Source organism: Callorhinus ursinus, unplaced genomic scaffold, assembly GCF_003265705.2.
Source record: "Callorhinus ursinus isolate GAN/ISIS: 27379988/994484 unplaced genomic scaffold, GSC_fseal_2.0 scaffold6, whole genome shotgun sequence".
In the NCBI taxonomy this organism is placed as follows: Eukaryota; Metazoa; Chordata; class Mammalia; order Carnivora; family Otariidae; genus Callorhinus; species Callorhinus ursinus.
The window spans coordinates 7,523,732-7,595,820 of record NW_027397068.1 but is presented as its reverse complement, the minus strand read 5'-3'; positions in this window follow the sequence as shown (position 1 = coordinate 7,595,820).

Here is a 72,089-nt window from a genome sequence, read left to right as displayed (position 1 = left end):
ACAAAGACCATCGCTTCAACAAATGGCACTGGGAAAACTGGACAGCTATATGTAAAGGAATGAAATTTGACCACTTTCTTATACCATACACAAAAATAAACTCAAAATGGAATAAGGACCTGAATATGAGACCTGAAGCCATAAAAATCCTAGAAGAGAGCATAGGAGGTAATTTCTCTGACATTGGCCATAACAATATTTTTCTAAATATGTCTCCTGAGGCAAGGGAAACAAAAGCAAAAATAAACTATTGGGACTACATCAAAATTAAAAGCTTCTGCACAGTGAAGAAAGCAATCAACAAAACTAAAAGATAACCTACTGAATGGGAGAAGATATTTGCAAATGACATATCCAATAAAAGGTTAGTAGCCAAAATATAGAAGGAATTTATACAACTCAACACCCAAAAATCAAATAACCCAATTAAAAAAATGAGAAGATGTGAACAGATATTTCTCCAAAGAAGACATACAGGTAGCTAGCAGGTACATGAAAAGATGCTCAACATCACTCATCATCAGAAAAATGCAAATCAAAACTGCAATGAGATATTACCTCACACCTGTCATAACGGCTAAAATCAACTACACAAGAAATAACAGGTGTTGGTGAGGTTGTGGAGAAAAAGGAGCCCTCATGCACTCTTGGTGGGAATGCAGACTGGTGTAGCCACTGTGGAACACAGTAGGGAGGTTCCTTAAAAAATTAAAAATAGGGGTGCCTGGGTGGCTCAGTTGGTTAAGTGTCTGTCTGCCTTCGGCTCAGGTCATGATCTCAGAGTCCTGGGATTGAGCCCTGCATTGGGCTCCCTGCTTAGCCGGGAGTCTGCTTCTCCCTCTGCCCCCTTCCCCAACCCCTCCCCGCTCATCCTCTCTCTCTCTCTCAAATAAGTAAGTAAAATCTTAAAAAAAAAATTAAAAATAGGGGCACCTGGGTGGCTCAGTCAGTTAAACAGCTGTCTTTGGCTTGGGTCATGATCTCCCGGTCCCGGGATCGGGCCCGCATTGGGCTCCCTGCTTGTGGGGAGCCTGCTTCTCCCTCTGCCTCTCCCTGCTGTTCCCCCTGCTTGTGCTCTCTCTCTTTCTCTCTCTTTCTGTCAAATAAATAAATAAATAAAAATCTTAAAATAATTAAAAATAGAACTACCGTATAATGCCTAGTACAGTGATTGCACTACTAGGTATTTACCCAAAGAATATGAAAACTCTAATTGAAAAAGATATATGTACCCCTGTGTTTATTGCAGCATTACTTAAGTAGCCAAATTATGGAAGCAGCCCAAGTATCCATCTATAGATGAATGGAGAAAGAAGATGTGGATGAATAATTATAAAGCTATTAAAAAAAGCATGAAATCTTGCCATTTTTGACAACACGGATGGAGCTAGAGAGTATAATGCTAAGTGAAATAAATCAGTCAGAGAAAGACAAATACCACATGATTTCACTCATATGTAGAATTTAAGAAACAAAACAAATGAACAAAGGAAAAAAAAAAGAGACAAACCAAGAAACAGACTCTGAACTATAGAGAACAAACTGATGGTTACCAGAGGGGCGGTGGGTGGGGCGATGGGTGAAATAGGTGAGGGGGGTTAAAGAGGGGAGGAGGGTTGGGGAGATGGGTTAACCCGGTGATGGGTATTAAAGAGGGCACGTTCTGCGTGGAGCACTGGGTGTTATGCACAAACAATGAATCATGGAACACTACATCAAGAACTAATGATGTAATGTATGGTGATTACCATAACAATAAAAAAATTTAAAAAAAGTGCACTTATTATGATGAGCACCGAGTAATGTATAGAATTGTTGAATCACTATATTGTACACTTGAAACTAATATAACACTGTATGTTAACTATGGAATTAAAGTTTAAAAATTAATAAAAAATAAAAAGAAATGAGATGGACTTTTGTCATTCGGGAATGGTTCAAGGTGCTTTTGGACTTGATATTGGCCAGGAAGGTGGAGGAACTTTATAAGGCCTTTGTGATTCCTATCAGTTTACTAAGTGAATAACTTCTACTTCTGTCTTAATACACCCATCCCTCTCTTATGGACCCCTCCACTCACTGGTTACTTTTCATGGAAGAAAAGTGCTAGAACTTGAAGGAATTGAAGAGTTTCTCAATGTAACTAATTTTTCCTCCAGAATCCATCCAGCTCAGACATTTGTTAGCTGTTTATGGACTTTCATAACAGAATCTATTTTATGAATTAAGTGTATTCCAAAAGGCCACATATAAATTAGTTGTCTGGAACTTTTACTGATTTCTTGATATAATGCTATAAATGGCATTTCAGGTTTTAGGCAAGCCCAATCAAATGCACTTAATGTCAGCCATTAGTAAACTCAAAGTGCTTATTATACTACTATGTGTTCTAGGTTGTAGAAATTGGGAGCATATGGTACAGGAGAATAAGAAGGAGATAGAAGGTTTCTTTATCCTTTGGGATATAGATTGACTGCAGTGAGATTTCCAAATGATCGTGCTTTCTGGGGAGTCACTTTCATATCAACTTTTGCACACCCTGGGTTTTTCCCCAGCTCTCTTATCTTTGGGGCTCTTGGGCTACATAGATTACATATATTTCGTTTCCGTAAAATTACAAGTTTACCATTGAATATCCTAAGGACAGCTAATGCCAAATAGATGCTAACAGGAAAACAATCTGATTGAATTTCTTATACTAACATACCTATGACTGGTAGTTAAATTTCTAGTGTTGCCATATTTTTAAAGAAGGGCCAAGCAAATATTTATCAGCAGAATTCTAGGGAGCTTAAGAAAGTGAAAATGTACACTTAAGCAGAGCTGGGAGAGGTTAAGCATATTTGGGAAATACCAGTCTATCCTTCAGAGCAGACATTGAAGCCTTGCTTCTAAACCTGGGCATCCATATATCAGCCAGGGCAGGGGATGTAGTTTATCTTCCTAGAGTGTCAATTATCCTTACAGTAGCTGATTTGAAATATATAAACATTAAAACAAATACAGAAGTGTTAGTGATAGGACGCTGACTCATTTGAATAAAACATTATACTTCAGTCACATTGCCTGCTCACAAGGGGCCACTTTCAGGCTATGCTAGCAGACATCTGGGGGACCAGTCTGCAGCCTCTGGTCACCTGGATCCTTAGAGGAACCATCTGAGAAACCACATAGAACTTTTCCTGTGTTTCCGTTTCTTTGCTGTATGATCTCATAGTTTCTCTGAAGGTTCCACATTTTCCCAAAACTTGGGTGGGGGGAGAGGGCAGGCAGTGGGTCACTCTGACTCTACTGTGTGCAAGTTTGTAAGTACTTTAAAATCTTCTGTTTCAGCCTAGTATAGTGAGAATTTCTGAAACAAAATGAGCAAGATTGTCTTGACCCTCTAGCATTTCCTCCATTTCAGCCAAGGTATCTCAGAGCTTTTCTTGAGGGGAACGTCATTAAAATAAGTAAAAGATGGGGGAGTTCATCGTGTTATTGTTGATAATACACTGGAAGGTTTTTTGGTAGGTTAAAAATGTGAGAGAGAGTAAAAGTTTGTCTTTTTCCTCATTTCTTTAATCCAAAACATTAGGTAAAATCAGTAACCTTTCATGAACATAAGAAAATTCCAAGGACAGAACTTTCCTGGGCAGTAGAAGGGATTGTTAGATAAAGGTATTTGACCCCTGACTAAAGTTGATGGAATACAGGGCTGGTTTGTAAATGCCTTAAATATACTATGATCTTAAATCTAGGTAGGAAGAGAAGTGGGATTTTGTTCTTTTCTTTCTTTCTTCTAAAAACAAAAAGGATTAAATCTCTTAATCTAGGCTTAGTGAAGAACCCAAACCACACGGCGTAATCAAGAACAGGAAATTCGCCCATGTGGATATCTCTATGGGTCTTCTATGTTCAGTATTAAAAACAGACCTGCTCTCCATGAGCCTAGAGTGGACCTTTATTAGGGCGGATATTTCCAGTTTGGCTAAAGCCTACCCTGTGATATTGAGAAACTCAAAGAAGTGCGGGCACAGGTCACAGTTAATAAAGGATAGGAAAGGGGAGAATTAATTACCTTCTTTTGTATATTAGAGAACACACTCATTTCTTGTTACTTCCTTCGCTCAGCTATTTGTCTCTCATTGCTCTTTCTGTATCAGGAGGTTTGACAGGGTCACGCCCAAGTGAGGAATGTGTGACATTCACAGCTCCTATAGGGAAATTCAGATTTTAAAAATTGAGGAGACTCCAGCAACCCTCAGTTTGTTTCCTGAGATTAAGAATTCTTCATATCAGTGAGGAGTGGTGGGGGGTGGAAGGGATGGGGTGGCTGGGTGATAGACATGGGGGAGGCTATGTGCTAAAGTGAGCGCTGTGAATGGTGTAAGATTGCTGAATCACAGACCTGTACCTCTGAAACAAATAATACAGTATATGTTAAAAAAAAAAAAAAAAAGAAGATAGTAGGGAGAAATGAAGGGGGGGAAATCGAAGGGGGAGAAAAACCATGAGAGACTATGGACTCTGAGAAACAAACTGAGGGTTCTAGAGGGGAGGGGGTGGGGGGATGGGTTAGCCCGGTGATGGGTATTAAAGAGGGCACGTACTGCATGGAGCACTGGGTGTTATACGCAAACAATGAATCATGGAACACTACATCAAAAACTAATGATGTAATGTATGATGATTAACATAACATAATAAAAAAAAATGAGAAAATCCTGAGGTTTTGTGCATTCAACCACTGATCTCAGAGTCCCCCAAGGGCAGATTTTGTTGTTGAAACAAAACTTTGCCCATTATACAATTTTCACTGTAGCACTTAGTTGATGACTTAGGCCCAAAGTAAAACTTAGGCATGTCTTGTGAAGATTTGAATGCTTATTTTAGACAGTCACATTTTGAAGATCTTCTCTATTCTGGAAAGACAACATATGACCGGGGAGAGAGGAAAGGAGAAAGAGAGGGAGAAAGAAACAATAGTTTTCGCTGCTGTATGTATAAAGCACTTGTACAAGAGCAATCATAAAAGAGCCTCAAAGATAATTTGTTCCACTGTGAATATGACTCCCAAGTCCCCAAATTTGGTTTTCTCATTATGTTCTTTGAGAGGGGACTTAGGCTAGTGAATTCCCCAGGTAATTTTTGCCATCTTGCCTTGTACATCCTTGTGTGGTCAGAAAATTTCGTGTGCAGGTCTGTCAGTAAAGATGGCTGCCTTTTAGAGATGGTGTGGATGGTAATCACAATTGGTTCATTCTCAGTTTGCACACTCTAAGTCCTAACAAACAACCTCAGCAATGCTTCCTGTCCATACTCAGTCACCTTCAGCTTGCATACCAACGAGACTGGGGGTAGAAGGCACTGCCTAACTCAAAAGCAGTGGTTTTTACAACAAAACCCTCGGTGTTCTCATCTCAAAAGATCTCAGATGAATATGGTGGGTTGCTATTGTTATCATATAGAAATACAGATGTTCCTAGGAAGGGTTCATATTGAACACTTACAAAAAGATGAAATGAAGAATTCCCCAAAGTAAGCCATGGTATTCTGTGTCCTTGGAATCTGGCCATTTTTCTTTCCTGAGGCTTGCTATGAAAATTAGAGACCACAGCAAGCTATAAGAAGAGATTCCACAATTCCTCATATCAGTGAGGTCATATGATACATGTCTTTCTCTGATTGACTTATTTCACTCAGCATAACACCCTCCAGTTCTATCCACGTCATTGCAAATGGCAAGATCTCATTCCTTTTGATGGCTGCATAATATTCCATTGTGTATATATACCACCTCTTCTTTATCCATTCATCCATCGATGGACATCTTGGCTCTTTCCACAGTTTGGCTATTATGGACATTGCTGCTATAAACATTGGGGTGCACATACCCCTTCGGATCCCTACATTTGTATCTTTGTGGTAAATACCCAGTAGTGCAATTGCTGGATCGTATGGTAGCTCTATTTTCAATTGTTTGAGGAACCTCCATACTGTTTTCCAGAGTGGTTGCACCAGCTTGCATTCCCACCAACAGTACAGATCGGTACCTCTGAAACAAATAATGCAATATATGTTTAAAAAAAAAAGAAGAAGAAGATAGCAGGAGGGGAAGAATGAAGGGGAGTAAATCGGAGGGGGAGACGAACCATGAGAGACAATGGACTCTGAAAAACAAACTGAGGGTTCTAGGGGTTAGCCTGGTGATGGGTATTTAAAGAGGGCACGTTCTGCATGGAGCACTGGGTGTTATGCACAAACAATGAATCATGGAACACTACATCAAAAACTAATGATGTAATGTATGGTGATTAACATAACAATAAAAAATGTAAAAAAAAAAAAGAGATTCCAGTGAGACACTGATGAAATCACCATTCACCATCTTCTGATGGAGTTGCTTGGTACAGAGGGCTCCACTGTGAATCACAAGATGCTTACTCAGAATTGCAGACATGCTCATCCCTCTGTCAAGGGAGAGGAGAGGAACTTACCAAAAAGAAACTCCGCTTTAGAAATAGGAGGATGCTACAATCTCTCAGCAACAGCATAAGATGCATGACACTTGCCTAGTTAGCGTCCCACTCCATCTCATAGCAAAAAGATGAATAATTAAATCTTAAAAAGAACCGTGGAGTTTGAGTCTCCCCAGGTCAGTGAAAGACTCCCTGGGACTTGTATCTCTAGCTCTTTATGTGTGCCCCTTTGTAGCACTGTCTTGCAACAGAAGGATGTTGAAAATGTGTCAGAGGAGAATCTGAATATAGGTCACAAATTCCTAATGGGTCTGGTTCTATTTCTTGTAAATTTATGTTATATTAATGTAATTTTGTATTTTCCATGCAGGGCTAGACAAGCTGAAGTCCAAAACTACATCCTAAAGGAATAGTTCTCCAGGGTTGCAAATGAGTTTTCATTGTGTCTCATGGACAGCCAGTCTTGAAGCTATAGAAGAAGAAATTTAGGATATTTTCCCAGTCCCAGCCTCACCTCTCTGCATATTCAGCTAAGGGCCATGTGTAATAACTACATCTCAGAAGATTATCTTCCCGCAGCTCAAGGGTAGGCTGCTTCCATCTGCCTTCGTGGGACTGTGGTTCTTGGACACTGCTGACCCATCTCTACACAGATAACATTGACCACTGCCAGAAGCACACTGCCAACTCTCTTTTGCTTTCAATGCAGTTCCTTTGCCTGATGCTGTTTGCAAAATGCATTTAGAATTGACCTTCAGATGGGAGCTGACAGTAAAGGAGGATTTACATGGTGTGTGTGTTCAAGTTGGGTCTCTTTCTTCACTGCCATATCCTGCCTTAAGTGTGAGTCATGGTCTCCGGTTCCATACAAAGCACCCTTTTCCTGAGATTTGAATCGGACTCTCGGGTTCATTTTCTTTGTTAAATTTATGTTCTGCTTGTCTCCTTGCTTCTACTCAAAGTCTGGAGATATATGGCTGTTCAAGAAATGCCTTTCCAGGAGAGATGCCGGCTTTAAGATATGTGTGTGCCAAAGGAGTCTTGTTTTTCCCGGTTATTTTGCCTGCCTGATGGTCAAAACCTGATTCTGTTTGAAACTTTGAAGAAGGTTTATGGTGGTGGGAAGCGGATATGTAGATCTTTATTCTTTTGCGAACACAAGACACTGGACACTCTGTGCCAGGCTGCTGAGTTCTGAGCCTGTCAGGGGATACGAGCACAGAGACGAGAGGGAGAGGGGCGGATGGGGAATGGTCCTGCCCCAGACGTCTCACAGCCTCTCTGACAGATACATTCCTGTGCTCTTCTGCTTCTTTTCCCTACCCCTCTCCAGCCTGCTCTCTTCCCCAACGCCCAATCGCATGGACTACGCTGATGGACTCTGGAAACTTCTGGCTCTCTCTGTGCTTAGCCAGTGCAGATTAGAGGGCAGGGAAAGAATGAAGCCGAGGTTTTTATTTCCTGGCCCCGTCTCACTTAGGTTGTCTCAGACTGGACATTCCGCTTGACATGAGGTACTTTCTTCTCTCTAGAAGACAGTGTTCTGTGATTCTACTTCTAGTTTCTGGTGCCCTCTTCCTCCCTCTGACCCTTTGGGCCTGGGGGGGATGGCAGATCTGCTGCGGTTCGCCCTAGAGTCCTGCACTCTCCCTGCACTGTTCCCATTCATCCACTTACAACTGTGTGTGATCAGTCCCTTTGGAAATGGTCTCTCCTTGAATTATCATCTTTTTTTGAAAAAAGATTTATTTATTTTAGAGAGCAAGTGAGAGAGACAGAGAGAGAAAGAGCCAGAGCACAAATGCAGGGGGAGGGGCAAGAGGGAGAGGAGAGAGAATCTCAAGCAGACTCTGCACTGAGCTCTGAGCCTGACACGCGGCTTGATCGCACAATGCGTGAGATCATGACCTGAACCGAAATCAAGCTGGACTAACCAACTGAACCACCCAAGTGCCCCTCTCCTTGAATGATCTTAATTTGAGTATATATCTGATCCGTTAGGACTCTGGCTAATAGAACCCTCTTTGAACTTAGCAGTTAAATGATTTATTTGACTAATAAGCTCTTCACTTACGAAGCATATTCATCCCGGTAAGGTTTAGTCTGTATTCGTACTAGAGTAGGAAGGATGAATCAGGTTTTAGGGCATCTGGGATTTTTAACTTAGAGATCTGAAGGGAGGGAAAGGAAGGAGGGGATATTTGAGGCATGGTTGAGATAGGAGGGGTGGGAAAGGACAAAAGTCAAAGGTGAGCTCGATCACAATGTGTTAGCCCTGCCTGTGGCATGGTGAGGGCAGATGGAGAGTGCCCGTTTTTTCTCTACCTAAAAGCTTTTCTCAATACATGCTGCTGCCCCCACCCCTCCGCCTCGACCCACCCCGTCACAGTTTGGAATTAACAGTCGGGATTTCAGCCCAAAGGAGTCTGACTTCACAGCCCGGGCTTTTAACCACTAAATGTATGTGTTTAACTGTGCATGGTTCTTAGTGGCCTTTATGTGTCCAGGCCACAGAATAAATGGAGAAACCATTCCTTTGGTAGGAATCTTGGGATTTCAAACATTTCAACCTGGCAGGACCAGAAAGTTTAGAAACATACGAAAACTATGGAGACTTACAAGAAAGCGAAACAAAATCCATTTGGAATTTGTGACCACCATTCAAAAGTTCCTCGGAGACATTTTTATCATCTCAAATTTGTGAGACTTCTTGTAAAGGGACCTAGGGAAGGAGCCAGAAACCACAGGGAGTGTCAGGCCAGAGAAGACCTGTGAGGCAGTAATAATGGCTTTCATGCTCACCATCAACCAGGATTTCCAACTCACTATCAACCTAGTTTGTCACTGAATCAGCCACCTACAGCCCCCAAATTCTGTATCCCACTAATAATCCTCTAAGCCACTTAAGCACTGGGTCTAAATATTTTTCAGCTGTTTTCCAGACAGGTTGTGCCAAAGAGCTGGTTTGAGGTGGAGGTAGTGGGTGTTAATATTCGAGTGAAGCAGGTTGCCTGCATAAGCCTGAGGGTGTTTTTAGTTTGGGGCTTAGATGTAAATGATCAGGCCAGGAGAGTGGCACACTGCAGGATGCCTGGGAAATCGTGCTCTGGAAACAAAGTGCTCCTCTCAACAGTCTAGGTGCTGCCTTGGCCATCAGCATTATCTGCTGAACTCACAAATCTGGTTGAGGTGAGCAGAGCACAGGTCTCTTGTGCTTCCCACACACCTGTTGGAATATTAATGCTGCACAGAAGAACTAGAAATAAAGGAGCAGCTGGGTTAGACTTACACAGGCAGTGGTTCAAAAGGTGATACACACAGTGCGTTTAGTCTAACAATTGTGAATTTGAGATTTAATTTTAACTGAAACTCGATGATACGTAAACTTGAAAATTTATTAGCTGTGGCAGAAAGCAACTCTTCCAGTCCACTGAAATCTCTGACATGCTTTAAAGACAACAGCTGGTTTGTTAATTTAGTCAACCTATGTGAAGTTTAATCATGCCTCAGCCCTCCAAAGGATCTTAAAACTAGATGCACAAAAATAATGAACAAGCACAGTGACTGTTGGTGTTTCCTTAGTGGAGTTCTTGTGTTGAATGGAAGTCGGAGCTGATGTGCACTTTGGTTTCCAAAAAACAAAGCAAAGAAACAAAAATCCCCAAACCTCACTATATTCTGATTGCTCATTCCCAGAAGTTAAGCATGAAAAGTCCTTAATTAAACACCAACCAGATAAGGAGGCCTGTTAACTTAGTATGTTTCTTTTTAATGTGTGAATTTGGAAGTACAAATGTATCCTTTAACAAACCTTCCAAGTGTAGGATGAAATTTAGTGGGATCCAAAAGTAGCTGGAGAAGATGTGTGAGGAAAATTCCGGGCCACATCTGTTACCTTTTTATTTTTTCTTTTCTTTCCTTACTTATTTTTAAACCATTAAAACTATATTTCACTCTACTGTCTTTTTTCATATAATAAAGTGTTATTAATTTAGACTTTTCTAGATTAGACATTGTGGCATTTTGGACACAATGGTTCTGACACCTTCTTTGTGGTGTTCGTGAAGAAAAAGACTTGTTAAAAGAATAGAGTGCAAACATGATTTCCAAGGAGAGTTTTAAAATTAATTAAGATCAAATCCTTTGCAGACTTTCTACATTAACTGTATGCTACTATGGACAATTGAATCCTAGGCTGTCCCGAGCAATAACATGATGGGATGCTTGTAGAAATTTGGTATATTAATTAAGCACATGTTTTTCTTCTTTAAAACAACCTCATTTGACTTCTTGGCCACGATTTGTTAACAGCAGCATATTTAAGGACAAGTTTCACACATTTTAAACTTGAGCTCTGTGCTTAGAATGTTTTGCTTAACCTCTTAATGACTAATGGAGGAGGAATGGCTCATTAACAAACCTAGATAATTCAAAAGTCCACCCAAAAAACAACTATGAGGTCCCCTTTAAGCTCCCCACAGTGTGTAGGCGCAGGCTCTGCAGTGATGCCCCACAGCCAAAGGACAGGGCTCCAGCCCAGGGGAAAACAAAATGTGTAGGGCGCCCAACCATCCTGGTGAGAGGGTCAGGAGTGTTTGAGATGGCTTCATGGAGAATGGGACCTGGACTGGATCTTGAATAATTGACTGGGGCAGGTGGGGGAGGAATGCAGTGTGTTCCTTTTTTTTTTTTTTTTTTTAAAGAGAGAAAACACATGTGAGTGGGGAGGAGGGGGGCAGAGAGAGAAGGAGAGAGAGAATATCAAGCAGGCTCAATGCCCAGTGCAGAGTCGACTTGGGGCTCGATCTCACAACCCTGAGATCGTGACCTGAGCGAAATCAAGAGTCAGACGCTTAGCCAACTGAGCCACCCAGGCACCCCTACAGTGTGTTCCTTGCAAAATGCTTGTGCAACTCTGGGTTTGAGGGTAAGGTAAAAAGTTGACCACAGGACTGCAGAGATCACATCTTCCCAGATTCCCCACATGACAGGATTACAAAACTGGGCAGCAGCTTTGCTAAGAGGTAGGTGATGCGTGTGTGTGATTTCTTAAACTTAGGGTGGGAAATAGTGCTTTCTGTGACACCCTGTCCTCCTCACTGGCCAGGTTTCACATAGCTCTAAATCTGCAGGGATGATCAGTCAGGTCAGAGCTCCTCACTCTACTCGGGAGTTTGGTGATTTACTTCCATGGACCAGACGTCTACTTTGGGACTGTATTTCTGATGAGCAAGCAGTTCAGGGGCCATGTATATAGGGCTTCCACAGAGTGCTAACTGCTCCTGAGAAAGACCCTCCAGCTTCATGGTATTACTCCATACGAAGTCTGAAAGATTTACAAACAGGCAGACCAAAAAGTTCACCTCCAGCCGAGAAGACTTTAATTCTTCTTAGCAGCAGCTGGACAGAGAGGGTCTATGAATAACTTGATAAAACATCCAGTGAAAACATAATTTATAGCAGCAATTCTCGTGAGGGATAGGGATGCAGGGAAACAGGTTGAGACATTGTCTTTATGTAAAATCACTTGGTTTTTGGCTTTAAGTTCTTGGGCTTTTCTTTCAGCCAGCTCTCAGGAATGTTTTCTTTAGCTTATGCCTGGCATTCCATGACTTGCCATTTACATTACACTGTATTGGAAAGTTTCTTATGTGATAGCAGACCATGATGAGGCCAAATACTATCTAGCCTTTTAATCCAAGCCTCACTGCCCAGTCAACTGCCTACCATTCCCTGTTGCCTTGGGAACCTGACTCACTTTACTCACTTGTTTTCTGCCCACCCTTCCATGGTTGGAACCATGGTTCTGCTTCTCTGGGCTGCCATCTCCTCATCTGTAAAATGAGGTAATATTCATTCACATTGACTTCATAGCATTTTATATTGTGAATGTAGGAATGTGTAAAATGTGAATCCAGGCTATAGGCTTCATGCTCCCCTGATAGCAGTTATGATTGCTATTCTGCTTGCATGATATGTCTATTCCTACACGGCAAGGGAGCAGAACAGGTTTGGACAATCATTACCTGTAAGGGGAGAGGCACTAGTGGTTCAGCAGGAGAAAGCTGTCCGCAGGCCCCACATGGATGGCCAAGGCTTCAGGGATGGTAGAAGGAGGGAGAGGCCCAGTGGTCCCTAACTCAGGCCCGAAAAGGTTCCCCTAGACATAAGGTTGGCTTAGGAAACAACAGAGCTGTGCTCTCTGGGATCTTGGTCTATGTAAGATCACCCCCTGTGAGCATGACTGGCCTGGAAGGACTCAAGGCTGGGGTCCGTGGCATGAAAGCTGTAAACCATCAGTGAACTCACACAGTGAGATTGAATCCGACTGAATCTCTGGGCTCCCCTGAGAGCCTGCCCTGGAGACCTCTAGGCTGCAACAATGTAGGTGGTTTGCAGGGTTTTATTACTTTAGTAAGAGTTCCTCTGAATTCAGTTAGTAATCATTGAAAAGCAACAAACATATTTAAGCATGAGGAATTTTTTCCTTCCAAGATTATTTTGTCAAGCTCATTTGGAATGAATAACATTTTGAGAAAAATCACAGAATGGTTTTAACAGACCACAGAGTGTGTATTAATATCACATGTAACTGCACTTACAAAATGCTAAATTTAGATTTTTACTTGCACTTACACAACACTTTAAAAGACACATTATTTTAATTAGTACGCTACACGGTAGCTTAATATGATAAGGGACTCTCTGTGTGCATCATACATTTTCATCTATGCCTCAACTATTAAGTTTCCACTGTAGTTCGACATAGTATCTCTCCACCTGGAGGAAATGCCATAGCTCTTAGGGCTGTCTCCTGAGATCTGTTTGGTCTATGTTTCAAATAAAGTCCTAGTCAGCTGGATTAACAAAATGTCATGGACATTTATACTTACCAATAATTTTGATATTGTTGTATTGATCCACAAGAAAAATTTCAGTCTTCAAGTCCCTAAATAGACCCAGAAAAGTAAATGTCGTATACTAATAGAATATTGTGTTTTAGAATATTGCAGCTGTATGCTAAAGAGGATTCTTTCTTGACTTGAGCCTCAGAAGTGACAATGGACTAAATTCTTTGAGTTCCCAGAAAAAACACTAGTAAACAGGACAATGTGTTTCAGGTTTCTCTTCCTAGCTTTGACTTGACATCGACAAGCTATTACTTTGGAAACTGTCTCATTTTAAAAGAGGAGACTTGCTAAGCAATGACTACAAGCAGTCTTTGTACACATCATTAAGTAATTGACCAGACAGATGGAGTTTCTCCCTTTCTAATCAAGCGATAGTTGCAAAGAAGGCAGTTAAAGTCACTAAATGGCTCCGACCCAGACTCTTCTGTAAATATAGCATTATTTGCAGAGTTGTATCTTAGAGGTGTGGGTCTCAGGATAAATCACACAGAGCACTCTCCTCCTGTCCTGTATTTTAGGCAGGTGAAATTTGCCTAAAGTGGACGAACGCCCTGAGTATCTGAGAAGGCTCTCCTTAGGAGTCTGCAGGGAAGAAGAGACTTGTCATCACATATTGTAGGAGTCACATGATTTTTGTTTGTTGTTTTTTTTAACAATGAACTAATTGAAAAAATAAGACCCTTCTAATTTTTCTTGGCCTCACAATTGTGTGATTTGTATAGCAGGACAGAGTCCCCTAAGCATAATCCCAACGAAGGGCACCTAATTTGCAATACCTTTGGGAGGCATCCATGATGGCATGGCCAACTCCAGGTATCCTTGGTAATACTTCACAGGAGAGCCGCAGGCATTAAAACATGATAGATTTGCGTATCCACCACTATATACTAAGATAATGCATGTAGTAGGTGATCTCTGTATTATAATCAGAAATATAACCAGGGAGAGGACCACAGGGCAGGGATTGAAACAAATCATCTAAATATGATCATTAGAAAAAAAGACCGCATGTTCAGACATAATTTGTATCCTTTCCCCCACCAAACATTTTATTGAGCTATTTGTTCTCCCGTTCATCTCTGCTCTCTTGGGGATACAGGATTTTTGGAGGGAGAGGTGATGGTGAGTCTCGGCACGGCACCTCGGCCAGGCAGACCAAAGCATGGGAGGTCCTCCAAGTGGATTCTGCGCCTTTTTATGCCCAATCTTACTGTGAAGAGCATCGGAGTCTTTGCTTCCTCAAATCATGACGTGTTTACATATCCAAATGCTTTTGAATGATGAACAGTTTGACACAGCCATTAAACAATTAAACAAGCTAGTAAGTTGTTGCTTTAAAAATAAGCAGTTATGCAGGAGCTTGTTGGAAACCTTTTCTCTGAAAGATTGTTTGGATGTGTATCTTCAGCATCTCTCTTATTTTAAGTCCATTATCCTCTTTGCATGGAATTTCTCCCATTTAAGGAGAAATCAATCAGTATGTTTTATGTGCTATGGAAAGAGGTTCTAAGTTACAGAATTGCCGTCTGGCCTCTGGAATCCCGAGCAGAGGGGAGTTGGGGGACAGTGATGTGGAAGAAGCTATGTATAGTTCAGTGTATTAGGGATCTTGGGAATAAGTAACTAGGATCTTTCCCAAATCATAAGACATTTTATAAGGCATTTAAAAAATCTGGCTGAGTGGAGAGAATAGACACATTGTAAATCAGCTAATACCATAGGCTACCCTCAATAGGAGTTTCTCCCAAATCATTAAACCCACAAAAATTTGCAAGAATCCCTCCCACATTCATCAGTGCCACATTCTGTTACTTTGAATGTTTTTTGTTCATAAGAAGATACAAATGTCTCCCTCTAAACTATAGTCACCATTTTCACATAAACAGTGTTCAAACTAAATCCTGGAAAAAGAAAGGAAGAGATGGTCATGGTCGCATCAACTCTGTTCACATGTGGATATATGGGCTGGTGCTCATTTTCTCATAATGGCACACTTGGTGACAAGTTTTTCAAGGACCCTCATCTTCCCTTTAGCTGCACTTCCTTATGGAACCTGTTCTGGGCTCACTGTCAGCGATGGCCATGTCAAGGGTTTCACGAACATGGAATTTTGGTGGCTTTTCCTCCCTCAGAGGAAGGAATGGCATTATGTCTGTGTATAATTCCATGCCGTGTGGATGCCCCACAGCAGACCAGATCTGCCTGGAGAAGGTCTTCGCTCCTCTTTCACTTAGTTTCTTTGATCTCAGCTCCTGTTCAGGAGGTTGCTGCCAAGGTATAGCTTCACCACCATGTAATAAGAGTTTTCTGTCTCCAGGGTTTCACACAGCTCGCAATGTTAGGATGTTTAACCATTTGCTGGATCTGAGATTCATGTTTTATATTCTTTAGAACATGGGAGTCTTGCTTGGCTTTCTTGTTGATGACTTTGATGACAACCTAAATCACTGGCAATATAAATGATACCCAGTGAAAGTTAACGAATAAAAATAGCCAAAGTGGGCTCAATTTTTTTTAAAGCACAAAACAATACATAATACATACATAATAACAGGAATTTTGTAATGTAATTTTGTTAAATTGGTAGTGAGATCATATAGTATTTGTCTTTCTTTGACTGACTGACTTTGCTTAGCATAATACACTCTAGCTCCATCTATGTTGTTGCAAATGGCAAGATTTCATTCTTTTTGATGGCTGAATAATACTGTTGTATATATACATACCACAGCTCCTTTATCCATTCATCCGTTGATGGACATTTGGGCTTTCTCCATAGTTTGTGGGTTGTTGATAATGCTGCTAAAAACATCGGGGTGCATGTACCCCTTTGAATCTGTATTTTTGTATCATTTGGGTAAATACCTAGTAGTGCAACTGCTAGATTATAGGGTAGTTCTATTTTTAACTTTTTGAGGAACCTCCAAACTGTCCTCCAAAATGGCTGCCCTGGTTTAGATTGCCACCAACAGTGTAAGAGTGTTCCTCTTTCTCTGTATCCTCGCCAACATCTGTTGTTTCTTGTGTTGTTAATTTTAGCCATTCTGACAGGTGTGAGGTGGTATCTCATCGTAGTTTCTATTTGTATTTCTCTGATGAAGAGTGATGTTGAGCATGTTTTCATGTGTCTGTTAGCCATTTGGAATGCTTCTTTGGAAAATTGTCTATTCATGTATTCTGCCCATTTCTTCACTGGATTTTTTGTTTTTGGGGTGTTGAGTTTGGTAAGTTCTTTATAGATTTTGGATATTAGCCCCTTATCAGATATGTCATTTGCAAATATCTTCTCTAAATGGGCTATATTTTAGAACACATATCAACCAAAACCAAAAGATGTAATTCGTTCAGAAATAAAAATAATTAAACATGGAAAGAAATAATATATATCAATAAATTAGCTACCGTGCATTCTAGGAGAACTCATTCAAACTTCTACTTAATTCCCTTTTTTAAATAGTTATTAGTTTGACAGCAAGAATTTCTCCCTTTGTTTTTAGTAGGAACAGATAAAAAAGCATTTTGAGTAAGAAAACCAAATAGAAATTATCTTGTGATTTTTTTTATTATGTTTTTTTGGATTTGTTTTTATTGTAAAGATAAATTGATTTTTATACACATTAACATGCTTAATTAGAACATACACTCATTTCTGGACTAACAGATAATCCAAACTTTAGGATTTTCATTGAATTTAAACTATTTGAGTCTTCTCAAGGAATCTAGGGCAAGTAAACTTTGCAAAAGGAAGACTGTCCTTTACTTGCACCCACGAGGAAAATAAAGCAGGATTTAATAAATCAAAGTCTCGGCTGCTTTTGACTACATAAAAAAAATCTTTGTGAAGAAAAATATTTGTAGCTATGAGACCCTTCAAAATAGGATGGGATTTATAATTACATTGATTATTTAGCACACCCCAAGGGGTGAGAGTGGACATCCTTGTCTTGTTCCTGATCTTAGAAGAAAAGCTCTCAATTTTTCACCACTGAGTATGATATCAGCTGTGGGTTTCATATATGGCCTTTATTATGTTGGGGTATGTTCCCTCTAAACCTACTTTGTTGACGGTTTTTATAGTGAATAGGTGTTACACTTTATCAAATGCTTTTTTTTTGCATCTATTGAAATGATCATATGGTTTTTATCTTTTCTCTTGTTAATGTGATATATCACATTGATTGATTTGCAAATATTGAACCACCCTTGCATCTCTGGAATAAATCTCAGTATATTGTGGTGAATGATTTTTGTTAATATATTGTAGGATGTGGCTTGCTAATATATTGTGGAGGATTTTTGCATCTATGTTCATCAGAGATATTGGCCTGTAGTTTTCCTTTTTTGTAATGTCTTTATCTGATTTTATATCAGGATAATGCTGCCCTCATAGAATGAATTTGGAAGCTTTACTTTCTCTTCTATTTCTTTGAATAGTTTGAGAAGAATAGGTAGTAACTCTTCTTTAAATGTTCGGTAGAATTCACCTGTTAAGCTGTCTTGAATGTACTAGAGTTTATTTATGCATTCAGCTACTGAAGGACATCCTGGTTGCTTCTGAGTTTATGCAATTATGAATAAAACTGCTATAAACATTGATGTGCAGGTTTTTCTGTGGACATAAGTTTTCAGCTCAACTGGGTAGGTATGTAGGACCATGATTGCTGGATCTTATTGGTAAGACTATGCCTAGGTTTCTAAGAAACTGTCAAATGAATTGTCTTCCAAAGTGGCTTTACCATTTTGCCTCCCCATCAGCAATGAATAAGAATTCCCATTGCTCTGCATCCACACTAGCATTTGGTATTGCCAGATTTTTGCATTTTTGCATTTTAGCCTTCCTAATGTGTATATAATGGTATCCCATTGTTACTTTGATTTGTAGTCCCTTGATGACAGATGATGTTAGGAATCTTTTCATATGTTTATGTGCACCATCTGTATATCTGTATATCTTCTTTGGGAGGTTTCTAGGTCCTTTGTTAATTGGGTTGTTATTTTATTGTTGAGTTTCAGGAGTGCTTTGTATATATTTTTAAATTTTTAATTAATTTATTTTTATTTAAATTCAATTAACATATAATGTATTATTGGTTTCAGAGGTAGAGGTCGGTGATTCATCAGTCTTAATTATAAATACCTTGTACTCATTACATCACGTGCCCTCCTTAATGTCTATCACCCAGTGACCCCATCCCCACCACCCTCCTCCCCTCCAGTAACCCTCGGTTTGTTTCCTATGCTTAAGAGTCTCTTATGGTTTGTCTCCCTCTCTAATTTCATCTTATTTTATTTTTTCCTCTCTTCCACTATGATTCTCTGTTTTATTTTTTAAATTCCACATATCAGCGAGATCATATAATTGTCTTTCTCTTAATGATTGACTTATTTTGCTTAGCATAACACCCTCTAGTTCCAACCACGTTGTTGCAAATGGCAAGATTTCATTTTTTTTTTTTCTCACTAAACTTTTGTTTTAATGGGTCTCAAAATTCTGTGACAGATTTTTGGTCAAGTTGTTTCCATTAAAAAGTACTGATTTTAAAAACTAATAACTTAAAACTGCCACACACACAAAAAAAAACATGGTCCACAAAACATTCTCCTTTCCTTCTGAAGGTTTTACGATGTATTGTTATCATTAACCAGTCTTTTACTATTAAACTTAAATGGCCAATTGACACAAACAGTTCTGAGACCATTCTTCCACCACTGATTAAGACTGGGGTGGCCGGTATTGGGGATAATATTCATTTAGCCTTCTGAGCTTTCTGGGCAGACTTGGTGACCTTGCCAGCTCCAGCTGCCTTCTTGTCCACCGCTTTGATGACACCCACAGCAACCGTCTGTCTCATGTCATGAACAGCAAAACGGCCCAGAGGAGGATAGTCAGAGAAGCTCTCAACACACATAGGCTTGCCAGGAACCATATCAACAATGGCAGCATCACCAGATTTCAAGAACTTGGGACCATCTTCCAGCTTTTTTCCAGATCGACGATCTATTTTCTCCTTCAGCTCAGCAAACTTGCAAGCAATGTGAGCCGTGTGACAATCCAGCACAGGTGCATATCCAGCACTGATTTGGCCTGGATGGTTCAGGATAATCACCTGAGCCGTGAAGCCAGCTGCTTCCATTGGTGGGTCATTTTTGCTGTCACCAGCCACAATGTCACGACGAACATCTTTGACAGATAAGTTCTTGACATTGAAGCCCACATTGTCCCCAGGAAGAGTCTCACTCAAAGCTTCATGGTGCATTTCAACAGACTTTACTTCAGTTGTAACATTGACTGGAGCAAAGGTGACCACCATCCCAGGTTTAAGAACACCAGTCTCAACTCGGCCCACAGGGACAGTACCAAAACCACCAATTTTGTAGACGTCCTGGAGAGGCAGACGCAAGGGCTGGTCAGTTGGACGAGTTGGTGGCAGGATGCAATCCAGAGCTTCAAGCAGTGTGGTTCCACTGGCATTCCCATCTTTATGGGTGACTTTCCATCCCTTGAACCAAGGCATGTTAGCACTTGGCTCCAGCATGTTGTCACCGTTCCAACCAGAAATTGGCACAAATGCTACTGTGTCGGGGTTGTAGCCAATTTTCTTAATGTACGTGCTGACTTCCTTAACGATTTCCTCGTATCTCTTCTGGCTGTAGGGTGGCTCAGTGGAATCCATCTTGTTAACACCAACAATTAGTTGTTTTACACCCAGTGTGTAAGCCAGAGGGCATGCTCACGGGTCTGCCCATTCTTGGAGATACCGGCTTCAAATTCACCAACACCAGCAGCAACAATCAGGACAGCACAGTCAGCCTGAGATGTGCCTGTAATCATGTTTTTGATAAAGTCTCTGTGTCCTGGGGCATCAATGATGGTCACATAATACTTGCTGGTCTCTAATTTCCACAGGGAGATATCAACGGTGATACCACGTTCACGTTCAGCTTTCAGTTTATCCAAGACCCAGGCATACTTGAAGGAGCCCTTTCCCATCTCAGCAGCCTCCTTCTCAAATTTTTCGATAGTTCTTTTGTCGATCCCACCACATTTGTAGATCAGATGACCAGTAGTGGGAGACTTGCCTGAATCTACGTGTCCAATGATGACGAGGTTGATGTGAGTCTTTTCCTTTCCCATTTTGGTTTAGGTTGAGCGGTGGTTTTCACGACACCTGTGTTCTGGCGGCAAACCTGTTGTGAAAAAGCAAGATTTCATTTTTTTGATGGCTGAGTAGTATTCCATTATATACGTGTGTGTGTGTGTGTGTGTGTGTGTGTGTGTGTGTGTGTGTGTGTGTGTATGTGTGTATACACCACATCTTCTTTATCCATTCATCTGTTGATGGACATCTGGGCTCTTTCCTTAGTTTGGCTATTGTGGACATAGCTGCTATAAACATTGGGGTGCAGGTGCCCCTTTGGGTCACTACATTTGTATCTTTGGGGTAAATACCCAGTATTGCAATTGCTGGGTGGTAGGGTAGCTCTATTTTGAGGAAACTCCATACTGTTTTCCGGAGTGGGTGCACCAGCTTGCATTCCCACCAACAGTGTAGGAGGGTTCCCCTTTCTCTGCCTCCTCGCCAACATCTGTCATTTCCCGACTTGTTAATTTTAACCATTCTGACAGGTGTGAGGTGATATCTCATTGTGGTTTGGATTTGTATTTCCCTGAAACCGAGTGACGCCGAGCACTTTTTCATGTGTCTGTTGGCCATTTGTATGTCTTTTGAAGAAATGTCTGGTCATGTCTTCTGCTCATTTCTTGATCAGATTATTTGTTCTTATCAAAGTTCTCAAAGAACTCTGGTAAGTTCTTTATAGATTTTGGATTCTAGCCCTTTATCAGATAAGACATTTGCAAATATCTACCCCCATTCCGTCAGTTGTCTTTGGTTTTGTTGACTGTTTCCTTTGCTATGCAAAAGCTTTTTATCTTGATGAAGTCCCAATAGTTCATTTTTGCTTTTGTTTCCCTTGCCTTTGGAGATGTGTCTAGCAAGAAGCTGCTGAGGCCAAGGTCAAAGAGGTTGCTGCCTGTGTTCTCCTCTAGGATTTTGATGGATTCCTGCCTCACATTTAGGTTTTTCATCCATTTTGAGTCTATTTTTCTGTATGGTGTAAGGAAATGGTCCAGTTTCAATCTTCATGTGGTTGTCCAATTTTCCCAACAATATTTGTTGAAGAGACTGCCTTTTTTCCATTGGATATTCTTTCCAGCTTTGTTGAAGATTAGTTGACCATAGATTTCAGGGTCCATTTCTGGGTTCTCAATTCTGTCTATGTGTCTGTTTCTGTGGAGTGCCTTGTATATTTTGAAGACAAGTCCTTTATCAGATATGTATTTTATAAATGTTTTCTCCCAGTACTGCTTTTGTAGAGCTAGAAACAGGGCTCTTTCACACCCCAAAACATTAGGCTACATACACAGATCAATAAAATGCAATTAGCTACCAACTGTGGTAAGGGCCTTAAAAATGCTGAGGTTACATTAATGCCTCAGGGTATATAACCTACCTCACTGCTTTTTATTATAGTAAAGCAATTACATTCTGGAGTCTTTTCTGGAAATATGCATTTTTATGGTTAGGCTGGCTTCCAGTTAGAAGTTGGCTAGATCTTATATCTTAAAAATCCTTAATGTGAAAGGGATAAAGCTGACTATACACGTAAATTCCAAAGGAGATTTGATATCCACTGTTTAAAGGATTAAGACTATTTCTCCTAATGATATTCTAAATAAAGAGTTGTACAGTGCAAATCCATGTCACAACTTTGAAGTGGTATGACAGTGGGATGTCATAGTGGAAAGGATTTCTTACCTTGTTTTGGAAGATGCAGGCTCCATTGTGGCTTGGAGCTTAACTTAGACACTATAGCATCCAGGCTTTAGAGGTTTCAAAACCCATACTCAATTCTGCTACCTCTATTGTAGTAGTATGGATTCTTCCCCCTCTTACTCAAAGACAGCTTTCTACATAACATTTTCCCCCTCTCTCTCTATATATAGAGAGAATGTTTTTGCTGAGGAACACTGGATGACATGAGTTTTTTCTTTTAGTTAGAGAAGCTTGTATTGTCTTGACTGAAGGGCACAAGGTAGTTTTTTAAAAAGTTAAAACAGTCAGCATTTCCCATTTTTCTTAATTGTCCTACCATAAACCTGCTCAAGAGAAGATTAATTTTGATGAAATTTGGCCAATAGTTACTGAAATAAAATTTGATATTTACTCTGTGGGATGGTGGAAAAACATGACATCTCATGACATTGATCATCTTAAAAAGTAAGTTACAATTCAGGAAGAAACAAATTTGAGTACAGAATATCATAAAGGAAAGGGATTATTTTCCTGGAAGGGTAAGAAAAGGTATTTGGTAGACACCATGAAACAAGGGATTTTATGAAATTAAAAAGAAAACAGTCTTAATGCCAACAACTTGATGTTCACATAAGTATTTAAATCACACAACTCAGGGTTACACTCTGTAGAAGTCAAAGCAGTCTGTCCCATTACATGCTAGTGATTTTTATTATAGGAAGAGATATAATTCAGTAATTTTCTAGTCATCAAATATTAGGACAAGCTAACTGTTGTAATTAACAATTTCAAAGTCTTAATGGCTTAACACAATAAAAATTTACTTCTTGCTGCTGGAGGGAGCATGTGGTGGGCTCTACTTCCCATGGTCATAAAGCCATGGATTATTGATCTAAAGAGTACCGCATCCGCAGGCCTTTGGAATCTTCTTCTCGATCCTCTGCAGCTAGTCTTCAATAAGAGATGAGAAGGTGGGAGGTTTTTTTTTTTTTTTTTTTTTTTTTTTTTAACGATTTTATTTATTTATTTGACAGAGAGAGAGAGTACAAGCAGGTGGAATAGCTGGCAGAGGGAGAGGGAGAAGCAGGCTCCCTGCAGAGCAAGGAGCCAGATGTGGGACTCAATCCCAGGACCCTGGGATCATGACCTGAGGTGAAGGCAGCCGCTTAACCAACTGAGCCACCCAGGCGCCCAGAAGGTGGGAGGTTTTTTTATAGATCAGGCTTAGAAGTAGCAAATATCATTTCTGGCCCATGCTGCATTGCCCAGTCACATGTGTCTGCCTATCAGTGAGGGAGGTTGGCAAATGTAGTCTTGCTGTATGCCCAGGAGGAAAATAAAACAGGATTTAAAAATCAAAGTAGTCTCTTCCACTTATACTACACCAAATGAAAAAAGAAAAACAATCTTTGTGAAGAAAAATATTAGTAGCTATGAAAACCTCCAAAAGAGAACACAATTTATAATTACATTGATTATTTAGCCTTTCTCTATACTTTTAGGAAGAATTGACTTTCTGGACTTATCCTTGTGTTCTCAGAAGCCAAAAACCCAACCTCAACCTTTCTTCTGATACATGGTCCTCCATGAATGAATTGGGGAGAATGGCATTGTTTCCATTTGAAAATGTTGATGTATTAATAGTAGGAGCAATTTTTTTCATCTTTAAGGAGCAAAGGTGTAGACAATGTTTTATTTTTTATTTTATATTACCATTATTTTAATTTTCTACTGCTCTGTGACAAATCACCTCAAAACTTCAAGGTTTAAAAGAACAATAACATTTTATTATTCTATCACAATTCAGAAATTTGGGAATGGCTCTGTGGGGTGATTCTGGATTGTCTTTCACGTGGTAGCAATCAGATGGTGGCTGCACCTGTAACGTCAGGATGCTGAAGCAGCTGTGGGGAGACACTACTCATGTAATCTTCACATTTCTCCATATGGTCTCTCTGCATGGGCTGGTTTGGGCTTCCCATCCCTGTGGTGCATCAGGGCAGTCAGACTACTTACAGAGATGCTGAAGCCTTCAAGGCAGAGTTCTATGCCTTGAAGTGTCCTTAGCTGAATTGTTAGGTTCATTAGTTACCTTTCCATGGACAGTGCTACCCAGACTTTCCACCTCCATGTAGCAAGGCTCCCCTTTCCTCCGGCTTCCAATAACATTTTCCTCACATTCTTTTGGGCTTTCACTGACAGTGTCTTCAAGAACCATTTCGATTCTGCTGACACTCTCCTTGGGGCCCTTTAGGTTTTCACTCACAGCCTCCTTTGGGCTCTTCTACCTACTTTGCAGACCCAGAGCCAATGCCACGTGGTCTAGTTTTTTGTAACAGCAACACCCTACTCCAGGCACTGATATCTGTTTCATTTATGTATTTCTGCATAATAAATTACCACAAAAGTGATTGGCTTAAAAGAACCACAGTCCCTGCATTAGCTCTACAGTTTCTGTAGATCAGGGATTTGGGAAGGGCTCAGATGGCCGGTCCTGGTTCAGAGTCTCATGCAGTTGAAATGAAGCTGGGACCACAGTTGGCCTTTTCAGCAGGTTGTTGTGAGGATTAAAAGAGATGTTCATAAAGCGTTTACTGCTGTGCTTGTCATGCCATCAGTTTTCAAAATAGATTAGGTCTTGTATATTTTTGTGTCCTTCATGAAACCTAGCTTAATATTCTGCATATAATGGATTCTTTGTAACAGTAACTTAACAGATAAAATAAGATAATGGAGGTTTAGGAACCATTTATTCCTCATCTCATTGTGAATTTCCAAGGATATTTTGGATTGAATTTATTGATTAGGTGTAAGAAAAAATTAACTATTTAAAGATAGCACTGAATGTCACAGGCAGAGATGAGGGCATTGCATTTCTGTCACTTAGGCCTGTTTTCTACTCTGTAAGCCTAACCACTACTTCTTTTTTTTTTAAAGATTTTATTTATTTATTAGAGAGAGAGAGCATGAGCAGGAGGGGCAGAGGGAGAGGGAGAAGCAGACTCCCCATTGAGCAGGGAGCCTGACACGGAGCTCCATCCCAGGACCCTGAGATCATGACCCGAGCCAAAGGCAGCTCCCAACCGACCTAGCCACCCAAGTGCCCCTAACCACTACTTCTAACAAAGTTTAACTTGCACTTGTATTTTCCCAGAAAGTTCATGTTGTGTCAGAACTGACTCACCCCACAGAGTAGAACTTCCAATTCTCATTATTTTCAGTTCTGCTTCCATTCAGCCAAACAGTGGGTCCTCATCTGGCCAAGAGAAGACAGGACTTTCTGTGGATTTCCGAGATTGACCTTTCCTATGTTTGGAGAGATTATTTTTCATTGTCTTAGAGGAGTGGCATTCTAATAGATCTACCCAGAGAGCACTGCCACATCAAACTGCAAATTTTTAGAACTATTGGGAGGAGCTAAAGATTTGGGAGGCTAAGGTAAGACATCCCCTGAGTGGTGCTCCATAATATTGGATCATTCCTCCTCACCCCTGCCTCCTGCTGATTGCATTTTTGAGGTGCTGATAGAGAGAGAAGGACAAAGATGCAAGACCTGTAATTGAAAAGTATAATGATGGACTTGAACTAGTTTTTATTTTTGGCATATGTTTAAAGGAAGAGAAAGGACACAAACCCTCTTAAAAATGCCACACATTTTAAAACCTGACATCTGACTAATCTATGGATTGCCACCATTGGGGATCAACCCAAACTGACACCTTGAAAACATTTTGGGGTTAAGAAACTTCCAAAAACATTTCTTAAAGTCATTCTCTTGGCACCTCATAGAATCTTTTCAGAAAAGAAAATCTGCTCAAGGCAGGTTTTTAAATTTTGTTTTGGTTTGGATTGATTTTTGGTCTGGGAATATGTTACTTATATAGACACCCCTACCCCTACCCCTGATCAGTTGAAATTAGTCCCTGAATATGAAAGCAGCCACAGGTCCAGGGAGGCATTCCTTTCTGGTTGGATTTGCAGCTTGTGTGTTAATATGTTGCAACATTGAAAAGGCATAAGAGAGCATCACAGATGCAATGCTCATGAATGGTTTCCAGTTAGTGGAGAATAAATAGACTTCCAGAGAGAAGGAGTATCAGAGAAGTCCCAATATTGGTTTCTGCTCAGAAAACCAAGTCATTCTTCTGCTGTCCTCTTACTTTTCATTACATTGAATGGACATTTCTATAAGGAATGAAATGAACTGAAAAAAAATGTGTGTCATTTCAGACATAAAATCAGGTTTCGATCCGGGTGTCAGAGTAACGAAGACTTGCATTTCATAAAGAGCCACCCCCTCCCTTTTTTAATCCACTTTAGAAAATGCTAGGCTGGAAAGGGATTGACAGTGTCAGAAGAACTTGAGCAATGGTGAAAAGTTTTAGTCTCTAACATTTAAAAAAATGAAAAAAAGAAGTTAATGCTTTGCTTTTAGCAAGTGTAAGAATTTACTTATTACTGCTATTGGCATTTAGAATTTGTTTCTATTAGTAAGAGTTAGAAAGCTTTTTTACATGGAGATATTATTCTAGCTGATAAATTTGGAATCCTAGAATTCAGGGAATTTAGAATTTGCTTCTGGTTTCAAAATGCCTTCTTAAAAATAATATTTCATGTGTAACTTGCTGTGAAGTTAACTGGATTATGAGGCTGTTTCCTTTTTTATGTCAGCTGGACTCTTCTCATTAATGGCTTACCCCCCTGGTTCTAATGTTAAGTGGATTTGCGCCTTTAACAGAGCCCTGTGTTTTAAGGGGCAGACTTCTGTTTTGTATTCTCAGGTTACCCATTCAAGACTTCAAAGGCAGGCAATTTCCAAGAATATGTGGGGTAACTTCAAATAGGTTCCAAGAATCATGGAAGGTTCTAGAACTTTGAATTCTCAACTATGAATCTGAAAGATAAATGCCTATAAATATATGTGTGTCTGAGTATGGGGCTGCTATATTAACTGAATGGATCACAGAGTAAAACAGGAGGAAGGGATTTCTACTTCAGGGAGAAACTTTTGAAAACTTACAGGAAAAAAAAAAGTAAAGTCCGTAACGCTGCTTATGGTGATCTGGGCCCCACATGGATTGTGGGAAGCCTTGGACTTTGGTCTTAGGCTTTCCTTTTAAATGTGCCAAGGTGTTCCATTTTTATGGCTTAAATCATGTCCTATCGTGTATAATTCCTTACTTTTTATATGTCTTTTGGCAAGAACATAATTTTAAGAGCTACTGATTTGTAGGTGCAAGCTTAGTGGTTTTATAAGTTTTCTTTTTTGGGGGGTATAATCTATGAAGAAGGTGTAAATTTTTTTGTAAAAACTTTTTTTTGCTGTTTTGATCTACTGAGCCCCTTCTCCGTGATTCAATGGCAAACTGTAATGAGAACATTAACCACAAACAAACACACATTTTTTCTGCGATATGGATGTCAGAACATTTAGCCAAGTGATGCTAACTTGCAGCATAGAACATTGTGCAAACCTCTAGGCTGTTTGCATGGGGGGAGGGCAATTCTGGCTTTTGTAGAACTAACACAGAATTATAATCTAGGTGAGATTTGTGCTAATGCTCAATTTTAAGTTTTAGGTTAAAATTAGAAAACCACAAAGTCATGTTAGAACCATTTAGTGGCATTCAAGGTTGCTCTTCAAAGATGAGGGAGAAGGTTGAAATTGGAAATTGTCAAATAGTTGACAGTTTCAATCCAGGACCTTCAAGCTGTGCTACCAGGAAGTACCTGCACAGACCACTCCATCTTCTAGTGAGACGTGTTTCCTTTCCTTCTGGGCATTCTTTTTGGAGCCAACCCCACAGCCCCGCAGCCCTGCCTATCAGTGACAATGCAATTTTTCTTATTAATTTGAAGATTAGAGGGAAGTGGGAAGCAATTTCTGAGGCAGAACAAGACAGTTTGTGTGTGTATGTGTTTGTGTGTGTATGCATAGATCTGAACAGTATCTAATGAATATTTGATATAAAGAAGTAGTCCTTCAGCTGTGATGCACAATTACTGCTTGATAATGCCAAGGAAAAAGACTCCTAATACTTATTACTTATGTTCAGAGGGTAACAGTTGGTTTCTCAAAGCACTGTTGGGGTATTCTGAGAATGTGTTTTCTCCTTCTAAAGCTGGGGCAGAGTTAGGGCAGCTCTGGGTAAAATCATAGACTGTTGGCTTTAAACCCATGGTCATCCTTGCCTTTCCACACCCCCCCCCTTCCTCTCCCTTCTCGAAACCGCCTGCCTCAGGGAAGTCCTTATGGAAGGATTCCCCCTTATCCTCAGAGATACAAAACTTTTATTGTGCTTATTTTCTTATGTTCCCTCAGAAAAATAGTTCTTTTTCATGTAGAGCAGTAGTGCCAGGAAATAAGAAATACTGTGCTTTCCACAGAGGTGCATGCATTCTGTCAATCAAACACAAATAACCACCTCAATAACCCATAATTATCACTGACAGTATAGTTCACACTTAACGTGTAATCATCACAGACACTGGTTTCATAATTAACCCCCTGACTAACCGGGGTGAGAAGTATAGCAATGGAGAGGGGTGTGTTGTGTAGCCCAGTTGCCAATGCTATAGGCGAGTTGATCCACCCTTCCTTGGTCCAGAGAGGAAGGTTGTAACTCCTCCCATCCCCCACTAATAAAACATGCATCTGCAAATGTTCAGATCGATCATGACTGTGACTGTGTCAGTCCCTAAAGAATAGTCATCTCTGGTTGTTCTTTGGGGAGAGAGCATTCCCACAGTTCAGAGTTCATGCAGCAAATCACAGGATGCGTGGCCAATTTGGAAATGAGAATAAAAGAATCCAAGCTGTAAATTCTTGTTCCTTTAGAATGATAAGGTAATTTTAAATGTGTAGACATCATCCTGGATAAAGGAGGCCACAAGCTTTCCCAGAACCTCCTGTGGTTGAGAGTCACTTCTAATGGTAGATATATTCAGGTTGGAGTCATTTTGCCCTGGTGACCATCAGCATAGGGAGCACTGGGCTGACAAGAGGACTGTGGACAAAGGCTGTGGAAGTAAGTGGACCGTAAGCCTGACCCAGGTGTTCTAACTTCTGACACCATTGCTCAGGGCTTCCTGTGACTAGGAACACATTCCTGAGAGTACGAATCTAGGTTTTCCCCAGGAGCTTCCATCTCTATCCTTAGCCTCTTAGGCTGCTCCTTCCTCTTCATATAAATAACATTCTCTGCTTTTCTCTCTCTTTTTTTAAATTAACATATAATGTATTATTTGTTTCAGGGGTGCATTTTCTCTCTCTTCCTCTCATTAGCATACATTTAGTTAGCTACCAACTAGCCCTATGCTGGGCAGTAGGGACACAAAGATGACAGGGCACAGCCTCTGCCCCCAAGGAGTTCATATGAGGGACACACACGTAAACAAGTAATGTCAACACACAATCGGAAAAGCTGTAAAAGAGACAGAGACAGGCATTGAATCATGGGGAGGGACAGCAGGGACATGATAACTTCTCCTGGGAGACTTAAGGGGAGGGGTAGCTTGGTAGAAGAGTTGATGTTTGAGATGGGTCATGAAGGATGAGTAGAAGTATGCCAGACAGAGGAGGAGGAAAAGTAAGGTGCCCATTTGGCAAATTTAGATTTTATTGTGTAGGCAACACAAATCCATTTAAGAAGGGAGGGCATGTGGTTGGAATATTAGATAACTCTAGCAGCAGTTTAGAGGGCCCCTGTGGACACTCTAAGATAAGGAGACAATGAGGAGGAAGATGTCATGGTCTAGTAGGCCAAAGTGAAGACCTGAAATAGGGTAAAAATTCTATGTGTATACGAGAAGGTGGATAAAAGTGATTTCTGAGAAGTAGAATTGACAGGTTTTAGTGATGGATGAGATTTGAGATTCCATGGCTTTCAATTCATGTGGCTGGATAGATGTTGTACTTACTCATTCATTCATTCATTCATTCAACAGATACTTATAAAACACCTGACATTTGTAGCACATAAAGATAATCAAGAAATTACTCTCCTCAAGGTCTTAATTTTAGCTTGGCACAAGAATCATTTGGGAGATTATAGAAATTCCAGTGCCCAGGTTGCACCTCAGGCCAATTAAATTAGATACTCAGAGGGTGGGCTGTGTTTGTGGAGGGAGTGGAATCCAGCATTAGTAGTTTTAAAATTTCTCCAGGTGATTCCAAAGTGTAGCCAGGGCTCCAAGGAATCACAAGCTAGTCAGTCAACATAACATTGCAAAAACAGTGTGATAAGAGCTATAACAGAAATTGGGACATGGTCCTCTGGCAGTAGAGAGAAGGACCATGTAGGTCTGCCTCCTGGCTCGGGGCAGCCATCCTAGAGAAGGGGCTGCTTTAGTTGAAACTGGGAGAATGGGGTATATTTTCCAGGAGTTGAAGAGGGGTGGACATTCTGCTCCAGGGGGCAGTCCTTGCAAAGGAATGTGCCCGGACAGAGATGAGTTGAGGAGGAACATGGTGAGGGAAGAAGAAGGTCACAACGCATTCTACTTTTGGAGGATGATGGGCCCATGGGACATCCAGGAAGAAAGGTCTGCATCAGTTGGCTCTATGAATCTGGAGTTCAAGAGAAGTGAGATCTGAAGGCACAGCGTCAGGAGTCTCAGGTTCATGGTTGAAGCAGTGGGGCACAGACAAGATAACTCAGGACCAGTGGGTGCACTATGTGTAGCCCTAATGAACACTGACACTTACTTGGGGTCCAGCCTCAGAGGAAGAGCAGTGCGGAGGAGAAGGAGCAGGGAGGGAGTGCGTTCATCTTTGAAGATGTCTTCTAGTCTACAGCCTTGTTCATCTCCCCGGGATTAATTCCAATCTGGTTATTGTCAGATGTTAGTCATTGCATAATTCTAAGTTCTCTTTATACATGTGAGTGGGGAAATTGCCAGCAAAGGCCATTCACTTGTTATTACTATTATTTCCATGATGAAGAGAGCATCATTTGTTCAGACAAAGTCTAAACAAGACACTAGGGGTGTATACCTTCCTTGCCTTTAGGGGTTCATAAAAGTCAAACCATAAAATATAAACATGTTCCTTAACCACCAATTGAGAAAGTTGAAGCTACTCAATGAAAAAAACTACCTCTTTTCTTAATTATTTGTCTTCATTTTCAGTCTTTATTTCCATTAGTCACTGTCTTTCCTTTAGTTACTGTTTTTGGAAATCAAGTTTAGAAGGTTAAGTGGAGAGCAATGGAGTTAAGGAGGAGAGAGAGATTTTTGAGTATAGGAGGTGCTCTTCTGATTAATTCAACATGTATTAAACATCAACTACTTGGTTAATAGAGTATAAATTTCCTGGCGGCAGGGAAGCAAATATACTCACTATTGAATCCCTAATCCAGGTTCAGGCACATAGTTTATGCTCAATAAATGTTTGTTAAGGAAATGAATTTAAAAATGCAAGCTGGCCTGGTCTGTACTTTGACCACAGAGAGAAAGACAAATCCAACACAGAGCTTGTTTTCAAGCATTTTGTAGTCTAATGAGGTCGGGGGAATCAGAAGTCCCCAAATTGTTATAATACACATTGGAGCATGATGAATTCCTTGTGGTCATACAAGCTCAGTTATAGGGATTTAGAGAAGGGAAAGTATATCACAGTAGGTGGGAGTTAGGGGTATAGCTCAAGAAATATATGACAGAGGAGGAAGTGTTGAAAATGGTCCTTAAAAGATGAATGGGACTTAGGCAAGTAGGAAAGGATCAGGAAGAAATGCCTGGAATGAAGGCAGACTGCAGCACATCCGTATAAGAGTAGATGTATGAGAAACTTGGTGGCACTTAAGGCTGGACAGGTGGGTTATGGATGACTTTACCTCCTTTCCCTGAACACATAATGATTTGTCATTTCTTGAGTAGGAGCAGCCCCGAGCTCCCCTCAGTCCTTCACAGGCAAAGGCATTTCCCACAGAGATGAGCCACCCAAGCCCAAATGGGCGAAGAAGAAAAGAGGGAACTTGTCCCCTCCCCTTCCCCTGCCTGGCCCATAGAGTTCTGAGGGAGACTGAGCAGGGCCTCCATCTAGGTGAGGAGGGAGGGCAGGGAGGAAAGGCTGTGTGTGACGCGTAGGTATCACTGCCCTATAATACCGTGAGCCCTGGCATGGAGGAATTGTCTCATTTAGCTCTGCTAATGTCTCCCCCCTCCCTCCCTCGGCCCCAGAGTCTAACATATGGAAGAACTTCAATAAATATTTGATGAAGGAATGTATGTGAATAAAGTTCAATAAACTTTCGTGTTTTACTTTCGGAGTCCACTTGTAATGAGGTTAAAAAGGGCTTCTGTTAGACAGATGCAGGATTTATTTCTGGGAAGCAAAGATGCTGCAAAAACCTGGCCAGGGTGCGTTGTGATGTTTGCGCGGCACAAAGCGCTGCCAGGTATGGGATTGGGGGTGAGCCAGACAGAAGTCTGTGTTTGCTGCTCATTCTATTACCCTGAAAATCATATCTGGTGATGACAAATTTGTGTCGGTCCTCCACCTAAAAGCTTTAATTACATTTTAAAATTGTTATTATTTACTCAACATTTCTTCAAAGCTGAATGTACCTTTAAAAAATAATTTAAAGTTTCTATAAATAAACATGAGGACTTAAAAAATTTTTTGATCTTTTAGAAATGTAAAGTAGCTACAACTTCTCTTACATATTTAGTATGTAAATCATGTGTACTATGTAATATTATGTAATATGTAATTATGTAATATTATGCACATAAATACATATGTAATATGTAATAGCATTTTAATTCTTAACTCCTTGAAAGAAGATAGTAGGAGAACTTTCATTAATGATTTTAAAGCCCATTCATCTAGAGTCTACTCATTTGTAATCCATAAGGTATAAAATATGAGTGTTAAAATATATCTGCTAAGTACATTGCTACCCTAGGGATGGTCAGGCATATTCTGCTTAACAGGGTGACAAGCAAACTGATTTTGGAGTGTGCTTTGGTGCTCTGAATACTAACAGTGAAGGCAGTAACAAATGAGTCTTCTCGGGCACCTGGGTGGCTCAGTTGTTGGGCATCTGCCTTCGGCTTGGGTCGTGATCCCAGGGTCCTGGGATGGAATCCCACGTCAGGCTCCCTGCTAAGGGAGCCTGCTTCTCCCTCTCCCTCTGCCCACCGCTCCCCCTGCTTGTGCTCTCTCTCTCTCTGTCAAATAAATAAATAAAATCTTTAAAAAACAAAACCAAAAAAAAAAATCAAATGAGTCTTCTCTTTTGTTAGAGCAGTTCCAGGCCCTTTGAGCTAAAGGGTTTTCACACTTGGGCACAGTGTGCCTCTCAGGGCTGTGTGGATGGGCAGGACAGAGTGGCTGAAAGGCCTGTTTTGTGGTCCTCAGCCTTGGCCTCTCTCAGACTTCCATCCCAGGCCCCTGGACAGATGGCACAGGCTGGAGGTGGAGGCTTGCGGGGCATTTCTTCCAGCACTGAGGTCACATTTGGCCCAAATAACAAAATCTCCACCAGTATGAAGGCAGCTGAGACATGTCTCTTCCCTCGCACTGACACCCTCCCACTGTAAGAGAGCTGATGAATAAAAACTGGTCCCTGATTTTGACAAGATTGCTAATCCCTGCTCTGATAGAGACTGCTTTCCTTTCATCCTTATTCTGTGGCATAACATTGCATTTGTTTAAAAGCTTATAATAATTTTAAGGTTAGGCTGACCTCCCCAACCATGGTAAATAATAACCCTTGTTAAAACTTAAATGATGTATTTATGGTCTTCACTGCAGAGAGGATGCATTCACAACTTTAGTTGAATTCTTCATCCATTCTGTTGGTCTTATCTCTGGAGGTCTTTGAACTTTTCTTTCCAAAATTACTTTAGAACCAAGGTAGAAACCCACCTAAGGATAGAGGAGGCCCCATATCTCATGAGGGGCAACATGAACAGACTGGAATCCTCTGTCTCCAGGATGAGACTCATGAGGTCTGCTGATAAGATTTGCTTTCTGGCACAAGACAGTTTTCAGATCTGTGTTTCTGTTCATGATATTCTAGAGAGGAGATTTATTTGCAAATGTTTTTATTGGATTCTCCCAAGAGCCATCTGATAAACTTAAAAGTACCAGCATTTCTGTGGTTATAAGACAAGTGTCAGAATGTTTATTCATTTACTTTCTCAGTGTTATTTCTACTCCATTTCCTAGTCCTGTTTCCCTCTTAATTCAGAAATGGAATTCAGAATCTCATAATCAAGTATTTATTATTAATAGAAAAGCAAGCATCTTGAAAATGTCTCCCAAATCTGACCAAAATCATTTAAGTAATGTGGATGACAGTGGACTCTTAACTCAGATTTCTCAATTATAAAAGCTTGCAGTGCATCTTTTTCAGAAGAAGGGTTTTGAATCTAATTTTATGTAGATGAGGCAATTAAGATGTGGGGAGATCGACTGGTTTGCTGAAGGTGATTAGAGACGTAGCTATTAAATTTTTTTGTTTTTTTGTTTTCCCCCTAGGCTGCAAATGGAAAAGAACACATAGGCCTTCTCATATTTCACCCATGAATATTATAATCCACAATTGTTTCACTTTCTCTTTATTTTTACCACATGCCCATAGAGATTTTCCTGCCCTTACCTTTAAATCTGAGCTCCTGAGGAACACTTCTCATCCCACTTGAGGCCATTGCTCCCAAACATGCTGTTCTGCTGCTTTCTTTAGTGACAAGCAGTTGGTGTGGGCTTCACAGGGGTGTCCATTTCTCAAAATTATAACCTCCCTGTTACATCAAGGGGACTGAGAGGCGTTTTATAAAACTTTCCAAAACTGTTTATATTGGTGATCATTATGACCACCAACTCTATTCATTGCCATCTTGGATCGTTTCTTGCGAATAAGAGAACTATTTCACTCGCTTCTGTTTGTCATTTGTGACAATAGCAGATTCTTGTTGAGGAGAAATGGGACTTTCTGTTTTTAGGCTTAGGACTTCCTTAAACCTTGCCTCCTGAGTTTCCTGATACATCCCCCCCCCCCCCCGGAGAATATTTCAACAGTGTCCTCTCTTTTTGTTTTGTTTCATTTTGTTGTTTTGTGAAAAGACTGCATGGGCATTCATGTGACTGGTCTGCTAAGGCCACAGTGCATTTTTCAGTGATAACTCTCAGTGTCCAGTTTCCTCCCACAGGCCTAAAACAACATAGATCTTCATTTTGGGGTTAGAACTTCTCTCTGGGATTGCAGCTCATTTCTGAGCCATATAATTCATGTCCACTAAAGGAGATATTCTCCTCCCCCAGCGGGAGGCTCTGGACTGTATCTCAGGTAGGCAGCATTTGCTGATTTTAATCCTGATGTGCCTGCCATGAGGTTTCTGAGGGTGTCCTGGAGAGATGCTGAAAATCTTCTCAGGTACCCACAGTGATTTTGCTCTTGAGTGCTGCCATGAAGGGGTTATCAGGGCTCCTCTGTGGTAGATCCTGATTTCTGGTATCTGTAAACCCGCCAGGATCACCACTGCCTCAAGTTCCCTCCGAGGGTTGTCCTTTCTCTTCCCCTAGTCCATGTGATAGAGGTGGTGCTGGACATTGTTTGAGTCTCGAATCAAGCTATGTGAGGAGTTTGGTTTTCTCTGTTATGTCAGCCAATAAGTGATCTTTTCTTGCTTAAAGTGATTTGGTCACTTGCAGCCAGAACCCTGTCTGATAGACTTGGATGGTAGTCAAGAACTAGGGTGTGTGTGTGTGTGTGTGTGTGTGTGTGTGTGTGTGTGTGTGTTTTCTTTCTATTCTTCAGGAATAGAAAAAAGGATGAGGGACTCACCCATTCTAAAAATGTTCATTGGTAGATTAAAAAAATTACTTAGAATGACAAAATATGATTAGTAAATTTTCTAAAAAGCCTTGTGAGAGAACAGAAAATAGAAAAGAAAGTGAAACAGGGGCACCTGGGTGGCTCAGTCTGTTGGGCATCTGCCTTTGGCTCAGGTCATGATCCTGGGATCAAGTCCTGTGTGGGGCTCCCTGCTCAGTGGAGAGTGCTTCTCCCTCTGTGTGCCACTCCCCCTGCTTGTGCTCACTCTCTGTCTCAGATAAATAAATAAAATCTTAAAAAAAAAAAAGGAAACAGAAACAGAAAACAAAACAAAAAGACTTCTAGGTATACAGGTCACTTACAATCACAGCAAAAGGTTAGCGCTTTACATGTTTGTATCATTTAGTTAGTCTTACCCAGAGTCTGTTCCAGGTTATGTCCACAGTTTGACCCTTTCTATGTCAACTATTTAATAATCTGGTACAAAATATAGGGTTTTTAAAAAAGATTTATTTATTTTTATTTGAGAGAGAGAGAGAGAGAGAGGGAGCGAGAGAGAGGAGAGCAGAAGGAGAGGGAGAGGCAAACTCCCTGCTGAGTGCAAAGCCCAGTGCGGGGCTCCATCCCAGGACCCAGAGGTCATGACCTGAGCCGAAGGCAGATGCTTAACCAACTGAGCCACCCAGGTGCCCTAGTTTGGTGTTTCAAATAGACTTTGTTTTGAAATGTGGTTAGTTTCTTTGACCTTGGGCAAGTTTCCTCACCTCAACATTTTAGGGGTATTGTTATGGACATAGCATACGTGGAGTGTGTCTATTGGGGGCTGGAATGAAGCAAGCAGTCAAAACCAGGAGTAGCTGCTAGTTATTATCACTGCCTTTACTCTGACCATTTGCTAGAAGCATGTGTCTTGTTCCAGGTGCTCCTGTTTTTGTGGGTCCTAGGCAGGGAGCTGCCCCTGGCCTCAGCCTCCCCCTGTCACTGGTCTCCCCTGATCATGTGGAAGTTTAGGGGCCGCTCCTATTGATTGTAACTACCAACAAAGTGGCCACACCCAGAAAGTATCTCTCCTCACTAGTTATATCCGGGCTTCTGATTTTCATTATAAACAAGGAAGAACATAAAATTTAGTTACTTAAGGCAGAGCTCAGTGATGAAACAATAGGAAGTGATAGACTTGACTCCTCTCTGTGTGAACCGTTATGTCTATAATCCTGCTGACCAATATTTAAAAATCTGAAATCACCCAATGGTTAATTAATATGATTCTATTATATGCTACCTCAAGGTTGGCAAGTGTAAGACTTCTGCGGGGCCATGTCCCACATCAATTGTAGCTGTTTCTCACTGAGCCTTAACTTGGTCTCTGAGTCCTTCTCAACTCAAAACACCTGGCAGATACCAGTAATGGGGTATTAGTACCTAAGCTGACAATATGCCCCCTTCAACCGTGGGTTTCTGCAATTTTGAGATTTTATTATTGAAGTTGCTTACCTATTTTGAATGTAATGCTTGAACACTTACCTATTTTGGCGGTGGTTGGGGGAGACTTCTGGACTTTGCATTTTAAGTGGGGACATCGGGGCTGAAGATAAAGATTCTGACTGAAGGAGAAGAGCAGCCAGCATTGAGAACAGTGGAGGTCCAGAGAAGAAGATCGGAACGCTGTGCTAGGGGATGAAGGAAATGGACATGGAGAAAGGTCTGGCGCCTCGGTGTTCTCTGGAGGGCCAGAGAACACTGCCTTAGAGTTTGGGAACAGTTTTGTTGATGTGTTGACAGCTAAGGTTAGAGTGGCATTTCCTTTTGAAAACCCCAAGTGTGTAGAAAATGAATTCTTGCTGAATATTTCAGTTTCAGTTTAACTTCTTCCTGTGTAACCAAAGTGTGTGTGTGTGTGTGCGCGTGTGTGTGCGCGTGTGTGATGTTTTGTTTGTTTTTGGCTATATGGAGTCAGTTGTATCCTAAAGAGGGGAAATCTGACAAGACAGAAGAAGTGATGCAGCAGGAAGCAGATCACCACAACAGTAGTTTTATTTTTATATTTGTGTCATGAACAGACAGGAGACAGAGTCTAGCACATTTGGTTGATGGGGCAGCAAATGTGGCCAAGGTGGATCTCATGCCATCTGCGTTCTCAGACTTTGGTACCATCTCCTGCCTGGGGATAGTCATTTGGGGTTGGGTAAAAACTCTAGCAAATAAAGATAATTGGTCACTAAGAACCCTCTAGAACCTCAAAAGTTCCAAAAAAGTGATGTGAGGAAGGATTAGGCAGGGACATTTTCACTTAAACTTTAGCTATAAAATTACCAATTTACCAAACAAGTACATTAGGTGGGAATATAAAAATATAAACATCACCTATTTATATATATATATCTGACTTTGTTATTATTATCTTCATTTTACAGGCTCAGAGGTTTTGGGTATCTTGCCCAACGTCATCATCTTGTCAGTGACCAAGCTTTGACTAAAAGTGGGTCTGACCGATGCTAGAGGACAAGCTCTCAACCACTCAACTATGTCACCTTAAAAACTGATTCAACATAGTAGTTGTTAAACACACACACACAAACAGACACACACACCCCAAATTAGGAGATGATAGCTGAAATAATATATAGAACAACTGCCACACTTTCTAAAGTGTACTCTTTCAATTGAACATATGAATAAAAGCTAACTTTATTTTTTTTTAAAGATTTTATTTATTTATTTGACAGAGAGAGAGACACAGCGAGAGAGGGAACACAAGCAGGGGGAGTGGGAGAGGGAGAAGCAGGCTCCCTGCAGAGCAGGAAGCCCGATGCAGGGCTCGATCCCAGGACCCTGGGATCATGAGCTGAGCCGAAGGCAGATGTTCAACTGACTGATCCATCCAGGTGCCCCGAATAAAAGCTAACTTTAATTAGTTGTTCTTATAATCTTGTTGGTAGAACAACAGTTGAGTTTTTCTGTTGCTAAACTATATTTGTGCCACTCAGATCACAGTGATTTCATGCAGCAGGGGATAAGCTAAAATTCTTCTGGATAACTTCATTGATGGGAATGATAATACTCAAATTCACCAGGTATAAGTTTAGATGTTCTCGGAGCAGATATGCTTGCAAAGTGTGAAGAGTAGTTTGCTTATGAGAGGAGTGATTATGGTAACCCTCAGATTGTTTGTCACTGGTACAAAGTGTTAGAGGAAGCTGTGCATCTTAGAGGAACTGGAAGACTTTTTTAAAAGGAGATTTGTATCATCTATTAATAATGTCTTTAAAAACTTTGTCTTAGTGAGCAAAGACTTTTCTCTAGAAAAATCAGAATATGAGGTTAGGAGCACATGTGTGTCCTCCATCCTTCTTCAATGAATTCAGTTTGCAGAACGTCTGTTTCTTCTGCAAATATAGGAAGCAGCAGTCTGTGCAGTCAGTTATGAGGGATAGTGGGCAGGTGACAGCATGTAACATTTCTGGGTTCTGACAGTCACAGGAGACACAGGACCCAGAACTTGCAGCAAGTGGGTGTGAGGCTCCTCCTAAGCCTCTGGACCTAGCCTGACTTTTGTGACCGAGTGGGCCAGAACCACAGACCATGGCAGCAAGGAGGTTGGAGCCCAGGTCTGAAGGAGTGATACCTCCTACAGGAAGGACCACCTTGTCTTCAGAGGATTCTGGCTGGCAGCTGGAGGTCTGTGGGCAGGCATTCTGAGCAGTGATTGCATACGCTGTCTTACAGAAACCACTTCCTGCCACATCTTCTCCCCAAACTATAACCTCCAAGAGAGAGGCAAGCCACTAATATCATGGATTCCTTAAGAACAGTAATATTTGCCCCTCCTCTATGGTAATTCACAGAACATGTCACCGTTTTCATCGTTTGCTCTGGTTATATATTAATACCTAACTTTTATGTATTGCAGTCAGCTAGTGTGTGTGTGTGTGTGTGTGTGTGTGTGTGTGTGTGTGTGTATAAACACATGTGAATACAAATAACTAATCTCATTTAATCCAGGTAACTTTATCAACAGTATATGTGTGTGTGTATATATGTATTTACATATATAATAACTTTATAAAATAGCACATCTATTATATTAAAGAGGAAACTGGGACACAGAGAAAATGAGCCCCAAAGGTTGTAGCTAATGAGTCACATAGTCTGGATAAGAACACAGGGTTCTGACTGTGAGTCCAGGGTCCTTTGGATTCCCCCAGTTTTTTTTTGTTTTTTTTTTAAGATTTCATTTATTTATTTGAGAGAGAGCACCAGCAGGGGTGGGGGGAGAGAAAGAGGGAGAAGCAGGCTCCCCGCTGAGCAGGGAGCCCGATGCGGGGCTCGATCCCAGGACCCCAGGATCATGAGCTGAGCTGAAGGCAGACGCTGAACCCACTGAGCCACCCAGGCGCCCCTCCCCCACAGTTCTGACTCACTGTGAAGGCCACTGAGTGCCCCAGGCGTGCTTGAGTCAGGACCTTCTGGGGATGTTTAGCCAGCTGGCACAAGTCCTCAAAATAAGAGAGTGACAGTGCCACAAAAGTGCGTGCAACATGCCCGCCCCACCCCCATGGTGTCTGACTGCACTGGGCTCGACTCCATTTTTACAGGCTTTGGGTAGGCTTTTGTTGGCTGACCTTCCACAGTGGGGGAGTTTAGTCCACTGCTCAACAACATCTGAGTCTATCTGATGTGGTGGGAAGATGGAGGAGCTAAGCTGACCTGGGTTTGAATCCGGGCTCTAGCACTTATATGACACTTCTGTGTCCTCTGTGACCTGGATTTGCCACTCTGTGACATGAGGGTGGTGGTAATTTTCAGAACTGGTGTGGTGGTAGGGGATTCATCGGTGCTTATTCCTGTTTCCAGAGGCACAAGTGGCCCCAGAAGTGGACAGTGGGGTCCTGCTGGGCCATGGCCTGAGGGACTCGGTGACCATTCTGGACTAGAGTGTCAAAGATCTGAGCGTTTCTTCTGTCCCTCCTTCCCTGCGAAGCTTCTGGCTGTCTCCTTCTACCTTTGCATTCTGCCGATTGGAATGGCTGAGAGGCTCTGAGAGGTTGTCAGGGTCCCCCTGCTGCTCCCGGGCTCGCAGGGATTGCCTCCAAACGGTTAGCTGAAACATGTACTTCAGCCGGGTGGGCACTCAGGGAACCCTCGGCTAACCGGGGAAGATTTGGGCGGTGGCTTACGTGTCACTGTCCTAGACACCAGACTGGCAGTCACTCCCCACTTCTCGGGCCTGGGCGCAGGAGACCAGCTTGGACGTGTCCTGGTGTACTGTGGCTGGGAGACAACAGAGGGCACCTCTGGCCTGCGCCTGCACCAGGAATGCAGACAGCCCCCCGAGAGCCCGGAGATGTCAAGTAACCCATCCCCCACGGTGGCCCCAGGGACGGCGGCTCCCTCCAGTCCTCCTGCCTCAAAACACGACACGGGTTTCATCTGCATTTGTTCTTGACTCCACCACCTCCCTGTCTGCTGGGGACAGCCCGTTGGTCTTTCCTGACTTCTGAGTGAAGAGGGAGCTTTGGACTCCGAGGGGGTGGTTTCCCCAGAGAGCCTGGGGACTGCATGCAGTAACTCCTCCAGGCCTTTGTTGAGAGAGGCCTCCGGTCGTGTGTGGAACTTTGGTTTATTAAATCTGATGAGTTCTATATTTCTGCCACATGTCACAGATCACCCACGTTGACTGAGCCCTGCCAGAGCTGGGCTGTTGTTAGCCTGAAATGAAGCCAGATTTTTTAAGTGGGTGGGGGTAATTCCAGTTTGGGGCAGTAAATTATATGGTTCTGCTTGATTTGCTTTGCTCTGGGCTGGGAGAACTCATGATGGAACATAGCTTGCAATGTGTGGTGTGTGGGGGGGGGGGCTGGCGGAGCAGGAGGGAGGCAGAGGGGAGAAGGAAGAGAGAATTGTCATTTTCTACAGTGAATGGGTTGAATAGCAGATAAGCGTGTAGCCTCCCTGGCCTTTCTTTTCCAACCTCTTCCCCAGACCAGGCACTCCTTTTCATTTTATGCTTTCAAAAACTTGGGGCTGGCTTTCTAAAATTCCAGGAAGAAACTTGGGGACTCACGTTACCCATGAAAGGTAACAGAATTCCTTATTCTCCCATCTACTTCTCTGCCACAGAGGAAACTCTGGGGATTAGAATACCAAGATATATGCTCTTTAGAGATTGATCTTTCTGTTATGAGGCTGTTGGGCTTTGAAGGAGGAGGCTGGAGGTGGGAGATTACCACTGGTTCCGCCCCACATTTAAGTATGGTCAGTTTCTGGGAAGACGCACATAGAGTGGCACAGATAAGGAAATAAGGTTTAAACTTCATCTTTTGCTTTATTATGTGGGAGGTTAGAATAATCTGGACGTTAGGGGCAGGGGATGAGTATAGAAAACATATATGAGTATAGAAAACCTCTCAGGACCATCATGAGGTTAGGCGAGAAAATGCGGGTGAGTTCTATTGTGACGACAACAGAGCTTAGTAAACATTTTCTTCTTTTTCTTTTTTTTTTTTTTTTTTACTTTCAGCACAGTTCTGAGGGTGGATTCGGGCTGTTGTCAGGAAAAAGATCCAAATTTGTCTCCTGTGACTTTTCTTTGATGGGGCAGGGCTGAGCTGTCAGACTGAACAGTGTGATTTTCCTGGCCTTGCAGTTCAGTAGAAAGGCCTGTAGTTCTAGGAAGAATTTTTATAGAGAAACGAGGAATGACATTTTGAAGACACTCCGTATTTATAAAGGTGCCCTTCATTTTTTCCAAAACAAGTAGACTTAAATAAGCCCAAGATTGTATTCCTTATTCGGGATCACTCTGCATGCTGTTCCAGGTTTGGAAACCTACAAATAGTTTTAAAAAATTTCACTGATATCCAAAAAGCATCAGAAAAATTCCTAAGTGAATAAAACACTTTTTTCCAAGTTCAGAGAATTCTAAGATATATATTTTGTAAAAATTTGCTTCGAAAATCATAATGTTGGAAAATCCTAGCTGACCAGAATGGTGAAAACTTCTTTCTCGCTGAAACATTTATTTGCACTTGTGCCCACGTGGGACTGAGTTGAGTTGAAGGTGGATGCAGCAGAATGACAGAAGGAAATCTTGGGCTTTCTTCTCCACTATTATGATTTGTTGAAAGCTTGGACTCTGGTGAGAATCATGGCTATCCAAAAAAAAAAAAAATGAACCGACTTTCTTCACTGATCTCTTTGTTTTGTTCTGGAGGGTAAGTTCCTTGCTCTCTGGCTGGCACCTAAACACCTATCTTAGGTTAAAAAAAATTTTTTTTTTAACATTTCTGCCTCTTATAAACTTGTGGATAAAAAGCTTAAGCAAAATTTTTAGAAGTCACTAGATTCCAAAGGAAAAAAAATATAATTCTTTGACAATCAAAGGATTATTTTTGGAAATCGAAGTGTCAAGCTGGGAAGACTTGCTCAAGATGCCACGAAGTTGCCCTGTTGGAGAATCCTCCTTTTTGCTCACACCCATCTCCCTTCCCATGCTCGGCTTCCCAGCTGGTCCCCCACCTCCAATCCTTTACTCTTCCTAACCCAGGTGCCAGCAAGCACTCTGTTTCTTCATGTTCTCTGCCTGGGCATGGTCTTTCTCCATCAAACACTCAATCTTCTCAAGATATATTACTACAGGAAATTAACTAACAACAGTGTTGATAACTGTTTCAGTTCTATTTTCTGATTCTCTGACTATGCAAATACTTTTCCATGCAAAGTTTTCAGTGACATTTTCTCCACTGTTCACACAGCCAAAACATAAACCTTATTAAAGGAACTTATTCATTTGAAATCTCTTGAGTAATAGATTTTGCTCTATGCTATTACATGGAAACTGCTAAATCTTTCCTGAAAAGCACTTCATTATAGAATGCCACATGTATTTCTACTCAAATTTCCTGAAACTGCACCATTACTAAAACAAACATTCATGATTTTCTAAGTATTGCAGAGAGTAAATTGGTGCAGAAATAAAGAATCCTCTTCAAAATGAGAAAAAAATTAGACAGGCTTTGAAGACAATTGGAGGACCCTACAGCCATAGAAATAAACTGGAATCTTTTAATGGTTTTGCTTATTCTTTTTTTTAAAGATTTATTTATTTATTTGACAGAGAGAGAGACAGCGAGAGAGGGAACACAAGTATGGGGAGAGGGTGAGGGAGAAGCAGGCTTCCCGCCGAGCAGGGAGCCCGATGCGGGGCTCGATTCCAGGACCCCGGGATCATGACCTGAGCCGAAGGCAGATGCTTAACAACTGAGCCACCCAGGCGCCCCAGTTTTGCTTATTCTCATAGCCACAGGATTTATATTATTTAATTCCTTGGACCCTTACATCTTATACACTTTTCTATTCTCTGCATCATTATAACTCAAACCTCATTTGGTTCCCTTCTTGTGCTAGACGACATTGTATATCCCATTGAGCAGGACTTGAAATGGGCAGGAAGAGGCACAGGACTTCATTAGCTCAGACCACATGTCTGCTCTATTTTTGAGAATTGTTAGCTTTATTTTTGAAGTGGATTAGCTTTGAAGGCAAAAGAAAAATGGGGGAGGTATGCCTCAGAGAAGTTGGCAACTTCTCTGACAATTTAAGCTGTAAATAGATCTATATTTTGTCTTCCATATATAATTTTGGACAATGAGTAATTATTTTCCAGCATCCATTAAAGAACATCCCTCCTGACTCCTCCTTATTCCCCCTATTCATTCAGTACATACTGTCCAGCATCTCAACCTTCACAGCGCTGGTTTAGCCACAGGGGGAAGCAAAGTCATAGGAAATAGTCTTTTCCCTTTCAATTTGTTCACAGTTGCAACCAGGGAGAAAAGCTGTAGAATGGAATATGTTAAGTAACAATGAAGCAATAAGAAAACAAATTATGATATTAAATGGGAGCCACATCAGTGCATTTTGAAGGAGCTCAGAGGGAGGAGAGAGCTCAAATGTGAAGGTGGCAATTTGGTTGAGAGACGAAAGTTTTATGTGTATGTTATTCACACACACACACACACACACACACACACACATTTTCTGCCCTGCTCTGAGTCTTGGAGGGCTTTCTTCCATGGACGGTATTACCGGTTCCTTCGGCTCGCTTGCACTCTGACCTCCTGTTGGTTCAGCCTATGGTAGGCAGCAGCCGGTGAGTGGAGAGTGTGCAGCGGTTTCTCTGCTGGCCCCTCCCTGCTTGGCTGTGACTTTGGCGCAGCTGTGAGGTCCTCTCCACCTTCGGCCACAGCTCTTGTCTGGGCAGCCCCTCTTCCAGGTACTCTTCTCTCCTCTTGCTGTGCAAGTGGAGGAGTTTACAGATCTTCCTTGTTGTAATTCCCTAAACACTGACCACACCTCTGGAAAGAGTCCTTTCCTTGGCTAAGGCTTCCAAGTGCCATCATCCTGCCACCTGCTAGGACTCTGATTGACACCAGAGGCTTTCTAGGTGCAGAAAACAGTATGCATGGAGGCCAAGATCAGAAACGAGCTTCGGCACACCCAGTCAGACGAGAGGAAAACGCTAAGTGAAGAGGGTATGCCACACGAGGTAAGTTTGGAGACAATGCTAGGGAAAGACATCAAATGCCAAGGATGTTTGGAGTCCTCCTGTGAAAAGGCGAAGGCACGGGAGGTTTTTGGGTAAAGAAGTCACATGATAAAGTAGTGTAGAAAAATCAGTCTGGTGGTTGAATATGGATTAGAATAGAGAGACTGGCCATAAGGAAATCATTTGGTAAGCTGTGAGAGAAACTCTGGAGTTCTTGTTGAGGAAGTGTCTTGGTCTGTCATGTAGAGAGCACCCTTGAGAACTTGAGGTTCCAGCCCTGCAGAACCCCCGAGTCTGAAGATGTCCCAGTTTGGATGCCAGCTGAGACTCCCAGTACACACATACATAGAAATGCACCATTGGCTTCTTTTGGGTGACCGTGGCGGGGGTAGAGGACCCCTAAACAACTGGCAACACCTTGACACAGTGACAATGACTGAACAGATCACCCAAGGACTTTGCAGCAAAGAACATTTTAAAAGGACATGTTTTCAGCTTAGTGATATGTTTCAAATTAGGGATCCAAATATTACATTTCTTACAGATGTTGGAAGAGCATCTGCATTTCCCTGATTGGTTTCTGGTGGATGAAGTTAAGCCCCACTGTTAAGTTGACATCTGGGAGCCCCAAAATTTGCGTGGTGCAAGTGGTGAAGCTACAAGGTTGTAGGCCCCCCATAAGCATGATCGGTTGGAGATTATGGGGACCTTCCAGAGGCAGGTCTCAGCTTGCCTGATAGAGTCTAATTTGAAGTTCCACAGGCAGAGATGATGTGGGGCAAGATCTCCGAGTGATAGTTGTGGATTTTCCTCCATTTTTTGTGCACATAGTTGGAGTTTAATATTATATAGAGCTAATTAATAGAGAAAAAAGATGTGTAAAGATGTTAAGAGCAGGGTGTTTCAACAATGGGACTATTGACATTTGGGCTAGATGGTTCTAGGGCTAGACACATGTGTGTGTGTATGTGTGTGTGTGTGTGTGTGTGTGTGTGTGTGTGCGCGCGCGCGCATAGGGGGAGCAGTGTAGGAGGTTTAGCTACATCCTTGACCTCTACCCATTAGACACCAGTAGCATTCCACCCTTCTCTCCCAATTGTGACAACTAAAAAAATGTCTCCACACATTGCCAAAAATCCTCTGGGGCAAAATCATACCTGACTGAGAACCACTGGTAAGAGAAAGCAATAATGAAAGTACTCTCTTGGGTAAGTTAAAACAATTCTTTGCAAGTGACCGGTGATGCACATTTGCAAGAAACTGAGAGAAGCAAGAGATTTGGTGTGACACAAATAAAACAGAGGAAAATTAATTTCCCCTTCTAGACTTCTAGAATCTAGACTTCTCTATCCTTGTAAGATTTTAGAGACTAACCAGTAACTAGAAATGTCTAGGAACCTGTAGATTATGTTTTTGAACACTGACTCATTAGTTGATTGTGTCTCATTTGTAGGTCACAGAATCATTAGGGGGCCATGATCAGTACTTTAAAAAAAATGAAATAAAACAGAAAATTTTAGATTGTATCATGCAAAGTATGGGTAAATATTGAATTGAGAGGTTGTGATGTCTTACAATGAGTCACAATTAAATTTTGAAAAACACTATATAGATCAGAAAAGAGAAGTACTGATTATTCATTGCTGAGAAGTCATTTGGTTTGGAATAACCTTTGGCTTGATTTAATCTACAATTTAACCACTCTGCTTTAGTGTCTTTCAAAGTAAAGTGATATACTATTTGATTATGAACAAGACATGATATAAGGCTAGGGGCTGTGGCAAATTTAAAGATGAAGAGAATGTCATCCAGTCCTTCAAAATTTAAAAAATGCAAATTTCAAATACTGGCTTGTGATGGTGATTAAGCTTTGCAAGGATTAGTTGACGATGTGTGGGACAGAGATGAACCGTTGTATGACCTCAGAGACCTCTGAAGGTCAGGAGCACTGGTAAAAACTGCATGGGGAGGAAAGGGGTTGGCTCTACCTGAGTCTATAACCACAAGGAGATGTGTGAGAAGGGGAGTGGAGAGGGCAGGCAGTCTAGGCTGCTAGCAGAATGTGGGGAAACAGTAAGTGGGCTGGTTTGCCGGAGGATTTTTGTCTGGGCTGTCTAGGATAAATTCTGAATACATGTTGGGGCCAAATTTGGAGGGAATTTCAAGGGGTTTGAGGTTTATTCTTAGTCCACACAAAATCACAGAAGGCTTTGGGGCAGGGGATTCCTAAATGAGCAGGATATTTCATTCATTCATTCATTCATTCATTCATTCACTGAACAGTAGTTATCAATCACTCGTAGAAAGAAAAGAGATGAGTAAGGCAAAAAGATGCATCATATCTGGTTGTTTACTTAAATTTCTTTTTTTTTAAATTTTATTTATTTATTTATTTGAGAGAGAGAGAGAGAGAGAGACAGCATGAGAGGGGAGAGAGTCAGAGGGAGAAGCAGGCTCCCCGCTGAGCCGGGAGCCAGATGTGGGACTCGATCCCAGGACTCCGGGACCATGACCTGAGCCGAAGGCAGTCGCTTAACCAACTGAGCCACCCAGGCGCCCTGTTTACTTAAATTTCTTAAAGCCCAGGGAGAGAACCATATATACAATTAGCCTCTGGGGAAATAAAGCTAGAAGGCTAGAAGTAATCAGAGGAAGGAGAGATTAATTTTGCCTGATCTTCAAGACTTTTTATTTGTAGAGATGGGCAAGGACTTCATGAGCAAAGTCAGAGGTGAGAATGAAGAATGAGTAGTCAATCTGGTTGTGTTGGGACACTGGTGAGGCTGGAGGTGCCTTGAAAACCAATTGGCATGTGTCCTCCCTTTGGCAGGCAGGGCCAAATTCCAAGATTCTGTCAACCTGGGGACATGCAATCAGAGGTCTGCTTTAATGTGAGTAGTCCAGAAGTCATGTGCCCAAGGGATCAGAGCAGAGAGACTGAATGATGTAGCATTGCGCTATGAGCTTTTAGTGTACTCCATTCTTCATCATCCCATGAAGTCTAGGGTGAGCCAGGCTTTTGTGTAAATGGGATGGAGGGCACCAGGTGAGCACCCCCAACTTTATAAGGGATGATAAACCATGTTGGTCACTGCTAAGTATATTGTTCATTGAATAAAAGAAAAACAATTAAAGGTTGTATTTTTTTAACCTAATTCCTTTGTCTTTGACCTATTTTTGTTTGTTTGTTTGTTTCTTTAAACATTGGGGGAAAGAAAACAATATGCAAACAGCTCCTAAAACATGACATCAAAGTCTCTACTTTCTTTCTAGAGCTCACAGCCCTGGAAAGCAGCTTGTACAATACCAGATTCCTGGGGTGTTTCTATTTCCTTCCCTCTGTGGATCAATAAGTTAAGTAACACGTCAATACCAAGATAGCAGATGAACATCTGTCAGGGAGAACTGGTCCTAGGGGCTTTGTGCTCTGCTACAGGAAGCGTTTGATCTCGGTGTGCTGTCATAAAAGATGGGAGAGAGTTTATTATCTTTTATGATCCCGACTTACTAACAACACCTGACAGGGTGATTGTGTCTCGGCCTCTCGTTGGAACGTGGGATGTTCTCATTGGCTTGTGCCCGTATGAGGCCCAGAACTTGCCGGTGAAACATCAAAACGAGCTATAATATGCTTCTGGCAATGGGATTCAGAACAGCTGCAGGGCTTTCTCCTGTAGGGGGCCCGCAGGAAGAAGAAAAATGAAAGTGGAGCAATCAATCTCTATAGCATTCTATATATTAATAATGTTTGCCAACTCCAGACATTGTCTAATCAATACCGGGTGCAGCGGTTTGCAATGGTTTGTAATTCTGGGTATGCCTAGTTGAAACAGCCTGAGCCTGTGGCCTGGGAAAGGGGGCATCCATAAATGCACATTCCATGTGTGCTCTGGGGTCTGGGCAGTAAAGGGTGCTAAGACCCAGAACTTTACTCAAAGAAGATGAGATCGCTCATAGTGAGGAAGCAAATTCTTGACAGTTTGTAACAAGGACCAACTCCCAAAGAGGCTGGACACGCCAGGGATTTTCCTCTTTTTGTCTGCCTCACACTCCTTTTTTCTGAGGTCTTTAGTGAATCCGAGGAGGGATCCTCCCATCGGACTGGCCGAGGAGAGGTGTGGTGCAGCCACCAGGGGGAGCCCATCAGGCAGAACCCTCAGGATGCTAAGGGCCTTCAAGGCTCGAGGAAAACATTGATTTCATGGAGTTTTGGGGTTAGAGATGATTGTAAACACTTGGGAGACTCACTGAGTGCAGACACTTGTAAAACAATAAAGATATGAACAAAAGTCACCTAATGCCATTGAAGAATGTTATTCAGCTTAAGTTCGAATGACGCAGGCATAGAGAAGAATATTCCTCTTTGGAAGGTCTAATCACTGGAAGGCAAGGGTGAGCCAGCAGGGGAAGTAGAACAGAACACAGAGAGGGGTGCTGTGAGAGAGGCATTTTAGATTTAACAAAAACCAGTGGCACAATAAGTACATTTATTTTGATGCAGTCGGCTTTTGTTGGTAACCTTTTCCAGGCCCATAGGCTATGAGTGTTCACAATTAAAAAAAAAAAAATCACCAAATTAAGTCTTCACTGCAAACAAAAACAAGAAAGCAAAACTCCAACCCCAAAGCTGAGCCCTTTGACTTACAGACAACTCCTCCCTCCCCCCTGCCCCCACGCAACACGTTTTGGCAAACATCATTTAAAGGCTGAATCGGCTGAGAGGTTGCCAGGTAAGAAGTGTGCACACACATGCATCTAACAAGCTGAAAACCAAAGCGGAGCTGGCAATTTGCTCATAAACCAGATAATTAAGGATGTGCCAAACTACCTGTTGGGGACCCGGGATTTATCAGTGGTTTTTATTTACTGTTTAATAATATAGCGTGTTACATAAACCTTTAAATAAAACTATTTGATTATTAAAAAAATGGCCTTTTCAAAGTCACAACACCTCCCCTACAGAGTTCTAAAATCAGTGGAAAACGAGCAGCATCAATAAACACGGTGACTTATGTCAATAAATGTTCTGCCCACCCGGGTACCTTGTTACCCAAGAGGTGTATAATGGCCAAAGTTGAAATATGAAGATGTTTGCCAGTTCTCCTTCTTTTATGACTAGGATTTTAGAAATGTAGATGTGTACATTTATGAGCATAAATTTGAAAACTTCTTTTTTCAGTGGGTCTATTTCAAGGGTAGTCTCGTCTACCCTGTATTCCTTGTTTAAATATTTTCTTATTTTTTAAGGTTTATTTTTCCTAATGGGACTTGATCAGTGGCTCTGAAATTTGGCTGCACACTAGAATCATCTGGAGAAGTTTAAAAAATCTCGATGCCTGGCTTTCAACTCCAGGATTCTGACATAATTGGCCTAGGATTTGGTCCCAGTATTAGTATTTAAAAAAAAAAAAAAAACACCTCCCAACTTTAATGTGCATAGCGATGACCTGGGAACGCGTGCAGAATCTGATTCAATAGGTGGTTGTGGGGGTGGGTATGTGCGTTTGTAACGAGCTCCTGGGTGATACTGCTGGTGTCTGGGGCACACTTGCAGTGCAGAGTATCTAGAGGAAGTGGTTTTGGTATGAATTTTGTTTGCTACAACAAGTCATGTCTGAACTATGAAGGTCAATGTGGAAGGAAGATAGAAGGCGGGGTGAAAGGCTCTTCCCACCGTGTGGAATTTTTTCCGGGCCCATTGGCCTAGATTCTTCCACTACATCTAGTATAGGGAAATCCTATTAACAGGTAAGATTTCCCTAAGATAACAATTTGGTCTGGAATGCACCATGCTGAGTGATGGTTTACTTAGGCTAAGGTGTTTCTAGGGATGGCTGGAGGCAGGAAAGGGAAGAGAAAACACGTATTTGAACCTCGGTGGACTTACTATGTGCCAGGCACTATGCCAAGTGTTACTGAATCTGGGAAGGTGAAACTCTTGTTCCCTTTTCACAACCGCAGATGGGGACCAAAGATAGAATTAACGACCAGGGAGGGGAATGATGTCTCTTAGTTGCCCATCTATGTTTTCAGGGTCCTGACTTCTCCCCTGCCCCCACCACAGTGCCCATCCCTTTTTGGGACCCTGGCTTGTCCTGTTCGGATGACCTCGTTTTCTCATTCTTTATCAAGACTATAAAGTCTTCTCTTTTACTGGGTCACAGCTCCTCTGATAACTTACTTATGTTCACATATTAATGTGTTTTGTTGGCTAATCTCTTGTCCCGTGACATAATTATTAAGTGTTTTCCCTTTTATCTTCATTTTAAATTGATAAAGTTCTTAGGATTGAGTTTCACTGTTTTCCTCATGGCTCTCAAGTGATGCCAAAGTAACCAGTCAATTCACTAAGAAAACAAACCCGTCAAGTGTTGTGTTTGAGGTCTCGTGGAACAAGCAATTGCTTGACTGACAATGTTGTTTTTTTCCTCTGGCTTGGATGGACCTGACCACAGAATCGTAAGTACTTATTTTTTAAAAACCTACCACTGACTTGCATCCAATCCGGGTGGCTTTCGCACACAGTAACACCATTCATCCCTGCTGGCTCCGAGGAGGACACAGAGCCGTGGGGGTTTTAGAATCTGGAGTCACATGCAGGCTCCCAACCCTCAGCCTGACCCCACACCTTCCACCGCTTCATCCCTTCACTCCCCAGAGCTCCCTTTGGGAGCAAGATGGGGCTTTTTTTCCCTTCTTTTTTCCTGTCGAGACTTTCCGAAACCTGGGGCACCTACTGTGCAGTCTTTGTGTCAGGGAGAGAACAGTGATTCTGATGGACACATGAAACAGGTAGCCGAGACTTCGGCTGCCACTCCCCAACCCAAGTTGCTCTCCCGACAGCTGCAACTGCTAAAACAATCCTGTTCTTTTGTTTTCCACACTTAAAGAAAGGCCTTCAGCCAAACTGTCGCCCCTGACCTTGTTTTATATTTCCAACGTGCATTTTATTAACTCCTTTTTCATATGGTGCATATGGAGCTTGCCACCAGATGAGAAGGAGGCATATTTTGCAACTCTGATGGAAAGAGCAGCGGCGAGCAAGGAGAGACACTAGGCGCAATTTTTGGAGCAGATATATCTCTTGTGTTGACCTGAGTTCCATGCATAAATGATAAAAAAATAACGCATTTACATCGTGCAGATCACTTAATTAAAAAAACAAATACACCTACCATTAGCCAGGCACTCAGAGCCTTCTTAGAAAGGGAAGTCATTTTGACCAAAAGATAATTGAAGAGAACTGAAGGAATATGCTCTGTGGCCGTGGTGGAGGTTTTGTTCTTCAGTTTGGCAATTCACTGGGGCTGAATAAGGAAGACATTGGAGTACACAGTACAGCTCCAAAAGACTAATCCAAATAAAAATCCATCTTGCGTACACTTTTCATTGATTTCTAACAGCCCTGTTCTTTACAGAACAACAGCCGGGAAAATAATTTCTGTCTAGGTAGGAATGATATACTGCCCCCCTTCTTTTCCCCCTCAAAACCAAAGTTAAACTTCTCCCCCCCCCCCCCCCCCCCCCCCGCCCCATTTCCCCCCTCGGAGTGTGTGCCTGTGTGCAGGGGTGTCTATCTAATTGGCCACAAGAGGGAATTAAACTAAATAAAATCACTATCCACGGGGGCCTCTAAATATGCCTTTTTAATTTGAAAATTTTTGTGGGTTACAGTGTAATTCAAGCTTTTCAAGGTTTATTAGTGCATAGCTGTTCGCGGGGCTCACGGAGCTCAAGACTCGCAGACCCATACGCCTGCCACTCCGAAGGAACCGAGAAAGCCCAAGTGCCTTTCATCTGCCGACCTCCCGCCCGAAGTGACACAACCCTCCAAAAGGCCTCCCTCAAATAAAACACAGATTAATAAAAGTGACTGAAGGGAGCTGAAGTTGGTAATTTGTGCTCCCGACTTGACACCGTGTTCGTCATCCCCGGCTGAGGAATTCTGACAATTCCCCACGCGGCCAGGAGACCAGGGGACGCGGTGCTCGCGATACAGACGTCCTTGCTCTCCTGGCTCGCAGAGCCCAGGGAACGCCAGCGACTTAGGGCGTTCGCGGCCCTCGGAGTCAAAACACGCCGCGCTGGGTAATTAATTGCTGCAAGAGGAAACGGACCAATGGCGCCTTCTGCTGTGAAGCTGTTAATGGAGAACTTATGGAGAGAAAGTCAAGTCCTCCCATCCAAATTGGAATGTGAAAGAAATCTGTTGGAAGGTGATGACAGAAATGAAGTAAAACAGTTGTTTCCTGATCCGCGTGCCAGGTGTGTCTCATACTGTGATAAATAAGATCTGCGTCCTACACTCCAGAAATTGGGGGAATATTACAAGCGTTTATTATGGTGAGGCACAAAAAATGCACTTGAAATGCTTTGTTTCTCCTGGCACCAAACGGTGAGCAGTTATTGCACAATGCCTGGAGCTGCTAATTCCTTTGTTTAGGATCAAGCCAACATGGCCTATTAAAAGCTTAGATTCAATTTTATTGTGAAGGTATTTATTAACTGATTATGAAAAGACATTAAAAGACTCATAATTAAGCTACTAAGGTGCTCCTTGCCTTGATAAATTCTCCTCTTTTCTTACACAATAGGAGCTGTCCTTGCACTTGGACCTGACTGTTCAGTCCCTTGGCTCTCACCTCTGCTCCAGAGCCAGTGCCTGAAGTTGAAGGTCTCTGAGAACCAGTGGGTTAGGGTTACGAGCATTTCCCCAAAGTTGTGTGCAGTGCTTACGTTCACTTTCAAATCATTGCCATGTTTCACCCTAGGGAGGGTGTGTGAATGATTCTTGACAAGTTTTTAAAACGCCTTCCTGACTTTTACTTATTAAGAAGTTGTGACTAAGATGTCCATGTGCACACGCGTGAACATGCACGCGCAACTGAATAGGGTATGTGATGTCACCAGGGCATTCACGTATCTCTTATTTGGGGTTTGATCTTGGGTATCCATGTTAAAATGATCATTCTACTGAAATGATTGTTCTTTCTTGCTTTTTATTTTATTTTTATATACTTATTTATTTTTAAAGATTTTATTTATTTATTTGACAGAGAGAAAGCAAGAGAGGGAACACAAGTGGGGGGAGTGGGAGAGGGAGAAGCAGACTTTCCGTGGAGCAGGGAGCCTGATGGGGGGCTCGATCCCAGGACCCTGGGATCATGACCTGAGCCAAAGACAAACACTTAACGACTGAGCCACCCAGGTGCCCCTCCTTTCTTGCTTTTTAGAGTATTTTGATGTATTTCATTCCAGTCGTTTTCTCTAGAAACTTCAAGAAAAACACCTATGCAATTTTCTTCTTAAGGACAAAAGAAAAATTTTATAAAAAATTATTGGGAAGGAGCACCTGGGTGGCTCAGTCGTTAAGTGTCTGTCTTTGGCTCAGGTCATGATCCCAGGGTCCTGGGATCAAGCCCCACGTTGGGCTCCCTGCTCGGCCGGGAGTCTGCTTCTCGCTCTCCCTCTCCCCCTGCTTGTGTTCCCTCTCTCGCTGTCTCTCTCTCTGTCAAATAAATAAATAAAATCTCAAAAAAAATTATTGGGAGTCCTGACTATAAATTATAGTCTTTTTGACCGTATGAAGTAGGTATAAAAATACATATCATTTTGACAGTGGAACTCATTTGTTGAACCTGTTTAAAAAGTTTTTCAGTAGCAATAACTAATCTTCAGATAAATCCCATCAACTGCAGTACCACCAGTAGTCAAAGCAGGACTTGAAAATAAAAAAGAAAGGAACTGTAACAACCAGAAAACACAAAATATCTAGTTACTGTTGAATCATGTGTTTTATTAAAATCTTTGATTTCTGAACCACGGTCCCTGCTACTGTTCAGTCATTTAAAATTTGTTAAAAGATGAGGAAGCCTAATTTTTAAAGAGGCCCCTAAAGCATAATAAGGAAATTAACACACTTAAGTAGAATTATCTACATAATGAGTATGACTTTAAAAAGTTATACAATATCAACCACAGCTCTGCTTCCCTCAAGAATCAACTATAATTTTTGTTCATACACATCATCAGGAATTTATAGAATTAGTACTGAGATTTTGAATGAGATCTGAGTATGGGCCAATTTGAGGAAATTGAAATTGGTATCATTTGAGTTTTTTCTTAAATGTTGAATTACTGCTAATTCCAAAAATTTTAAGTAAGTGCTTAGGAAAACTGAAGTCCTTACCCTGCACAGCAGTCTCAGAGTAGTTACCAAAATAAGGGTTGTTGTTTGCCGTTTAAAGTTGTCTTGTTTATTTCATAAAAACGTTACTTGAGAGGTGAATCACATTTTTGAAGTAAAAACAGCTTTTCTTGAATGTTATTCATAATCAATAATATTTTAAATGTCCTTATGTAGTATTTGTCTAGGAAAAATAAGAATTATCTTATCTGACTTATTCTTTTTTTAAAATTTGATTTATTTATTTGTCAGAGAGAGAAAGGGAGAGAGCACAAGCAGGGGGAGCTGCAGGCAGAGGGAGAAGTAGGCTCCCCGCTGAGCAGGGAGCCCGATGTGGGACTCGATTCAAGGACACCTGGGATCATGACCTGAGCCAAAGGCAGATGCTTAACTGACTGAGCCACCTAGGCGTCCCATTACCTGAATTATTCTTATTGGAATTAATTTACCAATCATATTTCCTTCATTAGTAAGAGCATAAAAATGGGATTTTGTTTTTACCGTGCATCTTGAAAATTTAAGATTAGCCTGTTTATTACTCAGTCTTTCAACAGGGTATTTCATTCATTCATTCATTCATTCTTTCACCCACTCACTCACTCACTCAGTAGACAAGGATTGTGTACCTACCATGGGCAACTTTTAGATCCTATGCGCTAATGGTAGTAAAAGCACAGTACTTGTCCTTGAAAATCTCTGAACAGAAGACTGGATGAAGAAAGAGGACTTGGAAAAAAAAGTGACCCAATGACCTACTTTATTTCTTCATACTTTGAGTAGAGAACCAGAGAAAAATACTCTACAAATAATTCAGATTTGACTGTGGGTAAAACCATTTATCCGATTGTCTCATCTCTCGTCCTGTTGACCGCTCTACAGGCTTCTCTTTTCTGTTTCTGTGTCTGATCCTTTCTCCCTCACTCACACTACATACATCATGTCTAAAACATCCCCAGCCCACAGTCCTTCTCTGGTTGTTCCTGATGTCCAATCAGTGTCAAATCACGGCCTCTCTGTCTCTAGATGGTCGGCTTTGGGCAGAAGAAAACACAATTCCCACAGAAGGGTGTCTCTGCTTCTGTGACCTCTGGGTCTGTGTTGTGTTCCACGCTTAAAGAATGCAAAGTAGGCAACTGAAGAATTCCCACATCCCTCCAGAAAATCCCCCCAGTCCTGGGGGTGTCAATGGGAAGAATAACGCAGCCATGAAGGAGCTGTCTCCTTATAAGAGCACTCCCCACCCCCCCCCCCCCCCCCCGGCCCAAGCCCATGAATGGTATTTGCCAGGCAAATATTATCTGGTGCAGGGCTGTAGCCAGCAAACCTCCCACTGCTTGAATCAAGGCCTGTTGGCAGCTACAGAAGTGAGGTGTCGCTAACTGACGTGTAATTATGGTAGACAGAAAAATGCAGACGTGTTAGCAAAGTCAATATTATGGAGACCTCTGTCTTCCCAAATATTGTAACTAAAAGATATTTCTAGGGTATAGCCCATTACATTCTCTATTTTTACGACCAGTCACAAATGTATTTTTTATTAGCTGGTGTGTTCAATGTTTTGAATGCATAGCCCTTATTTTCAATCTCATTTTCTTTTGTGGTAAGTGCAAAAGGATTTTTGCTGACTTGAAATAGTGAAGCTGCTCTCTTTTCACTGAACTGCAGGGCGTGTGGCACCGAGAGTTCATTCCATAGCCTTCTATGACTCTTGACTGTAAATTAGTCTGTGAAGTGGTGTTTATTGCTAAACCGGGAGGTTAAGACAGCCTAATTACATGTTTGTGCGGGAGAAAACACGCCCCACCGTGAGCAATGACCCTGTCCTCCTCTCATAGCCCAGTCTAGCTCCAGCTAAGAAGAATGAAGAGATGGCCTGTCTTCACCACAAACTAAGCGACCACGCACTTTCAGTGTTAATTAGAAATTTTGTTCACTGGAAGAGTGACTTCTTAGCATAATTCAGCCTTCAGCCCGGTGGAGGGCATCTGGGAAAGCTGCTTGAGGTGTCTCGATGGATTTGATCTCTGATTCTGCCTGCGGGACAAAACATGGGTGGGACCCTTGCCACACTCTCAACGTCATTGCATTGATGCCTTTTCTCCCTTTTTATACACATGGCAGGGGAAGGACTGTTAGGAAACTGTGGCTCTGTGTAGGTTTTTTGTTTTTTTTTTTTTTTAAGAAATGAAAATACTGCTTATCCTAAGGGACTTTTTCTTATGTTAAGAAGGATGTAGCGAATGAAAACCAGAACGAGATCAACAGGTCAATGTCTTTAAAGTTGGTCATAAAATGTATCACAACAAAGAATCCGTAGGGTAGGAATGGCATGCCAGAGTACCTCTGTCTTTGTTCTTGGACACTTCTCTGTCACAAGGGCAGCATATTTCTGTTTCTCTTCAAAAGCGTTTGGCTCATATTTTTTCATACACAGGCACATGCTGAAGTCTTACAATGCATAGGTTCAATTTCCTCTTAGGAAAATAAAAGATGCCCTTCATGTCTTCTCGCACTCAACTAGAAATGCTCATTGTCATTGAAACGAGCTGAGGGAAGAACGAGTTCTGTACAAAACAGCATCCCAAGCATGGTCCAATCTGCTCTGAGATGATGTCTTGCCCCTAGGGAAATAGACTTCTCATTATTAGCAAATTTCCAAGCTATCACTCAGTTTTCCCCTCTTTATCCCATTTCTATGAGTTTTGTTTCTAGGATGAAATAACACTCTCTTCTTTCTCTCTCTCTCTCTCTCTTTTTTTCCCCCTTTCTGTTCTCAACTCTCTTTCCTTCTAAAACAAGACTTAAGCAAGGCTCCCTCTCCTTATTGGTTAACCCTTCTGGCTTCTCCAATAGCTTAACTTAGTTTCTTTCTTTTTCGTGGTCAGGTTATCCACACACTTTGTTGGAGGCACAGGCGAGAAAAGCAGTATGGAGACGAGGTTGAATGCTTTTCTACTCCATTTATTTTAAGAACCTAAAACCTTTGCACCATGTTGTAGGACACCAAGTGCTCTAGGGTGCTACTTTGATGAGTATATTCTGTCTTTCTCTCCTTCCCACTCTCTGCCTTGCCTGTCAGGGGAAGATGATTGGGGTGCACAGAAGCTGGCAGAACTGCTTCTAGTTTCTTCATTATTCTTAACTTCTTTTCAAAAACTGCCCGAAAGGCCATGTACTTCCTGGTGAAATTCTATCAGGGCCCCCTAACCACTCTCCTCCTCTTCCATATGTCCGTGAGTTTTTCTAGCTGGGAACCTTTGATCTCTTGGCTGGTGGGGCCCCTATCATATTGTAAGCTCGCTCATTTAACAGCAATCTGTTGAGCACCTACTATGCACCAGAGCTTATGCACATAAATCATGTGTGTCCTGCTCCTGGCTTCTTGGGCTTCTTTGTGCTCTCCTACAGCATATCTTTGTTTTTCGACACGTACAGTTTTTTCAATTTGAATTCAAATTTTTGGAAACAAACAGTTTTCATCTCATGAAGCAGCATTCTGTTTCAAGAATGAGAAAGAGAGAGTGAGAAATAGACTTCCCTACGGGGGTGTTGATTTGATAAAGGACTCTGAGGAATGGTAATCTGGTGGGGGGTGGGTAGACTCAGTGCCAGGACAGCAGTCTCCAGAGGGGACTCCATCACACTTTTAAAGCATGACGACCTCTTTGACATATGCTCTGCTTTAGATTTCTCTTTATATCAGGGAGCCACAGGAAAATGACAGGGGGAAATGTTTTTCCATGGGAATCAGTTTATTGGCTAATGAATACATTTGAACAGGGCCCCTTTGGGGTTGGGGACTCAAATTGGGTCTGGCTGCAAAAAGCACAGCTGTACCCTCTGTGCCGTATCTCCTCTCTGAAGGCCGGAGAGTTTAAATCCCTAAGTCTAAGGTCACACAGCTGCTCCGTGGCCAACTGGGGCTAGAGCACAGCGTTCCTGAGTTCCACTTCGACACTCAAGCCACAAGTCCACAAGGTGAACTGACATGTAGTTGAAGGCACCACATGCCATTTTATTCATCATCTCCTAGCTTGACTTTATTCAGCAGTCAATAATCTTTAGAAGTTTTTCAAAAGGATTGCCAGAGTGTTCTTCTCCAAGTCCATTTGAAAGCCTAGAAATAAACCTAGAGATAAAATTCCATAGCTCACATATTAAATTCTTGCTCAACTTTGCCTCATTCCTGCCTTAAATTTTAGCTTTGCTGGTTTTGGGGGTTACTGAGACTGAATTAAAAGCTAGTTGACTCTAACTTATATAAAAACGTGCAGGAACTACACTTGTGTTGGAGTCAAAGAGACAGAGAATTAATGTTCAAATAGAGAGGTCTACGGAAAAAGAGAGTGGCAGCGTCAGACCTCCAGAATTCCCAGGAAAGCAGCCCCAGCAGGGAAGATGGCTTCCATACATGGTGAGCTGGTGGGTTGGCGTGAAGACTTGAGGCCGGGCTTTGGAAGGCAGGGTAAGGCACTCATGAGAGAGACCACCACAAGGAGTGGTGGAACTTACATGGGCATAGTAGGCACAGAAACTCAGGTTTGAAAATGGGCTCTGCCCCATTCTGGCTGTGTGGTCTTAGGGCAATTATCTAGCCTTTCTGAGGCTGTCTTCAAATCTTTAAAATGGGAACTATAGTGCCTAATTCACAGTGAGCGATGGCTGGAGAAGGAAGGATAGACTGGGTATAATTTGTAACACTGGGTCTGGGATGCTTACTACATGCCTATTCGCCTTTTTTTAAAAATATATTTTAAAAATATTTTATTTATTTATTTGACAGAATGAGAGAGAGAGAGAGAACAAGCAGGGGGAGCTGCAGGCAGGGGGAGAGGGCGGAACAGGCTCTCTGCTGAGCAAGGAGTCTGATGTGGGACTCCATCCCAGGACCCTGGGATCATGACCTGAGCTGAAGGCAGACGCTTAACCGACTGAGCCACCCAGGCGCCCCTCACCTTTGTTCTTATATGCAGGTGACACTCTCACTGATCTCCTCCACCCCAGATGCCTGCTGACATACGTTAGAGAGCTGATTTTCACACTGCAGTGTGAGAGCATTAATGAAAAATCAGTTTATTGTTCATGGCTGTGGTAAGTTGAATAATGATGCCCCCCCCAAAGATGTCCCACATCCCAATCCCCAGAATCTGTATATGTTACCTTGTGTGGCAAAAAGGTCTTTGTGGATGTGATTAAGGATCTTCAGATGGGGTGATTATTCTGGATTAGCTGGGTGGGTCCAGTGTAATTACAGGCATTCTTTTTAGAGGGAGGCAAGAGGATCAAAGAAGAAGTAGATGTGACAGCAGAACCAAGAAGTTGTTGGAATTTTGTGAGGAAGGGGCCATGAGTCAAGGAATGCAGGTGACCTCTGCAAGCTGGAAAAGGCAAGGAAATGGATTCTCCTTTCAGAGCCTCCGGGGAGAACCAGCCCTGCTGACTTTAGCCCACTGAGACCTGATTTTGGAATTCTGATTTTCAGAGCTATAAGATACTACAGTCATGTGGCATTGAACCACTAAGTTTTTGGCCATTTGTTATAGCAGCCATAATAAACTAATACAATGGCCAACGCGTTTTAACAAATGAAACAGGATAGCAAATACAAGTGGGGTTTCAGCGTGTGTGTGTGTGTGTGTGTGTGTGCATGTACATACCCACAAACGTGTATATGGCCCTGTATGCACTGGATTGCCATGGTATTGCATGGAATCTACAACCGCGGCTTATAGACAAAAGGGACTAGAAGCCACTGGCCAGGCAGCTGCCTGCCTCTCTGGGTGTTGCTGGCTTGACACCTCCTGCTCCTCTGGGCTGTGCTCCTAGCTTGGGGAACCCTTGCTCTCCAGAGCGGTGAGTCGGCAGGACCATCTTGCCTTTCCCAAACCTTAATTATTCTTCACAGTCAAAGCCAAATGGAAGTCTGGCTTACAGGAGAGGTATGGGGAAAGTGCTGATTTGGGCTAGAGAGCAACGTATGAGCTCATCTGGAAATCACGAGGTTGTGTCTGACCGTGTTCCACATTAAAGTGGGGAGTGGTTTTTCTGTCAGTAACATGAGCCAAATGTGAGGTAAACTGAGGTATAGTAGGAATCAGCTGTGGCTGGGGAAGCCATGTATGTCTGCATTTGGCACTTGGTAGGTGTGTTGCTGAGAGATTCTTGCAGGAAACTGAGTAAAAATATATCAGGACCGATAGTAACTGGATTTTGTATTTGCAGGTATGGTCTGTGAACTCAGAATGAGTTCTCTTCAGAATGCAGACGGGACTTTCCTTGAAATAAAAATGTAACTCCTAAGTGTGGAGTAAATCTAAACCCAATGACTACAACAGCCAGTGAGCCGAGTCCTTAATGACAGACTTTCAACATCAAACTCAATTTCAGGGCAAGTTTTGTCAATGACACCTCCTTTGTCTTAGCATCAAGTGGTGGGCAAGATTTTCCAATAATAATGTCTCCTGCTGGGATGTGGAGAGTGGTCCCCAGTCCCACCAGAACGTGTAAAGCCTCAAGAAAACTTCCTTCACTCTGCCTTTATGAAGTCACATAACAGCTTCTCCTAGATCCCCCCTCACACCCGTGATCTCTCCTCTCCATACTAACTAGATGCATTATCAAGTTCCGGAGGCTTTGACATTAGGTTGGGCGGGTTACATCACAGACTAACCATGAGCCCATGAAGAGTTACTGAGCTTCGCCAAGCATTGGCTTCCTAGCCTATATGCTAAGGTGGTCATAATATCTACTTCATTGGGTTTTTGTGAGGATTAAGTGAGACATCCAGAAGTGCTTGTTACAAGGTAGCTGTTGTTAATTTTCCTCTTATGCTAAGTTTGGATCATGGAAGTGTAAAATTATCCATAAACATTATTTTTATAAATTTTTTTTTTTGCTAGTCTGAGTGTGATGTGAACCTACCCGAAGAGACTGAGGATGTAAATATCCTTTGCTGTTGTCTTCCTCACCTCAGGTTTAAGAGATAGAAATATGATAACTCAGACTGAACCCCAAAGAGGCTCATGAGCCTGTTATTTCTTCTGAGAAATGGCAGGTAAATATTACTATCATAAAATGGTGCAATTCAATTCTTTTTTTATCTAATAAAAACAAGGCCAGGATAATTAAATAAAACTTTCTATAATTATAAAAAGAACCCTCGCCATTTGCTGCTTCATTTTGAAATCAGAAGATAGCCAGGGAATTGGGATATTATAATTTCCTCTCTTTGTGCTCTGGCCAAATTGCTACACGTCTGTGCCTTGAAGAGCTTGGAAATAAACAATAAACCTATATTCAGCACCAACTCCAAGTATATATTGCAACTGCATTTTTTTCCACTTATATATCTTGCTATGAGTGTGGCCAAATCGCAACCAACTAATGAAATCCATCCTGGAATTTCAAACTAAAAACTTGTATCTTGTAAGGCCACCAAGCATTTGCCTAGGAAAAAAAATTTTGTTAGCAGTTTGGGAAAAACACCTAGAAATTTCTATCAACATGGATGATCATTTTAAAAATTACTTTCCAGTACATGGTAAGTTAAGTAGCTTCATCTTGTTAGGATTATCCCAGTAATATATCAGGTATATAATCTTGTTTTTTTTTTCTTTTAAAGATTTATTTATCTCAGAGAGAGAGAGCGTGAGAGAGACTGCCCGAGTGGGAAGGGCAGAAGGAGAGAGAGAATCTCAAGGAGACTCCCGCTGAGCATGGAGCTTGATGCAGGGCTTGATCTCAAGACCATGAGATCATGACCTGAGCGGAAACCAAGAGGCAGACACTTAACCGATGGTGAGAACAGTCAATAATAAAAATAATAATAGGCCAAGATAACCCATAAAATAATAGGAAAATGACAGCAATAACAGACTGTGCTTGCTGAATGCTATCTATTTTCAAGCACTCTTGAGTGCTTGTGAGCATGACCTCAGTTCCCGTGGGAAAGAACCGTGTGTATGATAAAAGAGTCAATACAGTCTGATAGTCTAAAGATAGGTATCCAGATGCAAAGTGAGTCTCGCTCTGTACTGACCACCCAACAACTACAGAATTGAGTCTAGCTCTAGGTGCCAGATTTTAAGAAGGGCATTGTTAAGAAGAAGGTCTGAGAGGTTCTTTGGTTGAGGAGAGGCTCTGTTTGAGGAGGATGAGCTACTTTAGCTTGGAGCCCAGGCGGCGTAGTAGCTGGTTTCACCTACTTCAATGAGGGATAAAGTGGAGGAAGGAGGGCAAGAGTAGCAGTAAAGCGTAGAGGAGAACGTGAGGAAGACTCTGGGCTTTCTAGTGATCAGAGGCACGTGGCTGCAGCATGTGCTGCCTCACAAAGCCCTGAGCATTCTGTAACTGGGAAGATTCAAACTGAGGTGGAATGGCCATTTTTTCAGAGGTGTTAGATGTAAGATCACAAAATTAAATGGAAGGACAGACTACCTCTACATCTCTACCTCTATCTACGTATATCTATGAATCTATGTATGTATTTATCTATCTAGTATTACTTCTATAGCGCTTCATGGATTTCAAGACACTTGTCAATATAATCTTACTTTATGTAAGCTCTTCCTTCTTCACTGAGGCAAAAAGCAGAGGGATCCGGTCTTTCTTGTGTTCAGAGAAGAGCATAATCATGGAATCAGGCTGAGGGAGGAATTCTTTCCTTATGATTTCAGTATAATCAAAGCGGCTATTATGATGGCAATTATACTCCTAGGTCATTTGCTCTTTTTTGCTTTGTTCCACGATTCAAGCATCCTTCAGGTGCTTAGAATGCACTTCCTTGTGCTTTTCCACCAAAAAATATTAAGAAAAGTGCATGTCTTTCTCACAGGGAAACACCCACTCCTGGCATCCTGGGTAATGAGCATTTTACGATTTTAAGTTCGCTGGAGAAGTCTTTGGGTAAAGAAGTCGGCCAGGTATTATTATGCATCCTTCACTACCAATAGCAGCAAAAGGTGGTGCTGGTCATTAGCTGTTTGCTTGCAGATTCATGCTCGGCTCTTCCCGCTCTGCTCTGTCCTCTGAGGGGCTGGTTCCTAAAAACTACCTTTCTCAGGCTCCCTTATCAACTGACGTCAGGGCAGTTCAGCCGATGGAAGGCACTGGAGCGTGACTGAGATGTAGGAGGAAGGGTGAAGTCAGGGCAGTTATTCTCGCTCTTCCTTTCAGATGACCTCTGAGGCCCTGCTTGTGTCCTGTTTGTGGTTCCAGCTCCTTTCTGATACATAGCCCCTTCGTGGTCTCATCTTCCACAGGGAGCTTCCTCCATGGTGCTGTTTTCTGTTGAGCAGCCCTGGCTCCCTTTCCTGGGTCCCTCCAGCCCTGGGGCTTGTGGTGGTGTCCTGCTTGGGTGCTGACCAGGTTTTCTCACCATATGTGCTGGGCTTTTCAGCAATTCCAGTGCCTTTAGAACTACATCCTGATGTTAATCCTCCCTACAAACTCCCCTACATGGGTTCTAGTTTCCTGACTGGACCCTGACAAACGCAATGTCTAACCAAAACTTGTCACAGACAATATCCGTGTTTAGGGCCAAGAAACAGTAAGTGTTGGTCTATAAGTTATAACATTCTGTGGAGATGTCAGGCTGGATCCTGAGAAGAAAGGGGCTCTGGATCTTCCTGGGATCCATGGCTGATGATGTGGAACCAAAGTACGTCAGATGCGAAAACCTACTAAAACAGCTCACATCAAATAGGACTTTATTTTCCTACACGAGGGTGGAGGCAGGCAATTGCTGATCCTCTATCAGCTGCCTCATGTTATTAGGGTTTTACGCTGGCATCTCGGTGTCCTCTGAGGGAAAGCAGTTCTTTCCCTCATGGCCACAAGGCAGTTGAAGCTACATCCATCTTGGGGTTGCAAGCATGAAGCAGGAGGGCAGGACCGGGAAGGCTAGCTGCATCTGTTACTTTTTATTAGGAAAGTGAAAACATCATGGCACATTTTTCTTCATGTCCCTTTGGCCAGACTGGGTCATAAGGTCACCATTAGCTCTAAGCACAGTTGGGAAAGCGGGGAACAGGGTGTCACGATGGATGTGGGGACAGGAAGTTGCTGCTGGAGGTGCTATAGATGTTTCCTTTCCTGTTTTTATTTTGTTCCAGGATTCAGCTCTCTCTTGAGGGACTATATGTAAAACGTCAATATGTATTTTTGAATGGGGGCAGAAGTCAAAATTTAGTCTTATCTCTTTTCTTTTTTTTTTTAAAGATTTTATTTATTTATTTGACAGAGAGAACAAGAGAGCACGAGCAAGGGGAGCAGCAGAGGGAGAAGCAGGCTCCCCGCTGAGCAGGGAGCCCGACATGGGGCTCGATCCCAGGACCCTGGGATCATGACCTGAGCCAAAAGCAGATGCTTAACCGACTGAGCCACCCAGGCGCCCCTAAAGCAAATGTGAACATTAAAGAATTTCTTTAGGGTTTCCTACCAATAGCATAACTATGTGGCGAGCACCAGTGATCATCCTACAGGAGGCAGTTGCCCCAGGGAAGTCTGCTTTGTTATGTGATGGGAGCTCATGGGACCTGCGTGGAGGGGTTTGAATGTCTCCCTCCAGGATAAGCAAATGTCCACATGGAAGAATGTTCAAAGCTTAGGCAGGTACCCTGAGGAAGCCAAGTTCTGTTTGGCATGGCAGCCGGTCATTCGGGTGGAAGCATACATTAAGAAGTTAGGCCCTTTAATCAGGGAAAGATCTGCTGCCTACCTAATGCAAGATGTTTATGAAAAGTAACCGAGTATTAAACCAAAGCAACCATTAATTAAAATAAGAGTTAAAAATTGATTTCTACATCCTCCCTCACAGTCCTTTTACCTCCTCTAGGAACAGCTGCAAACCCAGGGCAATAATGGTTGCCAGATGCTGTTTCTTGGTGAAGGTGGATCATCTGCTATTGGGGGAGGGGGACAGTGCATTTTAGAAAACCTAGTCTTGTTCAAAGTTACCATGAAGGGGAAACTTTGAAAAAACCAAACTGCGTAACAATCACAATGGAAAAAAATCAGTGTCTTCTACATTTTGTGTCCCATTGTAAGCAATTAGAAATGTTAAAACATAAAATGTAGAGGCCTTCCGGTTTTAAAGCGTTACGGTCTCTGACAAGCTTGTAGAGGATGAGGGCACAGGACGGCAGGGCCCTGCGGTCTCCCTGGACAACTGTTGTCTTTGGTGGAAGCAAGATCCTGCCGGCAAATGGGCCTCCGGTGGTCGTGTTACACCAAGACTCTTTGTTTTCTAGGCTCTGTCTTGTGGTCATCACCTCTTATGATACCACTGGACCAAAGATAGAATTTTAAAGATGAAATAGATTTTAGGAGTCATTTCATCTAAAATGTTGTTCAAAAGCTTTTTAGCTGGTATCGCTGCTTCTGCTCTCATGCCCTACAATCCACTGGCTCACACTGCAAACATTTCTCACGTGGCTTCCCACTGCATCTTGAGGAAAATGCAGACATCTCTCTATGGTATATGATGATCTTTTTGAACAGTTCCCAACTTACCTCTCAACTCTCTCTTGTACTCCCTTCCCCCCTGCTCAACCACACTGGATTCTTTTACTTCCTGAAACATGTCTGCTTCATCTCACCCAAAAGACCTTTGTTCTTGCTATTATCTCTGTCTGGGATGCTCTGCCCACCACTTGTCTTCACACAGTGAGTTCCTTCTTGTCACCCGGAGATCAGCTTTAGTGACACCTTCTCAGGGAGGCTGTTTCTGACTGTTTCATGTAAGGCTCCCTATCCCGCAGTATCCTAGCGCAGCTAGAAAGATTTATTGCACTCGTGGCCCTTCTCTTCACCTGAAGTTCTATTTTTCATAGTTTACGTTTGTTGTTTGTCTTCCCTTTCTAGAATGGGAGCCTGATAAGAACATCAGTCTCATCTATTCCAGGACCCAGAGTAGGAGTTAATACATAGTAAGGTTTTGGTCACATGTCCATGTAAAGGGGGAATTGGAGTTGCTAAGAGAAACCTTGAAATCATGGGTGCTTATTCAAATGAACTTATAGAGGGTCATCTTGAATAGATGCCACCGTTGCCACCACCTATACTCTTCAACTGAAAATTTAGCTGAACTACTTTCTGACAATGGTGTTTGGGGCTGGGGTCAAGTATTAACTAACCATGGTTTATCAGCATGCATTTGTTATGCTTCCGGGCAGATTTTGCTCGTGCGCTATTTGAATGGGAATAATAATGAGTCATTTGGTGTTTTCCAGTGGGGTTGCCTTTGGCATTTCGGTACGGACATTAGTCGTGCCTGACTTTCCTGAGCATTAATAGGACATTTAACATCCTCGGCTCCTGCCCGCTGACTGTCGATAGCATGCTCCCACCACTGTGACGACCAAAAAACACCCACGCATTTGCAGATGCCCCTTAGAGGAAGAGTGGTATCATACCTGAAACCTTAATTAGTGTGATATGAACCAATCATCGGAATTAACTGAGGCATAGGAGAGCACTCCTCTGGTGAGTTGCATTTTAGTGAGCTGCTTCTTCATCATCCCCTCTTGCTGCAGAGCCTGTGAGGACTACCTGGAAGGCACGGTGTTGAGGCAGGCCGGCCCAGGAAGGTGAATGGCCTCTCCTGGAGCAAAGCCTGATTCCTGCTCACACAGTACTTTTCTTACTTGGGTACTGGGCAGAGATACATCAAGGTCTGAGCCTGAGACAGCCTCAAAAACAATCTGCCAGGTGGCCCCGAGGCCATTGCTTTGCTATTGTTCCTCATTCAGTAATGTGCTTGTTCACTTCCTCCATATGTGCTATGCATACTCACATACTCCCGGTGCCTGCCTCGTACATTGTCAGGATATCAGGGTCAGGACAATGATTATTATTTACTTTTGTATTTTTTGCCCTGTGTGTAGTCAAGTGCTCACCTCACAGTAGAATTAAAATACAAACTATTGGTGTGGTATTCAGGATAAAAATTGTTCTCAGACCATCTTTGTGATAGACGGTGCTGTTGGCGGTCACTACATTGCAGTGCCTTCTCCACTGGAGGAATGAAGAAAGCAGACTGGGTTATGTTCCCCAGAACAAGTGGTGATGGTGCTGATGCTGATGACGACAGTGACAACCAAGTAACAGCCAAACTGACTGAGTACTTACGTGTCAGGCACAGTTCTTAACAATGTATATGTTCTTATTTAATTCTCACAGCTACCTGGTAGGTGAATATTATAACCTCATTTTATTATTCACTCATTCATTCATTCACTTACTTATATTGAAGTACAGTTGACACACAATGTTATATTGGTTTCAGCTGTACAATATAGTGATTCAACCTCCCTGTATGTGATGCTCTGCTCACCACAAGTATAGCCACCATCTGTCACCATACAGCACTATTACAATGTCATTGACAGTATTCCCTATGCTGTACATTTTATCTCCATGACTCACTCATTCCATAACTGGAAGTCGGCACCTCCCACTCCCCTTCACCCATTTTGCCCGTGTAGCTCCTTTTTATATTAACAGAAAGAAAACAAAACAAAACTGAGGCACCAAGAAGTTAATTTGCCCAAGCTAGAAGGTTGTAGAGCTGTGATTCTACTCCCAAGGGTACAAAGCAGGCGACACGAACAAGAGAAGTGGGCCAGGTCCAGGAGGTGAGCAGGGTGGTGGGGATGGTGAGGGTGTGGAGTACATATCGAGGGGCAGACACCAGTCACCTGCGACCATTGGTGGCCAAGTGGGAAAGTGGCCTAGCCCACTGTGGCAAACCTTCTGACATCTTTTCAAGGGATGCAGACAATCTGCAAAACCTCTCAATTTTAAAAGGTTGACTAAATTTTTACAAATATTCCATGACCCACATGAAATATTGCTATAATAGAGCTCCATGTTTCTGGCCATAAGGTTTTCCTATCAAAACAAAGATTGTAGGTTCTTGTCAAAAGTAAAACTCTGGATTTCAGGTAATTAATAAGATGGGGTGTGCCAGATTTTCTCCATACTCTTTGGGCTCAAAAAAGTTTCTCTTTCTGTTTTCCCCAGTCACAAACATCTGTTTATGGCCATCCGGCTAATTGGGCCCCGCTGAGTGTTCTAATGAGGGCAGAGTGAGCAAGCAAGTGGATTTAATGCCCGTGGAAATGCATGTTTCTAATTGTGCATCCAGTGAAGGTGGAAAGGTTAGAGTAATGAGCTGCTCTCAAGAGTTCTGGCCAAGAGAGAAAGGGCTTTGTTGTTTCACATTTCATCGTTGTTATTGTCACTGAGATATGCACTTATTTCCCACCATGGCATTGATTGCCAAGAGGCTCTGCTATTACATTTCATTATCATGCCATTTCTGAAGGAGGGGAGTCTGTTCTTACTAAGCAATGACAGTGTGCAGGCAACCATAATCGCCCCTCTCTCCGCTGCACTCCTCAACATCTTGTATACAGCTGTGAACGGCTGTAGTAGTGCCAATTAATCTAGGGGAGGTTTACTGAAGGAGGGGTGCTGTCCTGTACAGCATTTTCCAAGTGGCATTGCTAGAGGAGAAATGCTAACTGAAAGGACCAGACAGATGAGGAGGCTGTCAGGTTTATGTTTCAGTGGGGATTGACATTTCTAAATGGTTCCTCTCATCCTGCATTCTCAAGTAAGTGTGGAGGCAGAGTCCAAATCAAAAGGCTGGATTTAGAGTCTCTAATCCAAGGGATTAGAGCTCAGACTGTGTGGTTGTTTGAAGACTTTGAGAAGGCCTGCTTCATTTGAGTCACACTCAGTTCGTTTAGTGGCCATCGATGGTGAAGATGAGCGGCCATTTTAGAAAGGAAGGGTTTTCGTTGCTGGGAGATGGAAATGTTTGGACCATGGGGGCACAGGATCATGGGGTGTGGTCGGGAAAGCCTTTCACTTTCAGTGTTAATGAATAGCTTACATTTTCAAACTGTCACAAAAGAAATAGAATGATGACTTCTGTTCAGTTTTTTTTTTCTCATTATGCCTGCTTTCAGCCACCCTCACCAGTCACATTGTACTAACCGTGTGTCTCCTTAAATTTAACACTTTGTAGATTAAGTATCTCACTGAAGATGATTCGGGGTTAAAATACAACGTAAATCCTGATGTTTGATGGTATTTTCAAAAACAAGGGAAGTGAGATAAAATTCCAAACCCCTTATCACAGCTGACACGGCCCAGCCTGAGTTTCGCTGAGCCAGCTCCCCAGACCTGTCTGGTGCCTTTGCTGCTCTCTTGCTCTCTTTCAACCCTGTGGATCTTCTTTTAGTTTCTTGGCACTTTTAACTTTGTTTCTGCCTCTGAGGCTTGGCACATCCTCTTCCGGAATGTTCCCCATCCTTGGATCTTTGCTCACAGGTTTCCTCTTACCTGTTCAGTCTCAGTTTAAACATTGCCTCTTCAGAGGAGCCTCCTCTGACCATTTACCATGGACAGTCCACACCCATGCCTTCCAATGTCTCCATCTAGGCACCATTTATGTCTTCATGACATGTATCACAAAACTTCCTTTGTTAGGTTCCTTCCTTCTTTCCTTCCATCTTCCTTCCTTCTTTCTTTCCTTCCTTCCTTCCTTCCTTCCTTCCTTCCTTCCTTCCTTCCTTCCTTCCTTCCTTCCTTTCTTTCTTTCTTTCTTTCTTTCTTTCTTTCTTTCTTTCTTTCTTTCTTTCTTTCTTTTTTTCTTTCTTTCTTCTTTTTCTTTCTTTCTTCTTTTCTTCTTTCCTTCTTTCCTCTTTCCTTCTTTCATCTTTCCCACTAGACAAAATTCTTGTGAGCTTTCACAAGAGTTACAATTCTCTTGTTCCCTATATCTCTAGTACTTGGCTCAGAGTAGGTCATCCATAACACTATAAAGGAGATGATTCAAAAGATATAAAGTTAAAGGGTTCAGTTGTTGTTTCGTTTTGAATTCTCCAATACCCATCTTCTATGCCAATCACTTAGCTAGAGGACTCCTGTACCAGGTGATAGCTGAGAGGTGGATTTTGCTGTTGATTAGTGTTTTGATCTTGGTTTCCTATAAATAGAGACCAGGCAAAGCTTAGGTAATGCTTTACTACAGGTCAAGGGCAAAGGGAAACAAAGCAGGGAAGGAGGGAAAGCAAATACAAGGTATATTAGCAAAGCTGGTCACAAGAAAACACACCGTGGCGGCTTGTCCTGTGAGTTCATTTCTGAATAAACTTCTTGGAAATATTTACCCTGGAACAGTTCTTTCAGTTCAGAAAAAGAATTTATCTGCTGGCCCTTCCTGTCTTTTGTCTCTAATTGATCAAAATTTGCACCATAGGGAATTGGCTTTTCCTCCCTTCTGGGTTGTGTTAGCCCCTCTGGGTATCTGCTGGGAAGTCAAACTCAGTGGCACACATTGCCCCACAGTACAGTGCTTAATCAGGGGCCAGGC